Genomic DNA, 72,089 nt, shown 5'->3' on the forward strand with positions numbered 1-72,089 from the left:
TCTCTTCTTCACAGGAGGAGCCTGGTGATTTGACAGGGGTGCCGGAGGAATATCACGATCTGCGCACGGTGTTCAGTCGGTCCAGGGCCACCTCTCTTCCTCCACACCGGTCGTATGATTGTAGTATTGATCTCCTTCCGGGAACCACCCCCCCCCCGGGGTAGACTATACTCTCTGTCGGCTCCCGAACGTAAGGCTCTCGAAGATTATTTGTCTGTAGCTCTTGACGCCGGTACCATAGTCCCCTCCTCCTCTCCCGCCGGAGCGGGGTTTTTTTTTGTCAAGAAGAAGGACGGGTCTCTGCGCCCCTGCATAGATTATCGAGGGCTGAATGACATAACAGTGAAGAATCGTTATCCGCTTCCTCTTATGTCTTCAGCCTTCGAGATCCTGCAGGGAGCCAGGTTTTTCACTAAGTTGGACCTTCGTAACGCTTACCATCTCGTGCGCATCAGGGAGGGGGACGAGTGGAAGACGGCGTTTAACACTCCGTTAGGGCACTTTGAATACCGGGTTCTTCCTTTCGGCCTCGCTAACGCTCCAGCTGTCTTTCAGGCATTAGTCAATGATGTCCTGAGAGACATGCTGAACATCTTTGTTTTCGTTTACCTTGACGATATCCTGATTTTTTCACCGTCACTCCAGATTCATGTTCAGCACGTTCGACGTGTCCTCCAGCGCCTTTTAGAGAATTGTCTTTTTGTGAAGGCTGAGAAGTGCACTTTTCATGCCTCCTCCGTCACATTTCTCGGTTCTGTTATTTCCGCTGAAGGCATTAAGATGGATCCCGCTAAGGTCCAAGCTGTCATTGATTGGCCCGTCCCTAAGTCACGCGTCGAGCTGCAGTGCTTTCTCGGCTTCGCGAACTTCTATCGTCGTTTCATCTGTAATTTCGGTCAGGTGGCAGCTCCTCTCACAGCCCTTACTTCTGTCAAGACGTGCTTTAAGTGGTCCGTTTCCGCCCAGGGAGCTTTTGATCTCCTCAAGTATCGTTTTACATCCGCTCCTATCCTTGTTACACCTGACGTCTCTAGACAGTTCGTTGTCGAGGTTGACGCGTCAGAGGTGGGCGTGGGAGCCATTCTTTCTCAGCGCTCCCTCTCTGACGACAAGGTCCACCCATGCGCGTATTTTTCTCATCGCCTGTCGCCGTCGGAACGTAACTATGATGTGGGTAACCGCGAACTGCTCGCCATCCGGTTAGCCCTAGGCGAATGGCGACAGTGGTTGGAGGGGGCGACCGTTCCTTTTGTCGTTTGGACTGACCATAGGAACCTTGAGTACATCCGTTCTGCCAAACGACTTAATGCGCGTCAGGCGCGTTGGGCGCTGTTTTTCGCTCGTTTCGAGTTCGTGATTTCTTATCGTCCGGGCTCTAAGAACACCAAGCCTGATGCTTTGTCTCGTCTCTTCAGTTCTTCAGTAGCCTCCACTGACCCCGAGGGGATTCTCCCTGAGGGGCGTGTTGTCGGGTTGACTGTCTGGGGAATTGAGAGGCAGGTAAAACAAGCGCTCACTCACACTCCGTCGCCGCGCGCTTGTCCTAGGAACCTTCTTTTCGTTCCCGTTCCTACTCGTCTGGCCGTTCTTCAGTGGGCTCACTCTGCCAAGTTAGCCGGCCACCCTGGCGTTCGGGGTACGCTTGCTTCCATTCGCCAGCGTTTTTGGTGGCCCACCCGGGAGCATGACACGCGTCGTTTCGTGGCTGCTTGTTCGGTCTGCGCGCAGACTAAGTCCGGTAACTCTCCTCCTGCCGGCCGTCTCAGGCCGCTTCCTATTCCTTCTCGACCGTGGTCTCACATCGCCTTAGATTTTGTCACCGGACTGCCTTCGTCAGCGGGGAAGACTGTTATTCTTACGGTTGTCGATAGGTTCTCTAAGGCGGCTCATTTCATTCCCCTTGCTAAGCTTCCTTCTGCTAAAGAGACGGCACAAATCATCATCGAGAATGTTTTCAGAATTCATGGCCTTCCGTCAGACGTCGTTTCGGACAGAGGTCCGCAATTCACGTCTCAATTTTGGAGGGAGTTTTGCCGTTTGATTGGGGCTTCCGTCAGTCTCTCTTCCGGCTTTCACCCCCAGTCTAACGGTCAAGCAGAACGGGCCAATCAGACTATTGGTCGCATCTTACGCAGTCTTTCTTTTCGTAACCCTGCGTCTTGGTCAGAACAGCTCCCCTGGGCAGAATACGCCCACAACTCGCTTCCTTCGTCTGCGACCGGGCTATCTCCTTTTCAGAGTAGCCTCGGGTACCAGCCTCCGCTGTTCTCATCTCAGTTCGCCGAGTCCAGCGTCCCCTCCGCTCAGGCTTTTGTCCAACGTTGCGAGCGCACCTGGAAGAGGGTCAGGTCTGCACTTTGCCGTTATAGGACGCAGACTGTGAGGGCTGCTAATAAGCGTAGAACTAAGAGTCCTAGATATTGTCGCGGTCAGAGAGTTTGGCTCTCCACTCAGAACCTTCCCCTTAAGACGGCTTCTCGCAAGTTGACCCCGCGGTTCATTGGTCCGTTCCGTATTTCTCGGGTCATTAATCCTGTCGCAGTTCGACTTCTTCTTCCGCGATACCTTCGTCGCGTCCACCCGGTCTTCCATGTCTCCTGCATCAAGCCCGTCCTTCGCGCCCCCGCTCGTCTTCCCCCCCCCCCCCCCATCCTTGTCGAGGGCGCACCCATCTACAGGGTCCGTAGAATTTTGGACATGCGTCCTCGGGGCCGTGGTCACCAGTACCTCGTAGATTGGGAGGGGTACGGTCCTGAGGAGAGGAGTTGGGTTCCCTCTCGGGACGTGCTGGACCGTGCGCTGATCGAGGATTTCCTCCGTTGCCGCCAGGTTTCCTCCTCGAGTGCGCCAGGAGGCGCTCGGTGAGTGGGGGGGTACTGTCATGTACTGTCATGTTGTGTCTTGTCTCTGTCCTTTCCCTTCACCCTGTCTCCCTCTGCTGGTCGTTGTTAGGTTACCTTTCCACCCCCTCTTTCCCCCAGCTGTGCCTTGTCTCCTCCTAACCACCTCGTCACCCCTTTTCCCACCTGTTCCCTTTTTCCCTCTGATTAGTCCCCTATATCTCTCTCTGTTTTTGTTCCTGTCCTTGTCGGATTCTTGTTTGTTGTGTTTCATGCCTGAACCAGACTGTCGTCATGTTTGCTGTAACCTTGTCTTGTCCTGTCGGAATCTGCCGGTCCGTCTGAGCCTACCTATGTTTGGTAATTAAAGAAGCTCTGTTTAAGTTAATTCGCTTTTGGGTCCTCATTCACGCACCGTAACACTACCAGCTCTCTGTAACCTAGAGGGCAACCAGTGGGTCCGTCTCCTCTATACCAGGTTTCTTGCAGGATGACAATGTCTGTATTACCGATTTCTTTGGTGAAGTCCGATTTTCTGCTCTTTAGGCCAAAGGCAGATGACCTCAGGCCTTGGATATTCCAGGATAATATAGTGAAGGCTTTTTGTTCCATAGAGTGTCCAATGTTGTTGGTCGTGGTTTGGCCTCAGGCCAGTAAGTGTGAGCAGAGCCTGCTGAGCATCTGGTACATGCCATTGGCTTTGGCGAGTGTGAGAGTGGGGGTTGGGACTGTTTGCCCGCTCACTACCTGGGCGTATGTGTGGCTTCCATGTTGAGGCCCTCTTTGCGGGGGTGGGGTGCATGGGGTGGGCAGGAGTGGCATAGGTCTGATCTGAGGGGGCCTAAATGGGGTGTGGGCATGGTTGACGTGGGGGGGTGTTGATTGGTTGGGGTGGGGGTGTGGATGTGTCTGGGTGTACTGTGGTCTGGATGTAATTCCTCTTGGCGTGGGTCCTCTATGTGTAGGTCCAGGGGGGGGTCCTGCAGATCTGGGAGGATGTCTCGCTGGTCTGGATGGGGTGTCTATTGATCTGTTGCTCCTGTGTGAGGTGTTGGGGATACGTTTGAGAGCGATGTCCTTTAGAGTTCGGGCAAAGGTGGGCACTGCTGCCTTGTAGAGGTGGACCTGGTCATAGAGGCTGTTCAAGTCCAGGGTGGAGTGGTGGGCCAGGAAAACGTTTGGTTTTGAGGCACAGTCACGGGAAATACTTGCATTTACCCGCTGTATTGTGGCAGGGTGGAAGTCTTTTCGGGGTAGCAGGGTGGTAATAACCACTTGTGCGTTGGGGAAAGTAGAAGAAGCCTTTTCAATCACTCCCTTCAGTGCTGTGGCCACTCTTTCCTGCTGTGCTCTCAGGTCGTTTGTGCCTGTGTGTATTATTATGTGGCTGGGTGAGCCTAGTTTGGCCTCAGACAGAAGGTCTAGGGCGCGCTGGGTGTTTGGACACCAGAGTTTAGACACACTGTGTTTGGGAAAAAGTTTTTTTTCTTCTATATATTTCCCATTTGAGTCCATAAGTAGTACAATCTGTGTCTTGTGTTTGTCCTCAGTGGGTGTGGGGGGGTTGTCAAAAGGGCTATCAGGGTGGCTGACAGGGGGGGTGCTCAGAGGGGGTGAGAGCCTCTGGGCTTGGGGTTCTTCATTTGTCTGTTCTGCTGTGATGTCGACTCTATGGTCAGGGTCTGGTGTGGACTGTTCTGCTGTGGTGTCGACTCTATGGTCAGGGTCTGGTGTGGACTGTTCTGCTGTGGTGTCGACTCTATGGTCAGGGTCTGGTGTGGACTGTTCTGCTGTGGTGTCAAGACTTTTGTTGGGTGCTGAGGTGGGCTGTTCTGCTGGCTTCTCTGTGGGGGTGGCCACCTCTCTAGTGGGTTGTTCTCTGTCACACGCCGTCCCCCTCAACTTCTCCTCCATCCCCCTCAACCTCTCCTCCACCAGCAGTCTGATACTCTCCTCTAGTGCTCTGTTCTGCTCCTCTTTCTCCTGTTGTATTTGTCTCACCACTGTCCAAAGTGCAGATATGTCTCTGTCCACCTCCAGCTCTCCGGGTCTGGTTAAGGGGCTGTTGTTGTGCTGGACTGTTGTCTGGGTCTGTGCTGACTGAAGTGTAATCACCTGCTGTTCCAGCTCCACCTGCCTTACCTCCAGCTGGGTGAATTTGTCCTTCATTTCAATGAGGGAGTGGTAATCTGTGCTGGGAGGTTGACTCTCCACTGGGGGTTGCTCATCTGTGGGGTTACATAATGAAGAGGTCTGGTCTGACCCGCTCGGTGTGGGGGTATCATTATCAAGGCAGAGCTTCTCCTGCTGGGCTAATTCTTTGATTAGGTGAAAGTCCAGCTGAAACTGTTTGTGGTTATTCTGTACCATTACTGTTCCGGATTTATAGATATTTATATTACTTAACTCAGTCTCTCTCTGTCTCTCTCTCTCTCTCTCTGCCTCTCTCTCTCTCTCTCCCACCCTCTCTCTCTCTCTCTGTTAGGTATTACTGCACTGTTAGGTATTACTGCACTGTTAGGTATTACTGCACTGTTAGGTATTACTGCACTATTAGGTATTACTGCACTGTTAGGTATTACTGCACTGTTAGGTATTACTGCACTATTAGGTATTACTGCACTGTTAGGTATTACTGCACTGTTAGGTATTACTGCACTGTTAGGTATTACTGCACTGTTAGGTATTACTGCACTGTTAGGTATTACTGCACTATTAGGTATTACTGCACTGTTAGGTATTACTGCACTGTTAGGTATTACTGCACTGTTAGGTATTACTGCACTGTTAGGTATTACTGCACTGTTAGGTATTACTGCACTATTAGGTATTACTGCACTGTTAGGTATTACTGCACTGTTAGGTATTACTGCACTGTTAGGTATTACTGCACTGTTAGGTATTACTGCACTATTAGGTATTACTGCACTGTTAGGTATTACTGCACTGTTAGGTATTACTGCACTGTTAGGTATTACTGCACTGTTAGGTATTACTGCACTGTTAGGTATTACTGCACTGTTAGGTATTACTGCACCAGGACTATTAGGTATTACTGCACTGTTAGGTATTACTGCACTGTTAGGTATTACTGCACTGTTAGGTATTACTGCACTGTTAGGTATTACTGCACTATTAGGTATTACTGCACTGTTAGGTATTACTGCACTGTTAGGTATTACTGCACTGTTAGGTATTACTGCACTGTTAGGTATTACTGCACCAGGACTATTAGGTATTACTGCACTGTTAGGTATTACTGCACTATTAGGTATTACTGCACTGTTAGGTATTACTGCACTGTTAGGTATTACTGCACTGTTAGGTATTACTGCACTGTCGGAGCTAGGAATACAAGCATTTCGCTACACCCGCAATAACATCAGCTAAATATGTGTATGTGACCAATACAATTTGATTTGACTTGGTAGAGGGAAGAGCAGTCGATTGATTTTACCAGGGTCCATTAAACCACCATTTACTTCAAATAAAAGGCCTGCAAGATATCTTTTTTTTGTTTTATATTAAAAGCATCACTTATCTCATGTTTTCTCTCAGCAACATTGTTTAGACCCTGACACACAACTTTCTTAGACAGGGAGGCAAATGAATTTCCGCGCTTCAGTGCATTAAGCCTCGATCACACCGACAGTGTTATTGCATTTTGGTACACAGGAAGTACATTCATTTCCAATGGGACGCTGTGTATTTCTATTTATTATGGACCCCCCCATTGGCAGCAGCTGCTCTTCTGAGGGTCCAGCAAAATGAAGGCAGTTTATACCATTTAAAAAAAAACATTACAATGCATTCACAGATTTCACAACACACTGTTTGCCCTCAGGCCCCTACTCCACCACTTCCACATATCTACAGTACAAAATCCACGTGTACCTGTGTGGGTAGTGCGTATGTTATCGTGTTTGTGTATGCCTGTGTCTATGTTTGTGTTACTTCACAGTCCCCGCTGTTCCAAAAGGTGTATTTTTTTAAATCTGTTTTTAAATCTAATTTTACTGCTTGCATCAGTTACTTGATGTGGAATAGAGTTCCATGTAGTCGTGGCTCTATGTAGTACTGTGGAATAGAGTTCCATGTAGTCATGTCTCTATGTAGTACTGTGGAATAGAGTTCCATGTAGTCATGTCTCTATGTAGTACTGTGGAATAGAGTTCCATGTAGTCATGGCTCTATGTAGTACTGTGGAATAGAGTTCCATGTAGTCATGTCACTATGTAGTACTGTGGAATAGAGTTCCATGTAGTCATGTCACTATGTAGTACTGTGGAATAGAGTTCCATGTAGTCATGGCTCTATGTAGTACTGTGGAATAGAGTTCCATGTAGTCATGTCACTATGTAGTACTGTGGAATAGAGTTCCATGTAGTCATGGCTCTATGTAGTACTGTGGAATAGAGTTCCATGTAGTCATGTCACTATGTAGTACTGTGGAATAGAGTTCCATGTAGTCATGGCTCTATGTAGTACTGTGGAATAGAGTTCCATGTAGTCATGTCTCTGTGTAGTACTGTGGAATAGAGTTCCATGTAGTCATGGCTCTATGTAGTACTGTGCGCCTCCCATAGTCTTTTCTGGGCTTGGGGACTGTGAAGAGACCTCTGGTGGCATGTCTTGAGGGGTATGCATGGGTGTCTTAGCTGTGTGCCAGTAGTTTAAACAGACCTCTGGTGGCATGTCTTGTGGGGTAGTCATGGGTGTCTGATCTGTGTGCCAGTAGTTCAAACAGACAGCTCGGTGCATTCAACATGTCAATAGTTCTCAGAAATACAAGTAGTGATTAAGTCAATCTCTCCTCCACTTTGAGCCAGGAGAGATTGACATGCATAGTATTAAAATGAGCTCTCTGTGTACATCCAAGGGCCAGCCATGCTGCCCTGTTCTGAGCCAATTGCAACTTTCCTGAGTCCCTTTTTGTGGCACCTGACCACATGACTGAACAGTAGTCCAGGTGGGACCAAACTAGGGCCTGTAGGACCTGCCTTGTTGATAGTGCTGTTAAGAAAGTAGAAACTAGGGCCTGTAGGACCTGCCTTGTTGATAGTGCTGTTAAGAAGGTAGAAACTAGGGCCTGTAGGACCTGCCTTGTTGATAGTGTTGTTAAGAAGGTAGAAACTAGGGCCTGTAGGACCTGCCTTGTTGACAGTGCTGTTAAGAAGGTAGAAACTAGGGCCTGTAGGACCTGCCTTGTTGATAGTGTTGTTAAGAAAAAAGAAACTAGGGCCTGTAGGACCTGCCTTGTTGATAGGGCTGTTAAGAAGGTAGAAACTAGGGCCTGTAGGACCTGCCTTGTTGATAGTGCTGTTAAGAAGGTAGAAACTAGGGCCTGTAGGACCTGCCTTGTTGATAGTGTTGTTAAGAAGGTAGAAACTAGGGCCTGTAGGACCTGCCTTGTTGATAGTGTTGTTAAGAAGGTAGAAACTAGGGCCTGTAGGACCTGCCTTGTTGACAGTGCTGTTAAGAAGGTAGAAACTAGGGCCTGTAGGACCTGCCTTGTTGATAGTGTTGTTAAGAAGGTAGAAACTAGGGCCTGTAGGACCTGCCTTGTTGACAGTGCTGTTAAGAAGGTAGAAACTAGGGCCTGTAGGACCTGCCTTGTTGATAGTGTTGTTAAGAAAGTAGAAACTAGGGCCTGTAGGACCTGCCTTGTTGATAGGGCTGTTAAGAAGGTAGAAACTAGGGCCTGTAGGACCTGCCTTGTTGATAGGGCTGTTAAGAAGGTAGAAACTAGGGCCTGTAGGACCTGCCTTGTTGATAGTGTTGTTAAGAAGGTAGAAACTAGGGCCTGTAGGACCTGCCTTGTTGATAGTGTTGTTAAGAAAGTAGAAACTAGGGCCTGTAGGACCTGCCTTGTTGATAGGGCAGTTAAGAAGGTAGAAACTAGGGCCTGTAGGACCTGCCTTGTTGATAGTGTTGTTAAGAAGGTAGAAACTAGGGCCTGTAGGACCTGCCTTGTTGATAGTGTTGTTAAGAAAGTAGAAACTAGGGCCTGTAGGACCTGCCTTGTTGATAGGGCTGTTAAGAAGGTAGAAACTAGGGCCTGTAGGACCTGCCTTGTTGATAGTGTTGTTAAGAAGGTAGAAACTAGGGCCTGTAGGACCTGCCTTGTTGATAGTGTTGTTAAGAAAGTAGAAACTAGGGCCTGTAGGACCTGCCTTGTTGATAGGGCTGTTAAGAAGGTAGAAACTAGGGCCTGTAGGACCTGCCTTGTTGATAGTGTTGTTAAGAAGGTAGAAACTAGGGCCTGTAGGACCTGCCTTGTTGATAGTGTTGTTAAGAAGGTAGAAACTAGGGCCTGTAGGACCTGCCTTGTTGATAGTGTTGTTAAGAAGGTAGAAACTAGGGCCTGTAGGACCTGCCTTGTTGATAGTGTTGTTAAGAAGGTAGAAACTAGGGCCTGTAGGACCTGCCTTGTTGATAGTGTTGTTAAGAAGGTAGAAACTAGGGCCTGTAGGACCTGCCTTGTTGATAGTGTTGTTAAGAAGGTAGAAACTAGGGCCTGTAGGACCTGCCTTGTTGATAGTGTTGTTAAGAAGGTAGAAACTAGGGCCTGTAGGACCTGCCTTGTTGATAGTGTTGTTAAGAAGGTAGAAACTAGGGCCTGTAGGACCTGCCTTGTTGATAGTGTTGTTAAGAAAGTAGAAACTAGGGCCTGTAGGACCTGCCTTGTTGATAGTGTTGTTAAGAAGGTAGAAACTAGGGCCTGTAGGACCTGCCTTGTTGATAGTGCTGTTAAGAAAGTAGAAACTAGGGCCTGTAGGACCTGCCTTGTTGATAGTGTTGTTAAGAAGGTAGAAACTAGGGCCTGTAGGACCTGCCTTGTTGATAGTGCTGTTAAGAAAGTAGAAACTAGGGCCTGTAGGACCTGCCTTGTTGATGGTGATGTTAAGAAAGTAGAAACTAGGGCCTGTAGGACCTGCCTTGTTGATAGTGCTGTTAAGAAAGTAGAAACTAGGGCCTGTAGGACCTGCCTTGTTGATAGTGTTGTTAAGAAAGTAGAAACTAGGGCCTGTAGGACCTGCCTTGTTGATAGTGTTGTTAAGAAAGTAGAAACTAGGGCCTGTAGGACCTGCCTTGTTGATAGTGCTGTTAAGAAAGTAGAAACTAGGGCCTGTAGGACCTGCCTTGTTGATAGTGCTGTTAAGAAAGTAGAAACTAGGGCCTGTAGGACCTGCCTTGTTGATAGTGCTGTTAAGAAAGTAGAAACTAGGGCCTGTAGGACCTGCCTTGTTGATAGTGTTGTTAAGAAGGTAGAAACTAGGGCCTGTAGGACCTGCCTTGTTGATAGTGCTGTTAAGAAAGTAGAAACTAGGGCCTGTAGGACCTGCCTTGTTGATGGTGATGTTAAGAAAGTAGAAACTAGGGCCTGTAGGACCTGCCTTGTTGATAGTGCTGTTAAGAAAGTAGAAACTAGGGCCTGTAGGACCTGCCTTGTTGATAGTGTTGTTAAGAAAGTAGAAACTAGGGCCTGTAGGACCTGCCTTGTTGATAGTGTTGTTAAGAAAGTAGAAACTAGGGCCTGTAGGACCTGCCTTGTTGATAGTGCTGTTAAGAAAGTAGAAACTAGGGCCTGTAGGACCTGCCTTGTTGATAGTGCTGTTAAGAAAGTAGAAACTAGGGCCTGTAGGACCTGCCTTGTTGATAGTGCTGTTAAGAAAGTAGAAACTAGGGCCTGTAGGACCTGCCTTGTTGATAGTGTTGTTAAGAAGGTAGAAACTAGGGCCTGTAGGACCTGCCTTGTTGATAGTGCTGTTAAGAAAGTAGAAACTAGGGCCTGTAGGACCTGCCTTGTTGATGGTGATGTTAAGAAAGTAGAAACTAGGGCCTGTAGGACCTGCCTTGTTGATAGTGCTGTTAAGAAAGTAGAAACTAGGGCCTGTAGGACCTGCCTTGTTGATAGTGTTGTTAAGAAAGTAGAAACTAGGGCCTGTAGGACCTGCCTTGTTGATAGTGTTGTTAAGAAAGTAGAAACTAGGGCCTGTAGGACCTGCCTTGTTGATAGTGCTGTTAAGAAAGTAGAAACTAGGGCCTGTAGGACCTGCCTTGTTGATAGTGTTGTTAAGAAGGTAGAAACTAGGGCCTGTAGGACCTGCCTTGTTGATAGTGTTGTTAAGAAGGTAGAAACTAGGGCCTGTAGGACCTGCCTTGTTGATAGTGCTGTTAAGAAAGTAGAAACTAGGGCCTGTAGGACCTGCCTTGTTGATAGTGTTGTTAAGAAAGTAGATACTAGGGCCTGTAGGACCTGCCTTGTTGATGGTGATGTTAAGAAGGTAGAAACTAGGGCCTGTAGGACCTGCCTTGTTGATGGTGATGTTAAGAAAGTAGAAACTAGGGCCTGTAGGACCTGCCTTGTTGATGGTGTTGTTAAGAAGGTAGAAACTAGGGCCTGTAGGACCTGCCTTGTTGATAGTGTTGTTAAGAAGGTAGAAACTAGGGCCTGTAGGACCTGCCTTGTTGATGGTGTTGTTAAGAAGGTAGAAACTAGGGCCTGTAGGACCTGCCTTGTTGATAGTGTTGTTAAGAAGGTAGAAACTAGGGCCTGTAGGACCTGCCTTGTTGATAGTGTTGTTAAGAAGGTAGAAACTAGGGCCTGTAGGACCTGCCTTGTTGATAGTGTTGTTAAGAAGGTAGAAACTAGGGCCTGTAGGACCTGCCTTGTTGATAGTGTTGTTAAGAAGGTAGAAACTAGGGCCTGTAGGACCTGCCTTGTTGATAGTGTTGTTAAGAAGGTAGAAACTAGGGCCTGTAGGACCTGCCTTGTTGATAGTGTTGTTAAGAAGGTAGAGTAGCGTTTTATTATGGACAGACTTCTCCCTATTTTAGCTGCTGTTGTAGCAATATGTTTTGACCATGGCAGTTTACAATCTAGTGCTACTCCAAGTAGTTTAGTCACCTCAACTTGCTCAATTTCCACATTATTTATTACAAGATTTAGTTGAGGTTTAGGGTTTAGTGAATGATCTGTCCCAAATACAATGCTTTCAGTTTTAGAAATATGTAGGACTAACTTATTAATTGCCACCCGTTCTGAAACTAACTGCAGCTCTTTGTTAAGTGTTGCGGTCATTTCCGTCGCTGTAGTAGCTGAGCTGTATAGTGTCGAGTCATCCACATACATAGACATACTGGCTTTACTCAAAGCCAGTGACATGTCATTAGCAAAGATTGAAAAAAGTAAAGACAGCTGCCCTGGGGAATTCCTGATTCTACCTGGATTATGTTGGAGAGGCTTCCATTAAAGCTGGTAACTCTTTATCCACATTATAGCAGGGGGTGTACAGCCATGACACATACTTTTTTCCAGCAGCAGACTATGATCGATTATGTCTAACAAAGTCTAACAAAACTTAGCGACAGGCTGTCTCAGAAGCAGCAGATCTACTATTCTATTATATTATGTCAGCTGGTAGAGGTGAAGGGCCCTAGCGATCTGGCTGGATAAACTGTGGGTCGGTGTAAAGGTGTGACACGTGGCGGTGACCGGGACCAGAGGGGCTCGGCTGGAATAAGAAGATCCTTTTTTTAAATTTTTTTTTTAAATTTTACCCCTTTTTCTCCCCAATTTCGTGGTATCCAATTGTTGTAGTAGCTACTATCTTGTCTATCTTGCCCGTACGGGCTCGGGAGAGACGAAGGTTGAAAGTCATGCGTCCTCCGATACACAACCCAACCAAGCCGCACTGCTTCTTAACACAGCACGCATCCAACCCGGAAGCCAGCTGCACCAATGCGCCGGAGGAAACACCGTGCACCTTGGTTAGTGCACACTGCGCCCAGCCCGCCACAGGAGTCGCTGGTGCGCGATGAGACAAGGACACCCCTACCGACCAAGCCCTCCCTAACCCGGGCGACGCTAGGCCAATTGTGCGTCGCCCCACGGACCTCCCGGTCGCGGCCGGTTACGACAGAGCCTGGGCGCGAACCCAGGGACTCTGATGGCACAGCTGGCGCTGCAGTACAGCACCCTTAACCACTGCGCCACCCGGGAGGCCCAATAAGACCCTTTTAACACTACTGAACTGAGCTGCGCTGAGCTGTACTGTGTGATCATGCATCCATTTGTATCATTTACATTTACCGAGCTGAATTTTACTAGACTAGCCTGGTGGCCCAGATGAGCTGCAGAGACTGGGAGCTGACATAGAGGTGTGTCACATCACTGCCATCGAGGCTTGAATAGGACGGATGAGCTTGGCAAATGCCTGCCTTTGACCTTTGACCTTTGACCCTTGACCCGTCTCACTGAAGTACACACTCAGGTCCACAATTCAATGAAACTGACCTTAAACAGTTAGCACTTTAGAGTTTGTTGTAGGACAGAAAGGGAGAGAAGAAGAAAACAAACATGATGAATTCAGTGTTTCCCCTATATTAATTTAGCAGCGGCGCACCGAATTGAGGCTCCTAATGTTTTGTTTACTCAGTGTATATATATATTTACTTATTTTTATTCTGCAGAGACGGTCTTTTAAGCTGAGAGTGACAAGTTACAACATCAGATCGCCCGAGAAATCACAAAGGTAACTAGCTAGCTAGCTTGTAATCCTACTTTTTGAAACCTTACCTAATACACTATCTGCTACAATGTATCACTCCATGGTGATGGGGAAGAGAGACTCCTCATCCCTAGGTCTGCGTCTGACGTCAGGGCATTAAACACGGAGAGAGAGAGAGAGAGAGAGAGAGAGAGAGAGAGAGAGAGAGAGATAGAGAGAGAGGGGGAGAGAGAGAGAGAGAGAGAGAGAGTAATGTTTACTGTTAATTTTTATTGTTTATTTCACTTTGGAAAATTATCTACCTCACTTGCTTTGGCAATGTTAACACGTTTCCCATGCCAATAAAGCCCCTTGAATTGAATTGAATTGAATTGTGAGAGAGAGAGAGAGAGAGAGAGACAGACAGAGAGAGAGAGAGTGCGAGAGAGAGAGAGAGAGAGACAGGCAGAGACAGAGAGACAGGCAGAGACAGAGAAAGACTGAAAAGAGAGACTCCTCATCCCTAGGTCTGCGTCTGACGTCAGGGCGTTAAACAGAGAGAGAGAGAGAGAGAGATATAGAGAGAGAGAGTGACTGACCCAAACTTAAGGAAAGCTTTGACTATGTACAGACTTAGTGAGCATAGCCTTGCTATAGAGAAAGGTTGCCGTAGACAGGCCTGGCTCTCAAGAGAAGACAGGCTATGTGCACACTGCCCACAAAATGAGGTGGAAACTGAGCTTCACTTGCTAGCCTCCTGTCCAACGTATGACCATATTAGAGATACATATTTCCCTCAGATTACACAGATCCACAAAGAATTCGAAAACAAATCCAATTTTGATAAACTCCCATATCTACTGGGGGAAATTCCACAGTGTGCCATCACAGCAGCAAGATTTGTGACCTGTTGCCACAAGAAAAGGGCAACCAGTGAAGAACAAACACCATTGTAAATACAACCCATATTTATGCTTATTTATTTTCCCTTGTGTTCTTTAACCATTTGTACATTGTTACAACACTGTATATAATATGACATTTGTAATGTCTTTATTGTTTTGAAATTTCTGTATGTGTAATGTTTACTGTTAATTATTATTGTTTATTTCACTTCTGTATATTATCTACCTCACTTGCTTTGGCAATGTTAACACATGTTTCCCATGCCAATAAAGCCCTTTGAATTGAATTGAATTGAGATATATAAATATATAAATATATAGATAGATAGAGAGAGAGAGAGAGAGAGAGAGAGAGACTCCTCATCCCTAGGTCTGCGTCTGACGTCATGGCGTTAAACACAGAGAGAGAGAGAGAGAGAGAGAGAGAGAGAGAGAGAGAGAGACTGAAAAGAGAGACTCCTCATCCCTAGGTCTGCGTCTGACGTCAGGGCGTTAAACACAGAGAGAGAGAGGGAGGCGGGAGGCAAGGAAGAGGAGAAAGAGAGGAAGCTGCGATAAACATTGTCACAGAGTGAGTCTAAAGTAGGACAATAAAGGGGATCACGGTATCAATGCTCGAACAATGGACTTAGCAGATATGTTCATCGTCAAATTCCTCTATTTCATCTACTTAATAAATTACACCCAAGGTGAGTAGGAGCATTTTGTATGTATTCTGTAGAGCGAAGGAATAACGGCCAAGAAGGCTAGTAGGCTAGGTTAGCTAAGAAAACTTAACATAACGGACCAAAAATTAAAATATGGTTCAAAACCCGGGTAACACCACTCTATTTACGGACATGACAGTAGAGCTTACCCCCTGGAGCTATTGACCTCCAGGCTTGTCGGCCCTTACTCACCACCCGGGTATCACCCCTCTATTTCGGGGATGATACCAGCAGGGGACCCCCCCCCACCTCCACAACCTCGCATACCAGGTGAACCAGGGCACCCACACTTAAGCACCCCTCCTCGGACATTAAAGCAGATAACCGCGCTGTTATGAACCGCGTGCACCTGGTCACCCAAATGGAACTTGTGCACCTGGTCACCCAAATGGAACTTGTGCACCTGGTCACCCAAAGGCCGACCAACAAGCTATATAGTTGTCGAAATATTTTTATTTTAAGTTTGGCAAAAAGCTAGTTTTGTTTTAAAATGCTGGTTTATCATGATGGTTATGTGAAGGCTAACGCTAGCTAGCTCGCTGAGGTGCCATTTGTTGTGAGAATATGAAGAAGGATTCTGCGACCATCGGATTTTTCTTGCAATATTAAGGAGTGTTTTAGGTCAATATTGTTTATGCACAACGTCAATAGTAAAAAAAAAAAGTGCAATTATGGGGCTGTCCCACTTTCTGTCAGTAATTAACTAGTTAGCCCGCTAATTGAGCATCAGTTTAGCAGCAACAATTAGCTAGTTAGCCGTATTGCTTGATGATTAACGTTCCTAGCTAGCTATGCCTTTTGACATCTTGTCATTTTTGCATTTGCTTTGTTTGTTGTTGGCCCAAAGTCAATGGATCTCGAATGAGAACATATATTCGATCTTTGTTATTAACTTACTTACTAGCTAGCTATGTGGTAGCTAGCATCCTAGGAGGATCTAGGGACATCCTAGGGGGGATCCTAGGATATCAGGTAGACTAGTGGTTAGAGCTTTGGACTAGTAACTGAAAGGTTGATGGATTGAATCCCAGAGCTGAAAAGGTAAAAATATGTCGTTCTGCCCCCTGAACAAGGCAGTTAACCCACTGTTCCCCAGTAGGCCGTCATTGAAAATAATGATTTGTTATTACCTGACTTGTCTAGTTAAATAAATAAAATAGTAAAACAAATAATATATGTACAATATATGTTGTAACTCTTCGATGGATACAGTAGAAAGATACAATAGTATACATGTGAATCCAACAATTTCCTGATTTTCATTGACAAGTTCGGATCAAGAAATCTATAGAGGCAACTCACTGTGTTGTTTTCAATGAGATGTCGTTCTTGTTCACATGACACCGCTGCATCATCCTTGCATCAGTTAGAAATCACCCTGCATCGAACTAATTGCTCAAAGAAGTGATTTTTTAACAGCTTTGATGGAATGTTGTGTTTCATGGTTCACACACAGCCTGAGATGCATTCTTAAGGAGACTGACTACACCTCTACTCCTTAACGTCCTAGCATTTTTTTTTATTTGATATCTTCCGAGGGTAGACTGGCGCTAGCAGCCAAAACAGCCAAGTACTCAATCTAAACGTGAATTGATTCTAAATAGCGATACAGTTTTAACCCTTTTAATTTCATATAATGCTAAATGTACTGTACAGCAGTGGTGTCGGGTGGGATGACCACGCTCTAACCACTAGACTACACCTGCCGCCCCTCCACTCTAACCACTAGACTACCCTGCCGCCCCTCCACTCTAACCACTAGACTACCCTGCCGCCCCTCCACTCTAACCACTAGACTACCCTGCCGCCCCTCCACTCTAACCACCAGGCTACCCTGCCGCCCCTCCACTCTAACCACTAGACTACACCTGCCGCCCCTCCACTCTAACCACTAGACTACCCTGCCGCCCCTCTACTCTAACCACTAGACTACCCTGCCGCCCCTCTACTCTAACCACTAGACTACACCTGCCGCCCCTCCACTCTAACCACTAGACTACCCTGCCGCCCCTCCACTCTAACCACTAGACTACCCTGCAGCCCCTCCACTCTAACCACTAGACTACCCTGCCGCCCCTCCACTCTAACCACTAGACTACACCTGCCGCCCCTCCACTCTAACCACCAGGCTACCCTGCCCCCTCCACTCTAACCACTAGACTACTCCTGCCGCCCCTCCACTCTAACCACTAGACTACCCTGCCGCCCCTCCACTCTAACCACTAGACTACCCTGCCGCCCCTCCACTCTAACCACTAGACTACACCTGCCGCCCCTCCACTCTAACCACTAGACTACCCTGCCGCCCCTCCACTCTAACCACCAGGCTACCCTGCCGCCCCTCCACTCTAACCACTAGACTACACCTGCCGCCCCTCCACTCTAACCACTAGACTACCCTGCCGCCCCTCCACTCTAACCACTAGACTACCCTGCCACCCCTCCACTCTAACCACCAGGCTACCCTGCCGTCCCTCCACTCTAACCACTAGGCTACCTTGCCGCCCCAGGTGGGATGACCACGCTCTAACCACCAGGCTACCCTGCCGCCCCTCCACTCTAACCACTAGGCTACCCTGCCGCCCCAGGTGGGATGACCACGCTCTAACCACCAGGCTACCCTGCCGCCCCAGGTGGGATGACCACGCTCTAACCACTAGGCTACCCTGCCGCCCCAGGTGGGATGACCACGCTCTAACCACCAGGGATGAGCTATAGGAAGATGGTCTCATAGTGATGGCTTAAATGGAACACGGTATCAAACATATGGAAACTACGTTTGACTTATTTCTTTAATTCCACTCCAGCCATTTACAAAGAGCCCGTCCTCCTATAACTCCTCCCACCAGCCTCCACTGCTTTACACTGTTTTAACGGGCTTTATCACAGTTTCAGCCGACAGTAGTTTTTTACAGTTACAACACGTTTCTGGGAGCCTTCTTCCGTTACACACAGGTGTTCAGAGCATGCTAATTAGTAAAGGTGGTCCCTCTGTGGTCCGTCCGTCTGTTCCTGTAAACACGTGCTGTAACATGGAGATGGGGCCTTGTGGGAACACTAACCCTATAAAGGTGTGTATCGATGAGACCTTTAAAAAAAATAAAAAATAACTTTTTTAAAAATGATTTCTCGTTGATATGAAAGATAGTCTTTATGCTTCCAAAACTGTACCGTGTGGCTCTTAACGAAACTCCTCGACACAGAAGACGCCTTCGTTCAATGACTTTTATGTGATGTCATGGAACTGGGAGTCATGATCTAGGGCTAACCCATTCATAGAGGTCAACTACCTTTCAGTGCCAAACGTTATTGATGAAGGTATCTTCTTCCCTGTGTGGGGGGGGGCTTTGGTTCAGATCCCCAACACTCAGTGTGAACACACATCGCTATCTTCTTCCCTGTGTGGGGGGGGGGGGCTTTGGTTCAGATCCCCAACACTCAGTGTGAACACACATCGCTTGGAAACATAAGGCACATATCTTTCACATCAGCGAGAAATAATTTTCTTAAAAATAAACAAAACACTACACAATTTTAGAGAGAAGGTGTTCTCACACTGCCATATCTCCATGTTACAGTGCGTGTTTACAGAAAACAAGAGGTGCTAACTAGTAGGCATCATCTTTCCCCTTCAAGATGTTTCGATACGTGTATAGATAGATATACATGGGCTCTGATACGATACAGGAACGATATGTTTTAGTTTGAAATTATTTGGTTTGATTAGCTGAGCTGTATAGTATTTAACCTACCTACCTACCTGAATGAAATCATGAGCTGAAACAGATCGTACAGTAGCTGAGAGCAGGCACGGGATTTAACACCTGCTCCTGTAAGTGATATCACACCTGAGTTCAAATACTTTGTGTCCTCTAGCTTGCCTGAGGTGGTAGATGGACATTGTTTGCCGTTTTGGGACTATTCTATTGGTCCATTAAGGCAGGCAATCTCAACCGAGCACAGATACAGCATTTGGAATGATTTCAAATAGTGTTTGAAGCCAGGTCTGAGTGATACTAATTCAGTTGTAATCCATTAGGCCTTATGTTAAAGCCTTATTATGCGATCCGGGTGGTTTTATATCTAGGGTTGAGAGTGAGATTGCTGTGACTGTTTTGCCTAGCCAGGCCTCTCACGGATGGAGATATATAAATAGACCTACATTCTGTTTCTATAATAGAATCGAGTTCTATAATAGATTCTAGTTGTGTAATAGATTGCATGTCTATATTAGATTGTATTTCTATATTATATTTTGTTTCTATAATAGATTCTAGTTCTATAATAGATTCTAGTTCTGTAATAGATTGCATTTCTATAAAATATTCGATTTCTATATTCAATTCTGTTTCTATAGTAGATTCTGGTTCTACAATAGGTTGTAATTCTATAATAGGTTGTATTTCTACAATAGGTTGTATTTCTATAATAGATTGTATTTCTATAATATATTCTATTTCTATAATAGGTTGTATTTCTATAATAAGGTTGTATTTCTATAATAGGTTGTATTTCTATAATAGGTTGTATTTCTATAATAGGTTGTATTTCTATAATAGATTGTATTTCTATAATAGATTGTATTTCTATAATAGGTTGTATTTCTATAATAGGTTGTATTTCTATAATAGGTTGTATTTCTATAATAGGTTGTATATCTATAAGATTGTATTTCTATAAGGTTGTATTTCTATAATAGGTTGTATTTCTATAATAGGTTGTATTTCTATAATAGGTTGTATTTCTATAATAGGTTGTATTTCTATAATAGGTTGTATTTCTATAATAGGTTGTCAGCTCGAACCACCCAGTTTATAATTGTAGTTAATATTCAGTTTACACAGCCTGTGGTTTGAAGAGGAGTGCAGTGTGATTTAAGTTCCTGTCTTGTCATCTTCACAGGTTACCATTATGGAAACCCCCTGAACAAGTATGTTCATCACTATGAGGGTCTCTCCTATAACACCTATGAGATACATGACAAGCACCTGAGAGCCAAGAGGGCCCTCCACCACCAAGACGCGTTTCTCCATCTAGACTTCCATGCACACGGAAGGTAGGCCTACGTCTCCAATACCTTTTTTTGACTCTCTGTGTGTCTCTGTGTGTGTGTCTCTGTGTGTGTGTCTCTGTGTGTGTGTCTCTGTGTGTGTGTCTCTGTGTGTGTGTCTCTGTGTGTGTGTCTCTGTGTGTGTGTCTCTCTGTGTGTGTCTCTCTGTGTGTCTCTCTGTGTGTGTCTCTCTGTGTGTGTCTCTCTGTGTGTCTCTCTCTCTCTGTGTTTCTCTGTGTGTCTCTCTCTCTGTGTGTGTCTCTCTCTGTGTGTGTCTCTCTCTCTTTGTCTCCCTCTCTGTTTGTCTCTGTGTGTGTCTCTCTCTGTTTGTCTCTGTGTGTGTGTGTCTGTGTGTGTGTCTCTGTGTGTGTGTGTCTCTGTGTGTGTGTCTCTGTGTGTGTGTCTCTGTGTGTGTGTCTGTCTCTCTGTGTGTGTCTGTCTCTCTGTGTGTGTCTGTCTCTCTGTGTGTGTCTGTCTCTCTGTGTGTGTCTGTCTCTCTGTGTGTCTGTCTCTCTGTGTGTGTCTCTCTCTCTGTGTGTCTCTCTCTCTGTGTGTCTCTCTCTGTGTGTCTCTGTCTCTCTCTGTGTGTCTCTCTCTCTCTCTGTGTCTCTGTCTCTCTCTCTGTGTCTCTGTCTCTCTCTGTGTGTCTCTGTCTCTCTCTGTGTGTCTCTGTCTCTCTCTGTGTGTGTCTCTGTCTCTCTCTGTGTGTGTCTCTGTCTCTCTGTGTGTGTCTCTGTCTCTCTGTGTGTGTCTCTGTCTCTCTCTCTCTCTCTCTCTCTCTGTCTCTCTCTCTCTCTCTCTCTCTCTCTGTCTCTCTCTCTCTCTCTCTCTCTCTCTGTCTCTCTCTCTCTCTCTCTCTCTCTCTCTCTGTCTCTCTCTCTCTCTCTGTGTCTCTCTCTCTCTCTCTGTGTCTCTCTCTCTCTCTCTGTGTCTCTCTCTCTCTCTGTGTCTCTCTCTTTGTCTCTCTGTCTGTGTCTCTCTGTCTGTGTGTGTCTCTCTCTCTCTCTGTGTCTCTCTCTTTGTCTCTCTGTCTGTGTCTCTCTGTCTGTGTGTGTCTCTCTCTGTGTCTCTCTCTCTCTGTGTCTCTCTCTCTGTGTGTCTCTCTAAACGCGTCTATAACAGAACCGTGAGGTTCTCAATAACACAGGCCTATTTGTAGTTTCAATGAAAGTTGTTTAGCTTTGTTTTCATCTGATTATTTTCAGATAACATTTTAGAGAATTATTAATATCCTCTACCTTCTAAATTAGCCTTCCCAGGCTTCGTGGGAGAGCATGGTTTCTCTCATGGTCTCGACCGGGTCCCTAGGTAGGCCATCTGGCTGTTTGTTCAGTTTTATTTAAAATCATTTAAAATATTTAATCTGTGCTTAATGGATCATTAAAAATCCAGTAGGGGGTTGGAGGCTATTGGCCACTCCCCTTTGCGATATTACAGAGGATTTGAATAAAGTTCAGTGTTCCCCCTGGGGCTTTGGGGCTGTTTTTCTGCAAAGGGACCAGGACGACTGATCCGTGTAAAGGAAAGAATGAATGGGGGCCATGTGTCGTGAGATTTTGAGTGAAAACCTCCTTCCACTTTAAACGTCCACTGTTTTGATTCGCAACTTCAGAACTAACAACTGGCTTTTGACCGGACTCTACCGTCTGATGGGAAGTACGAAATAAAACACATTTACTCAGTAAAATAAAGTTTTTAATTGAAAACATGTTGTTAATCTTTTTTGTGGTAATTTTTTATGTTTGGCAAACTGTTTTTATAAAAGCAATAAGAGCCTGGAAGCCGGGGGTTATGGGGATCACTCCCTCCTAAAGGTTTTTTCCCAGCTCTTTTGGTTTCACCCTGGTCCTTAGAACAGCCCTGGGTCGGCTGTTATCACACGATAAACCCCCGGGGTTCTTATTCCTTATTGCTTCATTATTCGTCAATTGGTCGAACCGAAATGTACCTTCCTCTTTATCCCTACCCCTCCGAATGACACGGATACACGTACAGGTTGGAGAGGTGTCTGTCCCTATGCCATGTACACCTCTTTTGGAGATTTATTTTTAGGGAGAAGTCACTGATGTTGACCAACTCAAAATTCTCTCCTTTTTTACTGTTAGTGTTTGAGGAGCTTTACAGAACGTAATGAATTTCGTTCTTCAATTATTTACAGTGCTACTTTTTAGAGTTTTTATTTTTTTAACATCGTTTAATATGCAGGAAAGACGCAGTGTTTTTTTTTTTTTTAAGGTGACCTCATTTTTGCTGTTGGAGTTGGAAATAATATTCACTGCCCTTGTACGGTAACAAAAAATAGATTTTTAATTTTCTGCTGGGCCAATACCCTTGTCTTTTTATCCCTCTGCCTCTCTCTCTCTTTCATTTTCATTATTTTTCCCCCGAGTCCTGTGAAACATCGGTCAAGTTCCATCCAGAGTTTTTATTATTATTCTTATTATATTCTTATTGATTTATTTGACCTTTTTTTAAAAATTTATGTTATCAGGTAGGACCTATGTTATTATGAGCACCAACACACTCTATAATAACAACCCGAATCATAGAAATAGATTATATAGAACGGAAATTCTATAGTTTATATTTCTATGATCCGGAGACTCACTCTCGGGCCTGAAGGCACCACGTTTTAGTGCCACGTGTTAATAACATAGTACAGGAGAAAAGGGGTTTGAGATGAGACTCTTCTCGCGAGCCATTGAAACACCATTTAACTGAAACGTTGAATCTCAGTGTGTGTATTCAGAATTTAATTGTTGTCCTCCACATTTTTGTTTGTTTGTTGTTGCTCTAAATTGTAATAGAACCTAACACTGATAATAAACCAGCTGTTTTATGAAGGTTGTTTCAGTACGTGTCTTTCAGACAGCTTCTGGGGATTCTTATAAATGAAACCAAACATATCTATAGGTGATTGTTTGTTTATTTAATATGTCAATGTATTTGTATCTGTCCCTCCTCAAAATAGAACCATACAGAATTTTTTATTTGACCTTTATTTAACCAGACAAGTCAGTTAAGAACAAGGGGCAGAAGGACAGATTTTGTACCTTGTCAGCTTGGGGGTTTGAACTTGCAAACTTCCGGTTACTAGTCCAACGCTCTAACCACTAGGCTACCCTGAATGACTTGGTACCTAAACCTCCTCTGTTTCCATCTGTCAGACACTTCAACCTGAGGATGAAGAGAGACACCAGTCTGTTTGCGGAGGACCTGAAGGTGTCCGTAGGAGGCCAGGAGGTGAACTATGACACCTCTCACATTTACACAGGAGAAATATATGGTGAGACTGGAGGACGCTTCACCTCATATGTCTGTTTTTGTGTTCCTTCTAGGTGTTCTATATCTAACCCTGGCCTGTATGCTACATTTAATGTTCATTCTATGTGTTATATATCTAACCCTGGCCTGTATGCTACATTTAATGTTCCTTCTATGTGTTATATATCTATCCCTGTCCTGTATGCTACATTTAATGTTCCTTCTATGTTTTATATATCTATCCCTGTCCTGTATGCTACATTTAATGTTCCTTCTATGTTTTATATATCTATCCCTGTCCTGTATGCTACATTTAATGTTCCTTCTATGTTTTATATATCTATCCCTGTCCTGTATGCTACATTTAATGTTCCTTCTATGTGTTTTATATCTAACCCTGGCCTGTATGCTACATTTAATGTTCATTCTATGTGTTATATATCTAACCCTGGCCTGTATGCTACATTTAATGTTCATTCTATGTGTTTTATATCTAACCCTGGCCTGTATGCTACATTTAATGTTCATTCTATGTGTTTTATATCTAACCCTGTCCTGTATGCTACATTTAATGTTCCTTCTATGTGTTTTATATCTATCCCTGTCCTGTATGCTACATTTAATGTTCCTTCTATGTGTTTTATATCTAACCCTGTCCTGTATGCTACATTTAATGTTCCTTCTATGTGTTTTATATCTAACCCTGTCCTGTATGCTACATTTAATGGACGGGTCCAGGTAGTCCCTCCCTCAGTCTGTTTCTTCTTTTGGGGGTCTATTGTATACTGGCCTCCACTCCAGCTGTTCTAGGGGTTTGGCAGATGAAGCTTGATTCTGGATTGAGAATAGGGTGTTGAGGTCTGGTATCACACGACTAAATGACCCCTGCTTTCTCTATCTCCAGGTGAAAAGGGCACACTGAGCCATGGTTCGGTGGTGGAGGGCAAGTTCGAGGGCTTCATCCAGACGTACCAGGGGAAGTTCTACGTAGAGCCAGCGGAGAGATACCTGAAGGACCGGGACGTTCCCTTCCATTCCGTTATCTACCACGAGGACGACATCAGTGAGTACTGTGGGGGGGTGTGTGTGTGTGTCAAAGACCTACCTTCCACTCTTTACACCCAATCCTCTACTGCTTCTGTACACACCGGCTTTGGTGTACCCTTTTGTCATATTTTAATTGTGTGAGTGCATGCTGGTTCCTGTTCCATCTGGAGGATAGAGACGGGCTCAGTGCTGGCCCCTAGGGAGAGGAGACACTCATTAGCTGAGGGACTGGGTGTATTAAAAAAAAAAAAAGCCCTCTCAATCTGATTGGCCTTCAGGCCCGTCAATCAACCACTGATGCCGACCAATCAACTCCAGCTCAGCTGTTCTCCACTGTTCATACCGGACCTTATTCCTTTGTTCCATGGGCTATCAGTAGGCAGCAGTGGGTGATGAGGTGAGGTCCTGGTGACTAGACCTCCATTCTATTGGCAAATGTCCAGTCACTGGAGAATAAGATGGATGAGCTACGTTCCAGAGTCTCTGATCAGAGAGACTTAAAAAGCTAAAAATATTCCATGTCTTATTGAAACGAGGCTGGTTCGGACTGCAGCTTCGGGGAAAACGAAAGGACAGTGAGGGGTTTTTATTCTTTCTCTTTTTTCTCTCTCTCATAAATAACAACTGATGTGCTGCTTCTATACTATACCCAATAATGACAAAGCAAAAACAGTTAAAAAAAGAAATATATATATATACATTTTTTATAAAACTGTTGAAGTCGGAAGTTTACATACACTTAGGTTGGAGTCATTAAACCTCGTTTTTCAACCACTCCACAAATTTCTTGTTAACAAACTATAGTTTTGGCAAGTCGGTTAGGACATCTACTTTGTGCAGGACACAAGTAATCTTTCCAACAGTTGTTTACAGATAGATTTTTTTTCACTTATAATTCACTGTATCACAATTCCAGTGGGTCAGAAGTTTACATACACTAAGTTGACTCTGCCTTTAAACAACTTGGAAAATTCCAGAAAATTATGTCATGGCTTTAGAAGCTTCTGATAGGCTAATTGACATCATTTGAGTCAATTGGAGGTGTACCCGTGGATGTATTTCAAGGCCTACCTTCAAACAATCCCAGAACAACAGCAAAGGACCTTGTGAAGATGCTGGAGGAAACAGGTACAAAAGTATCTATATCCACAGTAAAACGAGTCCTATATCGACATAACCTGAAAGACTGCTCCTCAAGGAAGAAGCCACTGCCCCCAAACCACCATAAAAAAGCCAGACTACGTTTTGCAACTGCACATGGGGACAAAGATCGTACTTTTTGGAGAAATGTCCTCTGGTCTGATGAAACAAAAATAGACCTGTTTGGCCATAATTAACATCGTAATGTTTGGAGGAAAAACGGGGAGGTTTACAAGCCGAAGAACACCATCCCAACCGTGAAGCACAGGGGTGGCAGCATCATGTTGTGGGGGTGCTTTGCTGCAGGAGGGACTGGTGCACTTCACAAAATAGATGGCATCATGAGGACGGAAAATTATGAAGCAACATCTCAAGACATCTGTCAGGAAGTTAAAGCTTGGTCGCGAATGGGTCTTCCTAATGGACAATGACCCCAAGCATACTTCCAAAGTTGTGGTAAAATGGCTTAAGGACAACGAAGTCAAGGTATTGGAGTGGCCATCACAAAGCCCTGACGTCAATCCTATAGAACATTTGTGGGCAGAACTGAAAAAGCGTTTGCGAGCAAGGAGGCCTACAAACCTGACTCAGTTACACCAGCTCTGTCAGGAGGAATGGGCCAAAATTCTGGGAAGCTTGTGGAAGGCTACCTGAAACATTTGACCCAAGTTAAACAATTTAAAGGCAATGCTACCAAATACTAATTGAGTGTATGTAAACTTCTGACCCACTGGGAATGTGATGAAAGAAATACAAGCTGAAATAAATCATTCTCTCTACTATTATTCTGACATTATTTCACATTCTTAAAATAAAGTGGTGATCCTAACTGACCTAAGACAGGGAATTTTTACCAGGATTAAATGTCAGAAATGGTGAAAAACTGAGTTTAAATGTATTTGGCTAAGGTGTATGTAAACGTCTGACTTCAACAGTAGATACTACCTCATCAAAGGAACCTTATTTACATAAGTATTCAGACCCTTTGCTATGAGACTCAAAATTGAGCTCGGGTGCATCCTTTTTCCATTGATCATCCTTGAGATGTTTCTACCACTTGAATGGAGTCCACCTGTGGTAAATTCAATTGATTGGACACGATTTGGAAACGCACACACCAGTTCCTCTGTGGGGATGGGAGAATCTTCCAGAAGGACAACCATCTCTCCATCAATCAGGCCATTATGGTAGAGTGGCCAGACAGAAGCCACTCCTCAGTAAAAGGCACATGACAGCCCTCTTGGAGTCTCAGACCATGAGAAGCAAGATTCTCTGGTCTGATGAAACCAAGATTGAACTCTTTGACCTGAATGCCAAGCGTCACGTCTGGAAGAAACCTGGCACCATCCCTACAGTGAAGCATGGTGGTGGCACCATCCATACAGTGAAGCATAGTGGTGGCAGCATCATGCTGTGGGGATGTTTTTTGGCGGCAGGGACTGGGAGACTAGTCAGGATCAAGGGATAGATGAATGGCGCAAAGTACAGTGAGATCCTTAATGAAAACCTGCTCAGGACCTCCGACTGGGGCGAAGATTCACCTTCCAACAGGACAATGACCCTAAGCACACAGCCAAGACAACACAGGACTGAATGTCTGGCCCAGCCAGAGCCCGGACTTGAACCCGATCGAACATCTCTGTAGAGACCTGAAAATAACTGTGTGGCGACTCTCCCCATCAAACCTGACAGAATTAGGGAGGATCTGCAGAGAATAATGGGAGAAACTCCCCAAATACAGGTGTGCCAAGCTTGTAGCATCATACTCAAGAAGACTTGAGGCTGTAATCACTACCAAAGGTACTTCAACAAAGTACTGAGTAAAGGGTCTGAATACTAATGTAAATGTGATATTTCAGCTTTTTATTATAATACATTTGCAGACATTTCTTAACCTGTTTTGCTTTGTCATAATGATGAGGAAAAACTGGGACTTTGAAAAAGTTTGGTAAAATGCATAATATCTGATAAAATGTTTTTTTTAAATAATACTTTTTAAATTGTATTATTTAACCTTTATATTACTAGGCAAGTCAGTTAAGAACAAACTATAAATTCCATAGCATATACAGTGCCAGTCAAAAATGTGGACACATCTACTCGTTGAAGGTTTTCAATGTGGTTGTTTTTTACTCTTTTCTACATTGTAGAATAATAGTGAAGACATCAAAACTATGAAATAACACACGGACTCATGTAGTAACCAAAAAAGTGTTAAACAAATCAAAATATATTTTACATTTGAGATTCTTCAAAGTAGCCACCCTTTTCCTTGATGACAGCTTTGCGCATTCTCCTTGCCCACAAGGGTGATGATCTCAGAGAGACATCAGGGATTGTAACATACTCGGTTTCACGGTAACATGGCTCTCTCGGGATATACTGTCCCCGTTCATACAGCCAGCTGGGTTCTCAGTACATCACACAGACAGGAATAAAGAACTCTCTGGATGTACTGTCCCCATCCATAGAGCCAGCTGGGTTCTCAGTACATCACACAGACGGGAATAAAGAACTCTCTGGATGTACTGTCCCCATCCATAGAGCCAGCTGGGTTCTCAGTACATCACACAGACGGGAATAAAGAACTCTCTGGATGTACTGTCCCCATCCATAGAGCCAGCTGGGTTCTCAGTACATCACACAGACGGGAATAAAGAACTCTCTGGATGTACTGTCCCCATCCATAGAGCCAGCTGGGTTCTCAGTACATCACACAGACAGGAATAAAGAAGTCTCTGGGAAGAAGAAAGGTGGGGGTGTATGTTGATGATTAACTACTCATGGTGTGATTGTGACGATGTACAGGAACTCAAGTCCTTTTGTTCAACTGACCTAGAATACCTCACAATCAAATGCCGACCGTATTACCTCCCAAGATAATTATCTTAGGTTATAGTCACAGCCGTGTATATTCCCCTTCAAGCCGATACCACTACGGTCCTCAAAGAACTACACTGGACTTTATGCAAACTGGAAACCACATATCTTATATATTATATATTAAAAAGCTAATTTTGAGGGAAATGCTACCTAAGTTCTACCAACACATTGACTGTAGTACTCTCTCTGGAAAAACACTGGACCACTGCTACTCTCCCTCTCGAGATGCCTACAAGGCCCTCCCCTGACCTCCCTTCGGCAAATCAAATCACAACTCCATTTTGCTCCTCCCTTCCTATAGGTGCCAGTGTAGACAAAGAGGCAGATGATCATGCCGACAGTGACCGCACCTCCCCCACAGGTTCTTGAGTTCACTCCTTCTCACGCTGTTAACGCTAATCAACATTTCGCCTACAAGACCCTCCTTCTGGGCTTTCCTCCTCCGTGGCCGACTAGTAAGACATTTAAACGTGTTAACCCTCGCAGGGCTGCCGGTCCAGACAGCATCCCTAGCCACCACCTCAGGGCATGCGCAGACCAGCTGGCTGGATTGTTTACAGACATATTCGATCTCTTCCTATCCCAGTCTGCTGTCCCCACTTGCTTCAAGATGTCCACCATTGTTCTTGTACCCAAGAAAGCAAAATGTATTTAACCTTTATTTAACTAGGCAAGTCAGTTAAGAACAAATTATTATTTACAATGACGAACTACCGGGGAACAGTGGGTTAACTGCCTGTTCAGGGGCAGAACAACACATTTTTACCTTGTCAGCTCTGGGATTCAATCTAGCAACCTTTCGGTTACTGGCCCAATGCTCTAACCACTAGGCTACTTGCCGCCCCTCACTAGGCTACTTGCCGCCCCTCACTAGGCTACCTGCCGCCCCTCACTAGGCTACCTGCCGCCCCACTAAAGGTAAATGAACTAAATGACTAGCTCTCACTTCTGTCATCATGAAGTGTTTCAAGAGGCTAGTTAAAGATCATATCACCTCTACCTTACCTGATACCCATGGCACTGCACTCTGTCCTATCCCATCTGGACAAGAGGAATACCTATGTAAGAATGCTGTTCATTGACTATAGCTCAGCATTCAACACAACAGGCCCTGGGTCTGAAACCCGCCCTGTTCAACTGGGTCCTGGACTTCCTGACGGGCCGCCCACAGGTGGTGAAGGTAGGAAACAACACCTCCACTTCGCTGATCCTCAACACTGGGGACCCACAAGGGTGCGTTCTCAGCCCCCTCCTGTTCACCCATGACTGCGAGGCCATGCACACCTCCAACACAATCATCAAGATTTCAGACGACACAACAGTAGTAGGCCTGATTTACCAACAATGACGAGACAGTCTACAGGGAGGAGGTGAGGGCCCTGGGAGAGTCTTGACAGAAAAATAACCTCTCACTCAACGTCAACAAAACAAAGGAGCTGATCAAAACAGCAGGGGTTCCTCGGCGTTCATCACTGACAATCTGAAATGGTCCACCCACACATAGTGTGGTGAAGAAGGCGCAACAGCGCCTCTTCAACCTCAGGAGGCTGAAGAAATTTGGTTTTACAGATGCACAATCGACACCATCCTGTCGGGCCGTATCACCGCCTGGTACGGCAACTGCACCGTCCTCAACCGCAAGGCTCTCCAGAGGGTGGTGCGGTTTGCCCAACGCATCACCGGGGGCAACCTACCTGCCCTCCATGGCACCTACAGCACCGGATGTCACAGAAAGGCAAAAAAAAATCATCAAGGACATCAACCACCCGAGCCACGTTCTGTTCACCCCGCTATCATCCGGAAGGTGAGGTCCGAAGCGGTCTCTCGGTCCATCTCAAGACCATCAGACTGTTAAATAGCCATCACTGCCCAGGTTCCACTCTGTTATGCAACCCTGCACCTTAGAGGCTGCTGCCCTATATACATAGGCTTGGCCACTTTAATAATGGAACACTAGTCACTTTAATAATGTTTCCATACTGCTTTACTCATCTCATATGTATATACTGTTTTCAATACTACTGTTTTCTATTCTACTGTATTTTAGTCAACGCCTCTCTGACATTGCTCAATCTAACATTTATATATTTCTTAATTACATTCTTTTAATTTTAGATTTGTGTGTATTGTTGTGAATTGTTAGATACTACTGCACTGTTGGAGCTAGGAACACAAACATTTCTCTACACCATCTGCTAAATATGTGTATGTGACCAATCAAATTTGATTTGATTTGACATATGCTGAGCAATTGTTGGCTGCTTTTCCTTCACTCTGCAGTCCAACTCATCCCAAACCATCTCATTTGGGTTGTGGAGGCCAGGTTATCTGCCCTTCCACAGCCTGGAGGTGTGTTGGGTCATTGTTCTGTTGAAAAACAAATGATAGTCCCACTAAGCCCAAACCAGATGGGATGGCGTATCGCTGCAGAATGTTGTGTTTGCCATGCTGGTGTGCCTTGAATTCTAAATAAATCACTGACAGTGTCACCAGCAAAGCACCATCACACCTCCTCCTCCATGCTTCACAGTGGGAACCACACATGCAGAGATCATCTGTTCAATTACTCTGCGTCTCACAAAGACACAACGGTTGGAACCAAAAATCTCAAATTTGGACTCATCAGACCTAAAGGACAGATTTCCACCAGTCTAATGTCCATTGCTCGTGTTTCTTGGCTCAAGCTTGTCTCTTCTTATTATTGGTGTCCTTTAGTAGTGGTTTCTTAGCAGTAATTCCACCATGCAGGCCTGATTCACACAGTCTCCTCTGAACAGTTGATGTTGAGATGTGTCTGTTACTTGAACTCTGTGAATAATTTATTTGGACTGCAATTACTGAGGCTGGTAACTTCAATGAACTTATCCTCTGCAGCAGAGGTAACTCTGGGTCTTCCTTTCCTGTGGCGGTCCTCATGAGAGCCAGTTAACTCTAATGAACGTATCCTCTGCAGCAGAGGTAACTCTGGGTCTTCCTTTCCTGTGGCGGTCCTCATGAGAGCCAGTTAACTCTAATGAACTTATCCTCTGCAGCAGAGGTAACTCTGGGTCTTCCTTTCCTGTGGCGGTCCTCATGAGAGCCAGTTAACTCTAATGAACTTATCCTCTGCAGCAGAGGTAACTCTGGGTCTTCCTTTCCTGTGGCGGTCCTCATGAGAGCCAGTTAACTCTAATGAACTGATCCTCTGCAGCAGAGGTAACTCTGGGTCTTCCTTTCCTGTGGCGGTCCTCATGAGAGCCTGTTAACTCTAATGAACGTATCCTCTGCAGCAGAGGTAACTCTGGGTCTTCCTTTCCTGTGGCGGTCCTCATGAGAGCCAGTTAACTCTAATGAACGTATCCTCTGCAGCAGAGGTAACTCTGGGTCTTCCTTTCCTGTGGCGGTCCTCATGAGAGCCAGTTAACTCTAATGAACTTATCCTCTGCAGCAGAGGTAACTCTGGGTCTTCCTTTCCTGTGGCGGTCCTCATGAGAGCCAGTTAACTCTAATGAACTTATCCTCTGCAGCAGAGGTAACTCTGGGTCTTCCTTTCCTGTGGCGGTCCTCATGAGAGACAGTTAACTCTAATGAACTGATCCTCTGCAGCAGAGGTAACTCTGGGACTTCCTTTCCTGTGGCGGTCCTCATGAGAGCCAGTTAACTCTAATGAACGTATCCTCTGCAGCAGAGGTAACTCTGGGTCTTCCTTTCCTGTGGCGGTCCTCATGAGAGCCAGTTAACTCTAATGAACTGATCCTCTGCAGCAGAGGTAACTCTGGGTCTTCCTTTCCTGTGGCGGTCCTCATGAGAGCCAGTTTCATCATAGCGCTTGATGGTTTCTAAAGAAACTTTAAATTTTCCAGATTGACTGACCTTCATGTCTTTAAAGTAATGATGGACTGTCGTTTCTCTTTGCTTATTTGAGCTGTTCTTGCCATAATATGGACTTGGTCTTTTACCAAATAGGGCTGGCTTCTGTATACTCACTCCTACTTTGTCACGACACAACAAGGTGTAGAGTGAGTAAGATTTTATATGAGCTTTTAGTGGAAAATGTTATCTAAACAATTCATGTCCATCTCTCTCTCCCCTAGACTATCCCCATAAGTATGGTCCGGAGGGGGGCTGTGCCGACCACTCAGTGTTTGAGAGGATGAAAACGTACCAAGCCACTGCCATAGAGAAGCCAGACAAGGTGATTTAACACACTTTTTAACGTTTTTTTTTGTTAGGGTTGAACAATTTTTTTGGTAACTTTCCTCAAAAAAATCCCTAGGTTTACCCAGAATTCCCAGTTGGAAAATTCCCCTGAATCGGAAAGGGAATATGCAAGGAAATTTGGTATCGTTCAAACCAGGATTTTCTGGAAAAGCTGGTTAGTTTTGGAAAAGTTACAGGAATTGTTTAGCCTTACACATTTATACGATAGTGGTTCTCAAAGTAAGGAGCTGTAAGCGTGGCTCTGGAAGGGAAACAAACACAGTATTTATCTAATTAACTCAAAGCTTTGTTTCCTCTATTGAGCGATGTGATGATACTCCATGTAAGTCTTTTTTAATAGGACTGGATACTAACATACTGCATATTGCATCAACTTCTTGCCTCAACATCTCACCTGAGATTCAGCCGTAAGGGGTTTATAACACTATAACGTTATATAAGATAGCGGGTTTATTATTATCCCCATGGAGAAATGTTGGTACAATACAGTCTACAATAACAATATTTAAATCCTTTACATCTCCTTCCTCATTCTCCTCCTCTTCATCATCCCCCTCCTCCTCCCAGGGGCTCCATTCTGAGGAGGCGTCCAGTGACCCGGTGTTGCTGAGGAAGCGGAGGATGGCTCAGATAGAGAAGAACACCTGTCAGCTCTTCATCCAGACAGACCACCTCTTCTTCAAGTACTACAAGACCAGGGAAGCTGTTATCGCACAGGTGTGCTGAATGACACGCGCACACACACACACACACATACACTAGTCCTCAATAACACCAAGTGGATTATGGGAAAACATGTCATCAATGCTTTCAGACAGTTTTTTTTCCCATTCCATAATAATGATGTGAATACTGATGCATGTTGTGTGTCTCTCAGATTTCTAGTCACGTCAAGGCTATAGATGCCATCTACCAGGGAACAGACTTCATGGGCATCCGCAACATCAGCTTTATGGTCAAGAGGATACGGGTGAGTCCCTCCCTGCCTAGTTGTTTGACCTGGCATCAATCAAATTAAATTATATATTTCTAAACCCCCTTTTTTTTTTAAACATAAACAGCTGTTTTAGCGATTCAAAGTCTCCGCTGTCCCTCGGGCCTCTTCTTCTCTTTAAACTCGTTGTTAGTTCAGCAGTCATCACCATCACTTCCTGTTGTCTGTCATGACGTCACTTCCTGTTTCCACGTCCTCATTTCAACACAACATTTGACCACTCCCTGTTCCAGATCAACACCACTACAGATGAGCGGGACCGGTCCAACCCGTTCCGTTTCGCTAACATCGGCGTGGAGAAGTTCCTGGAGCTGAACTCTGAGCAGAACCACGACGACTACTGTCTGGCCTACGTCTTCACTGACAGGGACTTTGATGATGGTGTCCTGGGCCTGGCCTGGGTCGGAGCTCCTGCAGGTCCATAAGACTTCCCTTTTCACTATTTACACCCTTTTAGATCAACGGCAGATATTACACGCCGGAATGACAGTATCTGACTGCTTCCGTTGTCATGGAAGCAGTCAGTCTTTCTGTCTTATGAAATTAGCCCCATTTCCTGTCTTTTTAAAAAAAAATTATCGATCATACTTTTCCCCCCTTTTTGTATTTCTGAGTCTTTTTTATTTGATGAACTTGTTTGTTATCCAGTTTTGTATTTCCGAATTGGGTTCATCATTGTGTTATTAAAGGATTACATCCTACCCCATCACTAATACTCGACTGTGTGTGTCCACAGGAAGTTCTGGAGAAATGACATGACCCTCACTAATACCTGTCTGTCTGTCTGTCTGTGTGTCCACAGGAAGTTCTGGAGGGATCTGTGAGAAGAGTAAGCTGTACTCTGACGGGAAGAAGAAGTCCCTGAATACCGGCATCATCACAGTGCAGAACTACGCCTCCCACGTCCCCCCTAAAGTCTCACACATCACCTTCGCACATGAAATAGGACACAACTTTGGCTCGCCTGTGAGTTAGATTCATTATTTATTTAACTCGGCAAGTCGGTTAAGAACAAAATTCTTATTTTTACAATGACCCCCAAGGCCCACACCTAACCCGGACGACGCTGGGCCGGTTGTGATACAGCTTGGAATCGAACCAGGGTCTGTAGTGACGCCTCTAGCGCTGAGATGCAGTGCCTTAGACCGCCGCGCCACTTGGGATAACCTAGGCTGATGATGGGAGATTTGGCAGCCCAAATCTTCTTCTTTTTTCTCACTAATTGGTCTTTTGACAATATTTGAAAATATGAGAATAAAAGATGAGAATTGGCGTGCCGTGTAAACGCAGCCATAGAGCTCTCTTCTTTCTGTGTGTTGTCTCTGTTCATCTGCTGTCGTTACTCGATGTAGAGATGCAACAGGAAATGTAATGTCTGGGAGTTGTAGTTTTTGGTGTTTTGTGTAAACTGTTACGAGCCTGTGGATCTTTTTTTTTCTTCTTGGGGGTCAATTTATGAAACTTTTATTTTGAAGTCATACATGAGACTAGGCTCTCTTTTACAGATGAGTCCTGCATACAATGCAACATTACAAAACATATTAAGAAAAACATATATTTTTATTTATTTAACTAGGCAAGTCGGTTAAGAACAAATTCTTATTTACAATGACGGCCTACACCAGCCAACGCTGGGGCCAATTGCGAGCCGCGCTATAGGACTCCCAATCACGGCCGGTTGTGATACAGCATGGATTTATCAGAGGTCTCCGATCATTACTAAACTGACCTGCTTCCAGCCTGCTTCCGGGTTAAGAAACACGGTTTGGCGGGTCATGTTTCGGAGGACGCATGACTCGACCTTCGACCTCTTCCCGAGCACATTGGGGAGTTGCAGCGATGAGACAAGATTGTAATTGGGGACCAGAACATCTCATTTCAGAGAACTCTGTGAGTTGTTCTACATAAAGGGCGCAAGATAAAAACTAAAATCAGCACTCTGTGGAGACCGAAGGGGCCTCTATTGTTATCCAAGCCTGAGACCGGGTTTGGTCATGTGTACGTCTAAATTGAATTAATGATGATAGATAAAGTTACATTACAGCCTTCTAAAATGTATTTAATATTTTTTCCCCCCTTATCAATCTACACACACTACCCTAATAATGACAAAGCAAAAAAGCTTATTTTTGCTAATTTATTCAAATAAAATTTAAAAGAAATCATATTTACATAAGTATTCAGACCCTTTACTCAGTACTTTGTTGAAGCACCTTTGGCAGCGATTACAGACTCGAGTCTTCTTGGGTATGACGCTACAAGCTTGTTACACTTGTATTTGGGGAGTTTCTCCACGTTCTTCTCTGCAGATCCTCTCAAGCTCTGTCAGGTTGAATGAGTTCAAATCCCCGAGCTGACAAGGTGCAAATCTGTCGTTCTGCCCCTGAACAGGCAGTTAATCCACTGTTCCTAGACTGTCATTGAAAATAAGAATTTGTTCTTAACTGACTTGTCTTGTAAAATAAAGGTTTAAAAAAAGGGAGGGGGGGTGGTTATAGGATATGAGACCAAGTAGAGACCCCACTGCTGAGAGGTAGACATAAGAAAGCCTGCCTGCAATTTGCCAAAACACACCTGAACATGCCAAAATCCTTCTGGGAGAATGTCCTGATGAGACCAAATTAGAGCTTTTTGGTAAAGCACACACCGTCTCTATGTTTACAGAAAACAAAATGAAGCCTTCAACTAAAAAAACACCTTCCCTACAGTCAAACATGGAGGAGGTTCAGTGACCTTTTTGGGATTGCTTTGCTACCTCCGACACTGGGTGTCTTGAACATGTGCAGGGCATCATGAAATCAGGAGAATACCAAGGCATTTTGGAGCGCAATGTCTGACCCCGGTGTCAGAAACCTGGTTCTCCTTCGAAGGTCGTGGGTCTTCCAGCAGGACACTGACCCCAAACACACTTCAAAAAGCACCCAGGAATGGTTCAAGACAAAACGCTGGACTGTTCTGAAGTGGTCAGCATTGAGTCCAGATCTAAATCCCATTGAAAACTTGTGGAGAGATCTGGAAACAGCAGTTGGGAGAAGGCACCCGTCAAATCTGGGAGAACTGGAGCAGTTTGACCAAGAGGAGTGGGTCCAAACTGCCAGCACAGAGGTGCAGGAAGCTCATTGATGACTATAGGAATCGCTTAATTGCAGTTATTTATAATTTATTTGTCATTATAAATTATTTTAAGGCCTCCCAAATGGCGCAGCGGTCTAAGGCACTGCATTGCAGTGTTGCGGCATCACTACAGCCTGGGGCTCGATCCCAGACCGTGAATGGGAGTTCCAAGGCGCTGCGCACAATTGGCCCAGCGACGTCCGGGTTAGAGGAGGGTTTTTCCAGGAGGGGCTTTACTTGGCTCATTGCGCTCTAGCGACTCCTTGTGGCGGGCCGGGCGCCTGCAAGCTGACTTCGGCCGTCAGTTGAGCTGTGTTTCCTCCGACACATTGCCAGGTTCCGGGTTAAGAAACACGGCTTGGCGGGTCATGTTTCGGAGGACGCATGACTCGACCTTCGACCTCTCCCGAGCACATTGGGGAGTTGCAGCGATGAGACAAGATTGTAATTGGATCGCAATTGTAGAGAAAAATTATAATGGTAAAATACATTTATTTATATCTGGGTTATAGGAACTTATGCATTTTGCATTTTGTTTGCATTGACCACTAACTTTAGCTGCAATAGTGACCTCTGCAGTCCTTGAAAATCAGATTTCAAATTTGAAAAGTATTGGCCAACCGATGGAGCAATGGAATACAACACTGCATCATTGTATTTACAGCATTACCAATGTTATTTATATAGATTGTAAACACTAGTGGGCCGAGTATTGAACCTTGGGGAACCCCTTTTATGTAGCTCAAGGAACTCCGATTTCACCCAAATCTACCTTGATGTTCTGTCATTGAGATAATTATGAAACCATCGGCAAGCATCAGTACCCAACCCTACCAGGGACAGCTTATTCAAAGGAATAACGTTGTGTACACGCATGGGAGTACAATTCTTTCTATCTTCTAAGGCATTTGCAATGTAATTTACAACAAACATGGTAGCCATTTGTAGTACTACGTTTAAATCTATTCTAACATCTAATTTGTCTCCATCCTCCTTACAGCATGACTCGGGGTCGGAGTGCACCCCGGGGGAGTCTAAGGCCCAGGATAAGAAGGAGAAGGGGAACTACATCATGTACGCCCGGGCCACATCAGGAGACAAGCTCAACAACAACAAGTTCTCCGTCTGTAGCGTCAGGAACATCAGCCAGGTCCTGGAGAAGAAGAGGGGAAGCTGCTTTGTCGGTATGTTTTTAACTGGTGTCTACGGTGTTTAAAACTGCTTTGTCGGTATGTTTTTAACTGGTGTCTACGGTGTTTAAACCTGCTTTGTCGGTATGTTTTTAACTGGTGTCTACGGTGTTTAAACCTGCTTTGTCGGTATGTTTTTAACTGGTGTCTACGGTGTTTAAAACTGCTTTGTCGGTATGTTTTTAACTGGTGTCTACGGTGTTTAAAACTGCTTTGTCGGTATGTTTTTAACTGGTGTCTACGGTGTTTAAAACTGCTTTGTCGGTATGTTTTTAACTGGTGTCTACGGTGTTTAAAACTGCTTTGTCGGTATGTTTTTAACTGGTGTCTATGGTGTTTAAAACTGCTTTGTCTGTATGTTTTTAACTGGTGTCTACGGTGTTTAAAACTGCTTTGTCGGTATGTTTTTAACTGGTGTCTACGGTGTTTAAAACTGCTTTGTCGGTATGTTTTTAACTGGTGTCTACGGTGTTTAAAACTGCTTTGTCGGTATGTTTTTAACTGGTGTCTACGGTGTTTAAAACTGCTTTGTCGGTATGTTTTTAACTGGTGTCTATGGTGTTTAAAACTGCTTTGTCGGTATGTTTTTAACTGGTGTCTACGGTGTTTAAAACTGCTTTGTCGGTATGTTTTTAACTGGTGTCTATGGTGTTTAAAACTGCTTTGTCGGTATGTTTTTAACTGGTGTCTACGGTGTTTAAACCTGCTTTGTCGGTATGTTTTTAACTGGTGTCTACGGTGTTTAAAACTGCTTTGTCGGTATGTTTTTAACTGGTGTCTACGGTGTTTAAAACTGCTTTGTCGGTATGTTTTTAACTGGTGTCTACGGTGTTTAAAACTGCTTTGTCGGTATGTTTTTAACTGGTGTCTATGGTGTTTAAACCTGCTTTGTCGGTATGTTTTTAACTGGTGTCTATGGTGTTTAAAACTGCTTTGTCGGTATGTTTTTAACTGGTGTCTACGGTGTTTAAAACTGCTTTGTCGGTATGTTTTTAACTGGTGTCTACGGTGTTTAAAACTGCTTTGTCGGTATGTTTTTAACTGGTGTCTACGGTGTTTAAAACTGCTTTGTCGGTATGTTTTTAACTGGTGTCTACGGTGTTTAAAACTGCTTTGTCGGTATGTTTTTAACTGGTGTCTATGGTGTTTAAAACTGCTTTGTCGGTATGTTTTTAACTGGTGTCTACGGTGTTTAAAACTGCTTTGTCGGTATGTTTTTAACTGGTGTCTACGGTGTTTAAAACTGCTTTGTCGGTATGTTTTTAACTGGTGTCTACGGTGTTTAAAACTGCTTTGTCGGTATGTTTTTAACTGGTGTCTACGGTGTTTAAAACTGCTTTGTCGGTATGTTTTTAACTGGTGTCTATGGTGTTTGAGATTTAGCCCTTAGTTTGGAAGTGTACTGTGTAGGGGTTGCAGAATTCTGGAAACTTCCAAGATTTTTAGGAAATCGCTGTTGGAGGATTCCCAGAATCCTTCAACCTGGATTCCTGGTAAGCCTTGGAATTTTGGTAAAGTATGAAATTTTTGGAAATCTACGCTGTGTCACAAATCAAATGTGTTATTTTAAATGTGTGTGTTCTATCTGCCTCCTCATGCAGAGTCAGGCCAGCCCATCTGTGGTAATGGGTTAGTGGAGCCAGGGGAGGAGTGTGACTGTGGATACAGCGATCAGTGCAGAGACCAGTGTTGCTATGACGCCGGGCAGCCTGACAACAGGAAGTGTAAACTAAAACCCAACAAAGTCTGCAGGTAAGCTAAGGTGGCCCTTTTTTTTAAAGCTGCGATACAGTACAATGCTATTCAGTTCTAGGTTTTTTTTCTAACCTGTGGTGCAGGAAGTGACACAAACTAAGGGAAAGAATTTCCTGCACACTTAGTTACCATGCAAATGTCATGGGAATTAAATGACTAAAATTGCCATGGATTAAAGTGTACAGAGGCTTATTTCTGTCATTTAGTTATTTTAACCTCCCCCTCTCTTCTCCTCTCTCCTCTCTTCTCTCTCCTCTAATCTCTCCTCTCTCCTCTCTCTCTCTCTCTCTCTCTCTCTCTCTCCCTCCCCCAGTCCTAGCCAGGGCCTGTGCTGTACTCCTGAGTGCTTCTATAAGGGTCGTAATGAGAAGTGTCGTGAAGAGTCTGAGTGTGCCCATCAGGGCATGTGTAACGGGGGTACGGCCCAGTGCCCCACCTCTGAACCCAAGGCCAACTTCACCGCCTGCCACGGAGAGACTCAAGTCTGCCTCAACGGGGTGAGTGGATACCTGGCTTCCTGTAGTGTGTAGTTAAATACCTGGCTTCCTGTAGTGTGTAGTTAAATACCTGGCTTCCTGTAGTGTGTAGTTAAATACCTGGCTTCCTGTAGTGTGTAGTTAAATACCTGGCTTCCTGTAGTGTGTAGTTAAATACCTGGCTTCCTGTAGTGTGTAGTTAAATACCTGGCTTCCTGTAGTGTGTAGTTAAATACCTGGCTTCCTGTAGTGTGTAGTTAAATACCTGGCTTCCTGTAGTGTGTAGTTAAATACCTGGCTTCCAGTAGTGTGTAGTTAAATACCTGGCTTCCAGTAGTGTGTAGTTAAATACCTGGCTTCCTGTAGTGTGTAGTTAAATACCTGGCTTCCTGTAGTGTGTAGTTAAATACCTGGCTTCCAGTAGTGTGTAGTTAAATACCTTGCCTCCTTCAAGGTTGTGGTCAAAATCCATGTCAATTCAGAAAGTATTCCAAATGTTCCTCATTGAAGAGAATTGGAATTTCAGTGTACTTCCTGAATTTCAGTGTACTTCCTGAATTTCAGTGTACTTCCTGAATTTCAGTGTACTTCCTGAATTTCAGTGTACTTCCTGAATTTCAGTGTACTTCCTGAATTTCAGTGTACTTCCTGAATTTCAGTGTACTTCCTGAATTTCAGTGTACTTCCTGAATTTCAGTGTACTTCCTGAATTTCAGTGTACTTCCTGAATTTCAGTGTACTTCCTGAATTTCAGTGTACTTCCTGAATTTCAGTGTACTTCCTGAATTTCAGTGTACTTCCTGAATTTCAGTGTACTTCCTGAATTTCAGTGTACTTCCTGAATTTCAGTGTACTTCCTGAATTTCAGTGTACTTCCTGAATTTCAGTGTACTTCCTGAATTTCAGTGTACTTCCTGAATTTCAGTGTACTTCCTGAATTTCAGTGTACTTCCTGAATTTCAGTGTACTTCCTGCACCCCAACCCTACTGTTTGTCTGTACCAATTTATCAGTCACCACATATGAAGTTCGCTCCCTCACAGGAAAACATTATAAAGGCTGAGTGCTAATTCAAATCAAATTGTATTGGTCACATACAAATTAAGCAGATGTTAATGTGAGTGTAGCGAAATGCTTGTAGTTGAAACAATAACAAAGCGGCCGCCTCTGTTTGGGCAAAAAGCTGACGGATCGGCCTGGATAAATGTAACCACTCTCAAATTCATGGACATGGCTATGGATGCAAGGACTGACCATACATGATACAACCATTATATGTAGTTGAACCGTGTTATGAGGCTCTTCAGTGTTTGTTTACGTTGGCATTGTTTACAAACATTGGGGTCAAACCGACTTCTATGTCGGGTTCTGATGTGGTACGACAGTTGAGGAATTTATAAGTTCTATTCTTCAACAATCAATTTATAAGTCAGAAAATGGATGGAGCCACTAAGTAGCTAATAGATAGCTAAGAAACTAGATTTAAGTAAAAAATGGATGGAGCAACTAAGCATCTAGTAGCTAGCTAAGAAACTAGCTTTAAGTCAAAAAATGGATGGAGCAACTAAGCATCTAGTAGCTAGCTAAGAAACTAGCTTTAGGTCCAAAAATGGATGGAGCAACTAAGCATCTAGTAGCTAGCTAAGAAACTAGCTGTAAGCAAAAAAATGGATGGAGCAACTAAAGATCCTAGCTTTAATTATTGATTCCTTGATGCTCCTTGACTGTAATATTTTATACTTCATCTCAAATACCAGGAACCTTTTTTTATTTTATTCACTTACAAATGCCTGTGTTTGCTCGAAATTCAAGTTTTAGCTACAACATATCTACAATTCCAAAATAAAATAGACCTTAAATATAAAAGTGATTTGAGTTTGCCCTCGTCCCTACCATGTGCCGCCTTCTCCAGGGCTGTTCTGGATCCATCTGTGAGAAGTATGGTCTGGAGGTCTGTACCTGTGCCAGCGTGGAGGGCAAGGACGAGACTGACGAGCTGTGCCACGTCTGCTGTGGCGAGAAGAGTGAGTCCTGCTTGTGTGTGTGTGTGTGTTGCCGTCTCAGGTCACTCTACCCCAAAGAGCATGAGCACTACTCTCTTAACCGGATTCCTGACATTAACATTCTGTTTTAGGGTCATATTTCAGTAGTATTATGTCCTGACGTTAACATTAACATGTTTGAGGGGCATATTTCAGTAGTATTATGTCCTGACGTTAACATTAACATGTTTTAGGGGCTTATTTCAATATTATTATGTCCTGACGTTAACATTAACATGTTTTAGGGGCTTATTTCAGTAGTATTATGTCCTGACGTTAACATTAACATGTTTTAGGGGCTTATTTCAGTAGTATTATGTCCTGACGTTAACATTAACATGTTTTAGGGGCTTATTTCAATATTATTATGTCCTGACGTTAACATTAACATGTTTTAGGGGCTTATTTCAGTAGTATTATGTCCTGACGTTAACATTAACATGTTTTAGGGGCTTATTTCAATATTATTATGTCCTGACGTTAACATTAACATGTTTGAGGGGCTTATTTCAGTAGTATTATGTCCTGACGTTAACATTAACATGTTTGAGGGGCATATTTCAGTAGTATTATGTCCTGACGTTAACATTAACATGTTTTAGGGGCTTATTTCAATATTATTATGTCCTGACGTTAACATTAACATGTTTTAGGGGCTTATTTCAATATTATTATGTCCTGACGTTAACATTAACATGTTTTAGGGGCTTATTTCAATATTATTATGTCCTGACGTTAACATTAACATGTTTGAGGGGCTTATTTCAGTAGTATTATGTCCTGACGTTAACATTAACATGTTTGAGGGGCATATTTCAGTATTATTATGTCCTGACGTTAACATTAACATGTTTTAGGGGCTTATTTCAGTAGTATTATGTCCTGACGTTAACATTAACATGTTTTAGGGGCTTATTTCAATATTATTATGTCCTGACGTTAACATTAACATGTTTGAGGGGCTTATTTCAGTAGTATTATGTCCTGACGTTAACATTAACATGTTTGAGGGGCATATTTCAGTATTATTATGTCCTGACGTTAACATTAACATGTTTTAGGGGCTTATTTCAGTAGTATTATGTCCTGACGTTAACATTAACATGTTTTAGGGGCTTATTTCAGTATTATTATGTCCTGACGTTAACATTAACATGTTTTAGGGGCTTATTTCAGTAGTATTATGTCCTGACGTTAACATTAACATGTTTTAGGGGCTTATTTCAGTAGTATTATGTCCTGACGTTAACATTAACATGTTTTAGGGGCTTATTTCAGTAGTATTATGTCCTGACGTTAACATTAACATGTTTTAGGGGCATATTTCAGTAGTGTTATGTCCTGACGTTAACATTAACATGTTTTAGGGGCTTATTTCAGTAGTGTTATGTCCTGACATTAACATGTTTTAGGGGCATATTTCAGTAGTATTTTGTCCTTTTCAACAGGGTTGCAAAATTCTAGATACATTCCCGAAGTTGCTGTGTTTTTCAGCATTCCCAGTTGGAGCACTCCCTCGTGATTCTGGGAATACTCCAATCCAGGTTTTCTGAAAAACCAAGCAAATTTTTCAGTCTTACTTTTACCACCTTGTATAACAACCACATTCTATGACAAGGTTTTTAAAGGGCTTTGAGATTATTTATGTAATGAATAGTTAGAGCGTCAGATCAGCAACTGAAAGGTTGATGGATCGAATCCCCCTGAGCTGACAAGGTAAAAATCGGTCGTTCTGCCCCCCTGAACAAGGCAGTTAACCCACTGTTCCCCGGTAGGCCGTCATTGTAATTAAGAATTTGTTCTTAACTGACTTGCCGAGTTAAATAAAGGTTAAATAAATGACTAGCGCTATAAAAGTTATTATTAGTTGATTGTCTTGTCTTGCAGTGAACCCCAACACCTGCAGCAGTACAGGCTCAGAGAAACTGGCCCGGTTCTTCAATAAGAAAATCACCACGCTGCCTGCGGGGTCTCCCTGTAACGACTTCAAGGGCTACTGTGACGTGTTCATGAGGTGTCGGCTGGTGGACGCGGATGGCCCTCTGGCCAGACTGAAGAAGGCCATCTTCAACCCTGAACTCTATGAAAACATTGCAGAGTGGATAGTGGTACGTAGCTTACTGACTGACTGAGTGGATAGTGGTACGTAGCTTACTGAGTGGATAGTGGTAGGTAGCTTACTGACTGACTGAGTGGATAGTGGTAGGTAGCTTACTGACTGACTGAGTGGATAGTGGTAGGTAGCTTACTGACTGACTGAGTGGATAGTGGTAGGTAGCTTACTGACTGACTGAGTGGATAGTGGTACGTAGCTTACTGACTGACTGAGTGGGTAGTGGTACGTAGCTTACTGACTGACTGAGTGGATAGTGGTACGTAGCTTACTGAGTGGATAGTGGTACGTAGCTTACTGACTGACTGAGTGGATAGTGGTAGGTAGCTTACTGACTGACTGAGTGGATAGTGGTACGTAGCTTACTGACTGACTGAGTGGATAGTGGTAGGTAGCTTACTGACTGACTGAGTGGATAGTGGTAGGTAGCTTACTGACTGACTGAGTGGATAGTGGTAGGTAGCTTACTGACTGACTGAGTGGATAGTGGTACGTAGCTTACTGACTGAGTGGATAGTGGTAGGTAGCTTACTGACTGACTGAGTGGATAGTGGTACGTAGCTTACTGACTGACTGAGTGGATAGTGGTAGGTAGCTTACTGACTGACTGAGTGGATAGTGGTAGGTAGCTTACTGACTGACTGAGTGGATAGTGGTAGGTAGCTTACTGACTGACTGAGTGGATAGTGGTAGGTAGCTTACTGACTGACTGAGTGGATAGTGGTACGTAGCTTACTGACTGACTGAGTGGATAGTGGTACGTAGCTTACTGACTGACTGAGTGGATAGTGGTACGTAGCTTACTGAGTGGATAGTGGTACGTAGCTTACTGACTGACTGAGTGGATAGTGGTAGGTAGCTTACTGACTGACTGAGTGGATAGTGGTACGTAGCTTACTGACTGACTGAGTGGATAGTGGTAGGTAGCTTACTGACTGACTGAGTGGATAGTGGTAGGTAGCTTACTGACTGACTGAGTGGATAGTGGTACGTAGCTTACTGACTGAGTGGATAGTGGTAGGTAGCTTACTGACTGACTGAGTGGATAGTGGTACGTAGCTTACTGACTGACTGAGTGGATAGTGGTACGTAGCTTACTGAGTGGATAGTGGTACGTAGCTTACTGACTGACTGAGTGGATAGTGGTAGGTAGCTTACTGACTGACTGAGTGGATAGTGGTACGTAGCTTACTGAGTGGATAGTGGTACGTAGCTTACTGACTGCCAGAGTGGATAGTGGTACGTAGCTTACTGACTGATTCTGTCAGATGACCAGAAAATATCATATGTAATTCCGACTTACTCTGTATTTCACTGATTTTGAAAAAAATTAATCAGTCAGGCGCATAAAGAAAATTACAGAAAGGCAAAGTGTTTTGAACTAGTTCACGTGTCTGAAGGTAGAATTCTGCCTGTCAACACCTTGTTCAACACTTTTATAAGCCATAAAATGCACATTTTCCCTACTTCCACTCAAGCTACAACTAGCACTGCAGCAGCATGAGTATAGCAACGTGTTTCGATAAGCTTTGTTGTCGATAAGCTTGTTGTTGTTGTTGTACTGAACTAAAATATAAACTCAGCATGTAGAAAGTGTTGGTCCCACGTTTCATGAGCAGAAATAGAAGTTCCCTGAAATGTTCAATATGCACAAAAAAGCTTATTTCTCTCAAATTTTGTGAACCAATTTGTTTACATCCCTGTTAGTGAGCATTTCTCCTTTGCCAAGATAATCCATCCACCTGACAGGTGTGGCATATCAAGAAGCTGATTAAACAGCATGATCATTACACAGGTTCACAAAATTATAGGCCACTCTAAAATGTACAGTTTTGTCACACAACACAATGCCTCATATGTCTCAAGTTTTGAGGGAGCGTGCAATTGGCATGTTGACTGCAGGAATTTCCACCAGAGCTGTTGCCAGAGAATGTAATGTTAATTTCTCTACCATAAGCCGCCTCCAACGTCGTTTTAGAGAATTTGACAGTACGTCCAACCGACCAGTCAGACGCATGCATAAAGAATACCATGGAGGATAACTCCAAAACAATTGTATTTTCGTTGTGGACTCTAGTGGACAGATTGTTGTTAAAGTTGTGTGTTTAGTGGACAGATTGTTTTTAGAAGTTGTGTGTTTATGAAAAATGTATCTCCATTTCTTTGTGTTTTTCTTCTGCTTCCAGGCTCACTGGTGGGCAGTGCTATTGATGGGTATCGCTCTGATCATGCTGATGGCTGGCTTCATTAAGATCTGTAGTGTCCACACTCCCTCCAGCAACCCCAAACTGCCCCCACCCAAACCACTACCAGGTGAGTCTCCACACCCCCTCTAGCAACCCCAAACCACTACCAGGTGAGTCTCGGCACTCCCCCTAGCAACCCCAAACCACTACCAGGTGAGTCTTGGCACCCCCTCTAGCAACTCCAAACCACTACCAGGTGAGTCTCCACACCCCCTCTAGCAACCCCAAACCACTACCAGGTGAGTCTCCACACCCCCTCTAGCAACCCCAAACCACTACCAGGTGAGTCTCCACACTCCCTCTAGCAACCCCAAACCACTACCAGGTGAGTCTCGGCACTCCCCCTAGCAACCCCAAACCACTACCAGGTGAGTCTCGGCACCCCCTCTAGCAACCCCAAACCACTACCAGGTGAGTCTCCACACCCCCTCTAGCAACCCCAAACCACTACCAGGTGAGTCTCCACACCCCCTCTAGCAACCCCAAACCACTACCAGGTGAGTCTCCACACCCCCTCTAGCAACCCCAAACCAGGTCAGGAGCAGAGAACTACAACAGTATGAGTGTTGTCAGAAATGACCAGGTCGCCCTTAAAATAGAGGAGTTTTAACCTCTATGGATGTACCTGGTGAAATGAAGGTTAAAAGAGAAATGCCTGTGAAAAGACGGGAATGTTCAGCTAAACCAGTGGTCACCGACCTTTTTCCGAGTCAAGATCACTTCCCGGGTCAAAAGCCCAGATCTCCCGCTCAGATTTAGTTTTAACTAGTGATGCACCGATATGACATTTTTGGCTGATACCGATATCTGATATTCTCCTTGCCCAAAAACAACGATACCGATAACCGGTATTTACAATTTTAGCAGCCTTTTAAGCATTCTAGTACAGTCAAATAGTGAGACCACTGCGTCCATGTGTGTGTGTTAAGGCACTGCATCTCAGTGCAAGAGGCGTCACTACAGTCCCTGGTTCGAATCCAGGCTGTATCACATCCGGCCGTGATTGGCAGTCCCATAGTGCGGCGCACAATTGGTCCAGCGTCGTAAATAAGAATTTGTTCTTAACGGACTTGTCTAGTTTTTATAAAGGTCACACATCACACACACACCACACTGACTCAAAAGTGATTTTGTTGGCATCTATTTATGTCCCCATGACCAGTAAAACATCATCAAAACCTTTTTTATTTCACTTACTTGCTGTGCTGTTTCATTGTTCAGTCGTTTCATTGTCAACCAGGATTTCTACGGAAAACGCCGTTTGGGTCTTTGCGTGTCAAACAAGATACACGTCAAATAACACAACATCTGTTTCAGTAGCTGTAGTTCGCTAGCTAACTATATATAGCTCGGTGTCATCATCTAATATAACATAATAATAATAATCATTGCTAAGAATAATGAAAATGACTGCAGGTTCTACTGGTCATTGTTTTCAGGTTGGTTGTATTGGTGTTAGCTAGATACCAAGCTAAAGCTATCTACCCCAGAAGTTGCGGTCGAACAAATGATGCTTTATTACCAACGTGGTAATGTGTAAACACATCGTTCGTGGCCGGTGTTTTGCTTGTTTGCAGAATTTCTTTGTCCAGCTTTGACAGTGCTACTGTATCTTTTTTTGACACGCAAAGACCCAAACGGCGTTCCGTAGTACGTCGTGAAGCTAATAGCAGTGACGCTATTACTGTGTAACTCCTGTAGGGCAACATCTGAAAAATGTGTACCGGTGCTCGACCAGTCGGCGAAAGCCAACATCACCCACGACAGAGAACGGTTGATTGTAAAAAGGGCAATGAATTCCATTATCTTGGCTTTAATGGATTTCGCCTTTGAGTAGCCTCGCTGAAATGTTCTTACTCTTTCAAGTGACTGCTGGACTTGTTGACTGCTCGATCCACACAGCAGACATTGTGGGCGAGGTTAGGAATGATGTGTTGCTCTTATCGCGCCACATTTTACGTGGCGTCATTACGTCATGTACCTTCGTTATACAGGTATGTCAGCTTTGATGTCGGTTTTACAAATCGAGGCATTAAACTAGACATCGGGCCGATACCGATGTTGTCATTTTTAGCTAATAATATCGTCCGATACCGATATATCATGCATTCCGATATATCATGCATATCACCCTGACTTTAAAAATTTCAAAACGTAAACCTTATGCAACATTGACCTATTTAAAAACAGTTCTGTAGAAATTAGGATTGTGCAGTAGGCTTATAGGCCCAATACATTATTACTGCATATTGTCTGTGCTTGAATTGCCCTGCCAGTGTTGGTTGTTTCTTTCTTCTAAGACCTGCAAAGGTATATGATCTCACTGGTAATAGATCGTTTGTTATATTACTTGTGAAGCACAGCTAAGTGATAATGTAATTTATTTATTTTTATTTTACCCCTTTTTCTCCCCAATTTCGTGGTATCCAATTGTTAGTAGTTACTATCTTGTCTCATCGCTACAACTCCCATACGGGCTCGGGAGAGACGAAGGTTGAAAGTCATGCGTCCTCCGATACACAACCCGACCAAGCCGCACTGCTTCTTAACACAGCGCGCATCCAACCCACACCAATGTGTCGGAGGAAACACCGTGCACCTGACTGCTTCTCACTTGACTCACCGTCCCGCCCCTCTCCGCTCTGAGAAAAGGGTACACAGTCTTCCAGCTGATGGCGCAAATCAAGTCTCCCTGCATGCGGCAATTCATTTTGTTACTCCTATGACCAGAGAGAGTGAAATCATCCTCTGTTTTAAAAAAGACAAGCCGGAAGATGCCAATAATAAATAAATAAAATATAAATGCAACAATTTAATTGATTTTACTGAGTTACAGTTCATAGAAGGAAATCAGTTAATTGACATATAAATGCATTAGGCCCCAATCTATGGATTTGACATGACTGGGAATACAGATATGCATCTGTTGGTCACGGATACTTTACAAAAAGGGTAGGGGTGTGGATCAGAATACCAGTCAAAACCAGGCACACTTCTCCAGCATACCGGTGGCCATCGAAGGTGAGCATTTGCCCACTGAAGTCGGTTACGACACCAAACTACCGTAGGGTCAAGACCCGGGTGAGGACAACGAGCATGCAGATTAGCGTCCCTGAGACGGTTTCTGACAGCTTGTGCAGAAATTCTTCAGTTGTGCAAATCCACACATTCATCAGCTGTCCGGGTGACTGGTCTCAGATGATCCCGCAGGTGAAGAAGCCGGATGTGGAGGTCCTGGGCTGGCGTGGTCACACGTGGTCTGCGGTTGTGAGATCGGTTGGACGTACTGCCAAATTCTCTAAAACAACGTTGGAGGTGGCTTATGGTAGAGAAATGAACATTACATTCTTTAGCAACAGCTCTGGGGGACATTCCTGCAGTCAGCATGCCAATTGCACACTATTTCAAAACTTTGAGACATCTGTGGCATTGTGTTGTGACAAAACTGCACATTTTAGAGTGACATTTTATTTCCCCCAGCACAAGGTGCACCTGTGTAATTATCATGCTGTTTAATCAGCTTCTTGATATGCCACACCTGTCAGGTGGATGGATTATCTTGGCAAAGGAGAAATGCTCACTAACAGGGATGTAAACCAAATTTGTGCACAAACTTTGAGAGAAATAAGCTTTGGATCATCTCAGGGATCGTCTATTTCAGCTCATGAAACGTGGGACCAACACTTTCTACATGTTGCGTTTATATTTTAGTTCAGTACAACAACAACAACAAGCTTCTCGACCACAAAGCTTATAGAAACGTGTTGCTATACTCATACTGCTGCAGTGCTAGTTGTAGCTTGAGTGGAAGTAGGGAAAAGGTGCATTTTATGGCTTATAAAGGTGTTGAACAAGATGTTGACAGCGCTAAATAGCGACTTAAACATGAATTTACTCATAACAACAGCAGCTCTTTGCTTTATTCATGGTCTGAAACGTTTTAATCTCACAGTATCAACTTTTGCTGTGTGTACTTTTTTTTTACAGTGTCTGGATTCAGGAAACTGTGCAGACAAGGTGATCTGAGATTTCTGATTGGCCAGCGGTAGGCCTATAGGTGTACTTGATTTGCTCTCTGGGCCTGCCAGGAAGGCACAGTTCTACCTTCAGACACATGAGCTGGTTCAAAATGGGAACACTTTGCCTTCCTAGTGCTAGGGCTGTTGAATCAAGTGCACTTACCGCCAATAGTGCGGAAATAGTATAAAACATTTGAATGCGAGGCTTTATCCTTGGGTTTTTACAGAAATGTTTGTTGATCAACCAGTCAATCGCGATCGACTTGTTGTTGACCAATGTGCTAGACTAACCTCTCTCTCCCTCTTACCCCAGGCACGTTGAAGAGGAGGAGAGCCCAGCAGCAGGCCAGGGAGGCCCAGGTGCACCAGTCCCAGTCGCACCATGGAGGTGTCGGTCACGGCCAGCACCACCCTGTCTCTGGGGGCCAGCGGCAGCAGCCCTCACGCCAGCCTCAGCCCCAGAGGCACCACCGCAGCCAGGGTCAGCCTAGAGAAAACTACCAGATGGGCCAGATGAGACGCTGAGCTGCTGAGACACTGGGGTTCGGGGTGGGGGGACGCTGTTCCCTCCATCGCCTGCTCCTTGCCTTGCCTTGGCTCCTCCTTGTGCCTATTTATGTCACTGCTGGGATTGAGATTTGAACCCATTTGTTGGTATTTGATTGAACCCATGTCTCCAGGGTGGAAATCCCACCTCTTCACCATTTAAACCTAGAGGATATTCTTAGATGTTTTATGATTTAGGATCGATGGAATTGAGGGAAAGAAAAGGGAACAACACTTTTAGTTTTTACACTATGGTTAAGGCGTTGTGTTGCCACGTGGGAGACCCGGATTCAAATCACACCGGTTTACACCTAACAGTGGGATAAAACACGCGCTTCGCTCCACCCAAAGAACAGCCTAAACTGGTTGTTTATACCATCCCCATACGTCAGACCCTCCATCTGCAAACAGACAAACAGGAAGGAGTTGAGAAAGCTCAAAGACCCCCTCCAACTACCACCACTAGAGCTGCAGCACAGCTGACCTCTTTAAATAAAGACCTCCTCCAACGACCACCACTAGAGCTGCAGCACAGCTGACCTCTTCAAATAACCACCACTAGAGCTGCAGCACCGCTGACCTCTTTAAATAAAGACCTCCTCCAACGACCACCACTAGAGCTGCAGCACCGCTGACCTCTTCAAGTAACCACCACTAGAGCTACAGCCCAGCTGACCTCTTCAAATAACCACCACTAGAGCTGCAGCACCGCTGACCTCTTTAAATAAAGACCTCCTCCAACGACCACCACTGGAGCTGCAGCACAGCTGACCTCTCCAAATAAAGACCTCCTCCAACGACCACCACTGGAGCTGCAGCACCGCTGACCTCTTCAAATAAAGACCTCCTCCAACGACCACCACTGGAGCTGCAGCACAGCTGACCTCTTCAAATAAAGACCTCCTCCAACGACCACCACTGGAGCTGCAGCACCGCTGACCTCTTCAAATAAAGACCTCCTCCAACGACCACCACTGGAGCTGCAGCACAGCTGACCTCTTCAGTCTTCATCCAGCTGTTTTCTGGGGCTCCACCTTTTGGAGTGAGATCTGACATTTTGTCATTCTGTGGATGGAAGTGACCATCATCCATTGCAGTGTGGAGTGGAAGTGACCATCAGGATTACAGTGTGGAGTGGAAGTGACCGTCAGCATTGCAGTGTGGAGTGGAAGTGACCATCAGCCATTGCAGTGTGGAGTGGAAGTGACCATCAGCCATTGCAGTGTGGAGTGGAAGTGACCATCAGCATTGCAGTGTGGAGTGGAAGTGACCGTCAGCCATTGCAGTGTGGAGTGGAAGTGACCGTCAGCATTGCAGTGTGGAGTGGAAGTGACCGTCAGCATTGCAGTGTGGAGTGGAAGTGACCGTCAGCATTGCAGTGTGGAGTGGAAGTGACCGTCAGCCATTGCAGTGTGGAGTGGAAGTGACCGTCAGCCATTGCAGTGTGGAGTGGAAGTGACCATCAGCCATTGCAGTGTGGAGTGGAAGTGACCATCAGCATTGCAGTGTGGAGTGGAAGTGACCGTCAGCATTGCAGTGTGGAGTGGAAGTGACCGTCAGCATTGCAGTGTGGAGTGGAAGTGACCATCAACCATTGCAGTGTGGAGTGGAAGTGACCATCAGCCATTGCAGTGTGGAGTGGAAGTGACCGTCAGCATTGCAGTGTGGAGTGGAAGTGACCATCAGCCATTGCAGTGTGGAGTGGAAGTGACCATCAGCCATTGCAGTGTGGAGTGGAAGTGACCATCAGCATTGCAGTGTGGAGTGGAAGTGACCATCAGCCGTTGCAGTGTGGAGTGGAAGTGACCATCAGGATTACAGTGTGGAGTGGAAGTGACCATCAGCCATTGCAGTGTGGAGTGGAAGTGACCATCAGCATTGCAGTGTGGAGTGGAAGTGACCGTCAGCATTGCAGTGTGGAGTGGAAGTGACCATCAGCCATTGCAGTGTGGAGTGGAAGTGACCATCAGCATTGCAGTGTGGAGTGGAAGTGACCATCAGCCGTTGCAGTGTGGAGTGGAAGTGACCATCAGCATTGCAGTGTGGAGTGGAAGTGACCATCAGCCGTTGCAGTGTGGAGTGGAAGTGACCGTCAGCATTGCAGTGTGGAGTGGAAGTGACCGTCAGCATTGCAGTGTGGAGTGGAAGTGACCGTCAGCATTGCAGTGTGGAGTGGAAGTGACCGTCAGCATTGCAGTGTGGAGTGGAAGTGACCGTCAGCATTGCAGTGTGGAGTGGAAGTGACCGTCAGCATTGCAGTGTGGAGTGGAAGTGACCGTCAGCCGTTGCAGTGTGGAGTGGAAGTGACCGTCAGCATTGCAGTGTGGAGTGGAAGTGACCGTCAGCATTGCAGTGTGGAGTGGAAGTGACCGTCAGCCGTTGCAGTGTGGAGTGGAAGTGACCATCAGCCGTTGCAGTGTGGAGTGGAAGTGACCATCAGCATTGCAGTGTGGAGTGGAAGTGACCATCAGCCGTTGCAGTGTGGAGTGGAAGTGACCATCAGCATTGCAGTGTGGAGTGGAAGTGACCATCAGCATTGCAGTGTGGAGTGGAAGTGACCATCAGCCGTTGCAGTGTGGAGTGGAAGTGACCATCAGCCGTTGCAGTGTGGAGTGGAAGTGACCATCAGCATTGCAGTGTGGAGTGGAAGTGACCATCAGCCGTTGCAGTGTGGAGTGGAAGTGACCATCAGCCGTTGCAGTGTGGAGTGGAAGTGACCATCAGCCGTTGCAGTGTGGAGTGGAAGTGACCATCAGCATTGCAGTGTGGAGTGGAAGTGACCGTCAGCATTGCAGTGTGGAGTGGAAGTGACCATCAGCCGTTGCAGTGTGGAGTGGAAGTGACCGTCAGCCGTTGCAGTGTGGAGTGGAAGTGACCATCAGCCGTTGCAGTGTGGAGTGGAAGTGACCATCAGCCGTTGCAGTGTGGAGTGGAAGTGACCATCAGCATTGCAGTGTGGAGTGGAAGTGACCATCAGCATTGCAGTGTGGAGTGGAAGTGACCATCAGCATTGCAGTGTGGAGTGGAAGTGACCATCAGCATTGCAGTGTGGAGTGGAAGTGACCATCAGCATTGCAGTGTGGAGTGGAAGTGACCATCAGCCGTTGCATTTTTTTTTCCTCATTTATTTGAATAGAGTTCCAAGGAGTGGAGGAATGGTTCCATCACATGTAGCTTTAGTTGTGTGGTTTTTTTCTCTTTCCATTTGCAAAGTCCCTCCTCCTGAGTGAGAACACACACATGTTCCAAGGCTCCTGGTTGGTTGAAATGTTTTGTCAGCCATTTTAGCCAGAAATGAAAGAGATTTGCTGGACTTGTGATTTACGACACAACGTTTCAAACTCAACAGCAAAAAGACACAAGGCTCTTCTCTTTGTTTCTCCATGCAGACTCTCAGAGACAGTCTGACTGACTGTCTCTGACTGACTGTCTCTGACTGACTGTCTCTGACTGACTGTCTGTCTGTAAAGATTTTCAGTGTAACATAACATGAGTGAAAAAACACAACTATTTCTTCTACTGTAAATGTACATATGATTCTTTACTGATTTTGGTTAGTACTGTACTCTCAGGACAGTAACACAAATGAAGCTCTCTGGAAGGGTGTATGGGTAAGTGGACTGGACACTGAAGTTGGGAATTTTAACAGCATTTCAGCAATCAAGTTCTCGTTTTGCTGCAATCATGGAATCCTATGGATGGAATTCTCATAGTGTTTAGATTCCAGAGGTTCCAGAGGTAAGGTCACCACCATATCTCACTACTTCTCACCTTTTGTGACGTTCAAGAGCTCCCTCATCTCTTCATCTGGTATTTTTGCTAATAACTTGTTGTGGTCGCGACGCGATGGGAAGTTCACTTAGTTTTTACACACTTTTCTTGTTTTGTCCCAGTTTATTTTGTATATATATACGTTTTGATGCAGTAGAATGAATAGAACAAAGAACCACTAATTAAAAGCTGACTCTGTCACGGCACTGACGGCAGGCTAAGCTAAGCTAAGCTTGGCATAGGGTCCATCCAAAATAGCACCCTATTCCCTATTTATCCCTGGTCCAAACTAGTGCACTATGTATAGTTGAAGTCGGAAGTTTTACATACACTTAGGTTGGAGTCATTAAAACTCGTTTTTCAACCACTCCACAAATTTCTTGTTAACAAACTATAGTTTTGGTAAGTCGGTTAGGACATCAACTTTGTGCATGACACAAGTCTTTTTTCCAACAATTGTTTACAGACAGATTATTTCACTTATAATTCACTGTATCGCAATTCCAGTGGGTCAGAAGTTTAGATACACCAAGTTGACTGTGCCTTTAAACAGCTTGGAAAATTCCAGAAAATGATGTCATGTCTTTAGAAGCTTCTTATAGGCTAATTGACATCATTTGAGTCAATTGGAGTCGTACCTGTGGATGTATTTCAAGGCCTACCTTCAAACTCAGTGCCTCTTTGCTTGACATCATGGGAAAATCTAAATAAATCTTCCAAGACCTCAGAAAATAAATTGTAGACCTCCACAAGTCTGGTTCATCCTTGGAAGCAATTTCCAAACACCAGAAAGTACCACGTTCATCTGTAAAAACAATAGAATGCAAGTATAAACACCATGAGACCACACAGCCGCCATACCACTCAGGAAGGAGACGCTTTCTGTCTCCTAGAGATGAACTTGCTTTTGGTGCAAAAAGTGCAAATAAATCCCAGAACAACAGCAAAAGATCTTGTGAAGATGCTGGAGGAAACAGGTACAAAAGTATCTATATCCACAGTAAAAACGAGTCCTATATCGACATAACCTGAAAGGCCGCTCAGCAAAAGAAGCCACTACTCCAAAACTGCCATAAAAAGCCAGACTACGGTTTGCAATTGCACATGGGGACAAAGATTGTACTTTTTGGAGAAATGTCCTCTGGTCTGATGAATCAAAAATAGAACTGTTTGGCCATAATGACCATCGTTATATTTGCAGGATGAACACCATCCCAACCGTGAAGCGCGGGGGTGGCAGCATCATGTTGTTGGGGTGCTTTGCTGCAAGAGGGATTAGTGCATTCCACAAAATAGATGGTATCATGAGGCAGGAAAATTATGTGGATATATGTCACGACAGTAGGTATCCTACGCACATACTTCCACACAAAACAGTAGGTGAGTTTTATCTCCATAGTTCTCACCACTGTGTATCACTGCCTAGCCGACAGTTCCATTCCCCCGAGATTAGGGAAACCTTGAGAAGTACTCCCTGTCCTCATAAGTTTTCTCAGAGTTCCTGCCAGGTCGGTTCAAACGCAGTTTAACTGTTCTCGGTATCTTTCTTTCTTCGGCCCCCACATACAAATCCACAATCAAATCCTGAGCTACGCCTTGCTCAGACAGTCTGTGTATTTCCACTATACAGATGCATTGTTTTAATCTAATTCTGATTAAAACTACACACATCATCAGATTATAATTTTATGATTCTAATCAATTTCATAAGGTGGAGTGGAATTATTTAATCATTATCTTTCAACATTTAAATTATTTTAACAATATATTTGAAGCAACATCTCAAGACATCAGTCAGGAAGTTAAAGCTTGGTCGTAAATGGGTCTTCCAAATGGACAATGACCCCAAGCATACTTCCAAAGTTGTGGCAAAATGACTTAAGGACAACGAAGTCAAGGTATTGGAGTGGCCATCACAAAGCCCTGACCTCAATCCTATAGAACATTTGTGGGCAGAACTGAAAAAGCGTGTGCGAGCAAGGAGGCCCACGAACCTGATTCAGTTACACCAGCTCTGTCAGGAGGAATGGGCCAAAATTCACCCAACTTATTGTTGGAAGCTTGTGGAAGGCTACCTGAAACATTTGACCCAAGTTAAACTATTTAAAGGCAATGCTACCAAATACTAATTGAGTGTATGTTAACTTCTGACCCACTGGGAACGTGATGCTGAAATAAATCAGCTATGATTCTGACATTTCACATTCTAAAAATAAAGTGGTTATCCTAACTGACCTAAAAAAAAACAGGGCATTTTTACTAGGATTAAATGTCAGGAATTGTGGAAAAAACGAGTTTAAATGTATTTGGCTAAGGTGTATATAAACTTCCGATTTAAACTGTAGGTGTTAGGGTGCCATTTCGTATGTACACTTACTTTAGTACAAAGAGGTTATTAAAGACACATTTCTAGGTTTACGTGAGTGTGGAAATACATTGAAAATCAATTCCAATATGGGAAAAAAAAGAGTTAATTTTCAGATCAAAAGTCTGACAATGTACAACGTGGCCGTGCAGTCATGTTTTTATTTAATTTAAATGTGACCATTGTTGATTGACTGTACTAGGTTGTAAGGTGTGTAATATTTTTTTTTGTTGTCTGTTACACAATTAATCATTAACTGATCATGTTCCTATGATAGCTGGGGGTTGATTTTAGTTTGGTATTTTAACCACTGCAACAAACAGGAGTTATTCCAAGACGATCGCACATTCTAATTGTCCACTTTGTTTAGAGCTTGTTCCTAGATTGAAAGGTTCATTTTTGTCCCCATGCATTGATCACTTGCCCTGTAAAAAAAAAAAAAATGTGTGTGTGGGATGATTGGGTTGTGTTGATTTGGGCACCAAAACGGACGAAAACAGAATGCAACGGTGGAAGGACTACCTGGGATCTTCCAATAAGAAACGCGTTCTTTTTTTTTGTTCATTTGGCGTTGCAAAAATGGATTTTAAAACGTTTTCATATTTTTTTGTTGTTGTTGCTGTGTGCCCTAATGACATAACCCTGTTCTGTTTAAAAGACTGTGTCCCCTACAGAGGTGTCTTTGTGACCCTTTACATTAGTTAACACGAGTGTTGTTGTGCCATACTTTATGAACTAAGTCTTTTTATATTTTTTATCTTTACTTTTATGTAGGAAAAGCCAGTAGGAAGGTCTCTAAAAGCTATGCACTAGTTTGAATGGACAAATGGAAGACTCGTAGCACAAACCGTCCTGGGACCGGGTTGTCTCTAACTCCTCTCTGGTGTAGTCGTCATGCCAAAACAGTCATTTGACTATGACTGACCATAGAAGTTGGTCGTGTACCTCTGCTCGGACGTTGCAGACGAATGCCAGATCTTACAAAGCCCGGATAGATATTTTAAGTACGCGCTATAGCAACTGGTGCCTGACGACACAGTCAGTGATGTGGTACGTAACCATTGGTTCACGCAACGTCTGAAGAAAGAGGAGCGTAGGAGACTGGTAGTGGGACTGTTTGACCTCCGGTGTTTTGACCTCTGCCCTTAATACTACAAAGGCAGTGGACTAGGTTGATTTTAGATCAGGGATGGGCAACTTTGATGGGGGGGGGGGTGGGAGCCACATAATGTAAACTCATCATGAGGGGCGGCAGTGGCTCTCTGGTCTGTGTACCCACACTCAAACCCATATTCATGCTGTCCGAGCCGGCCCTAGCCTTTTTGGGTCCCTAAAGTGAAATTTTGTTTTGCGAGCAAAACATATTAGCGCCCACCGGGTCCCCCACTTGACAGCAGAGATAATTTTTTTTTTCGTTTTAGAGTTAATTTCCTGCAATTCTTCACATTGTGCGATGGGGCGTAGACGATGTTGCCGTTTTCAAAGCACTACCCACGGAGTTTGTTGTTTTACTACGGTGCGCAACATGGTTCAATGTACCAGTCAATCAGCTAAATCTAAATCTGGTGCCCGTCCCTGGCCTAGATCATGTAAACAGCTTCAAAGCTAACTGACTTGCTTTCCTTTTCTGGGTCATGATCACATGTACTCTTTTCACACTATCGTGCAGACTCCAACCGTACTGTTCTGGGTCAGGACTGTTATTTTCAGCCTATCGTGCTGACTCCAACCGTACTGTTCTGAGTGTCAGAACCGTTATTTTCACATTGTCCTTTCCAGCCCGGTTCCAGCAACAATGGTGGATGTGTAACCAGGCCAGGGCAGTATATCTTGCTTTGGCTTGGCTTGGCTCGGTTCAGCTCGGTTGTGTGAAAACACGTCATGGGCTCTGTAGGGGACTTTCTCACATTGAATCTCATCGTGGAGTTTTTCTGTAGAAAATGAAGCTGTTTTAAAAACCATACTACTGGCTAGTACACTCACAGTACTCTCACAGTACACTCACAGTACACTCACAGTACACTCACAGTACTCTCACAGTACTCTCACAGTACTCTCACAGTACACTCACAGTACTCTCAGTACTTGGGAGGATTTAGAGTTTTTATTTGAAGATTTAAAAAAATAGAATTTCGATACGTCTGTTACTTTCTTATTTTTTGTATTATAAATCCAGAGAAACTGTTCAGAGATGTTCATACACTATATATACAACAGGATGTGGACCCCTCCCCCTTCAAATGTGTGGTTTTGGGTATTTCAGTCACAACTGTTTGGGGTAGGCCCTTTTCCTGTTTCAGCATTGCGAGGTTCATACTGAAATAATTGTCAAGATCGGTGTGGAATAACTTAACTGGCCTGCACAGAGCCCTGACCTAAACCCCATCGAACATCTTTTGGGATGAACACCGACTACGAGCCAGGCCTAATCCCCAAACATCCCAACCTCACTAATGCTCTTGTGGGCTGAATAGAAGTCCTCGCACCAATGTTCCAACATCTAGTGGAAAACCTTCCCCAGAAAGGTGGGATGCTGTTGTAGCAGCAAAGGAGGTCCCAGGGCCATATTAATGCCCATGATTTTAGAATGACATGTTCAACGAGCAGGTGTCCACATACTTTTGGCCATGCAGTGTATGTGATAAATCCTCCCTTTCTCAATAACACTTGATTTGAAGGGTACTTATATAATTACATAACATTCATCAATCATAAGCACACATTCATATTAAATACTTACACACTGCTTATGAATGTTAAAAGGTCCTTTTTATTTAGGTACCCTTAAAATTAAAGTGTTACCAACCTTTTTGAGTTATTTATGTTCTTATCTATGCTAATTGAAATGGGATTCATTTTAAATATTTGTACTGGTTCTTTTTTTTTTCTCCGTCATGAAAATGTTTAAAACAATTAATTGTGATGGACTAACTGTGAATTCGTAAATTCGCTCTGGCTATCTACTCCGATTTCAGAGCACTCTTGAGTGTGTCAGAGCACAGAATAACTGCTGAAATGCCCGTGTTAGTAAACGTAAGCCAAAAAAGCGTTATTACATTTGTCACCAACGCTCTGGATAACGTGAGAAAAAAAAACCTAACCAGCTCTGCTAGGGCGAGTAAAATGGTCAGAGTGAGGTGTTCTCTCATTTGTGTCTGGAAGTAGCTAGCTAATTTTAGCTGGTTAGCTTGTGTGCTTGACTGCCGTTGTGAGGCCAGAACGCTCGGATCATTCCTACTCCTCGGCCGGATGTGCGCTCGCTCTGAACGCTCCGTGAGCGTAACGCTCTCAATTTACGAACGCCCAGAGTGTGGCGCTCTCTGCCACTCCAGAGTGAATTTACAAACGCATCCTAAATCTTTCATTCATTGTCATTTCATTGTGTCTGTTCTCCTGTGCATGGTTTGGATTAGAAGAACAACCACACAATAAATAATGCCAGAAAAATGTACTTTCTTTTTTATTTTGTAATCTTCATGGGTTAAAAAAAAGAAGAGAAGTTTCTAGATACAAAACATGCACTGAAATGTCAAAAATGGAGTTGAATATGTTGTAGGTGAAATGATGTAGACCGAAAGAACACGAGATGATTAAAAAGTTTAAAACTGTCTGATTTTAATGTTCACTGTGTTTTATACAGTATCAAAACAATGTTGTTCACTTTGAACATTTTTACTAAAAATTTCAAAAAATGTATTGTGCAAAGAGATGTAATTTTTTTGGAGTACTTGAAATGCATTAATTAAAAGACTCGTTTAAAATACACCGGATCCAGGATTGACTGTTTTTTTTTCTTCTGGAATGTTCATCAGCTCTTCTATTAGAATGTTCATCAGCTCTTCTTTTAGAATGTTCATCAGCTCTTCTTTTAGAATGTTCATCAGCTCTTCTTTTAGAATGTTCATCAGCTCTTCTTTTAGAATGTTCATCAGCTCTTCTTTTAGAATGTTCATCAGCTCTTCTTTTAGAATGTTCATCAGCTCTTCTTTTAGAATGTTCATCAGCTCTTCTTTTAGAATGTTCATCAGCTCTTCTATTAGAATGTTCATCAGCTCTTCTATTAGAATGTTCATCAGCTCTTCTATTAGAATGTTCATCAGCTCTTCTTTTAGAATGTTCATCAGCTCTTCTTTTAGAATGTTCATCAGCTCTTCTTTTAGAATGTTCATCAGCTCTTCTATTAGAATGTTCATCAGCTCTTCTATTAGAATGTTCATCAGCTCTTCTTTTAGAATGTTCATCAGCTCTTCTTTTAGAATGTTCATCAGCTCTTCTTTTAGAATGTTCATCAGCTCTTCTATTGGTGTTTTATTGTAATTTCTACACAATTCAAGAATGGACTGACGGTCTTTTTAATGGGAATACAATCTGAGACTGACGGTCTTTTTAATGGGTATACAATCTGAGCTTTGGCCCGTCTTGCATGTTTCTATTTGGGGAGACCCCTGGCCAGATCATTTCAACTCTAAAATCACGTTGATATCCCAGATATCCATACGATAGAGTGGGTATTACAACTGATGTCATTATAATTTATGATGTACATTATCTATGTATTGTAAATCATGACGTAACAGAAACCTGTAGGATGGTGTCCATACTCTGTGTGTTTTTCACAGAAACCCCCGGTCCATAGCACATACATGTGCTGTGTCCTTGATTGTCAATACAGATCCTCAATACAGTGATTGGCTGTTGGCATGTGCACACTGACTGAATGAACTTTCACCCACAACAGTTGAGTGGGTTCAATAAACAGTCTAGCAGGAGCAGCAGCACAGTGCCATGCCTCTAGCTGTTCATTATGTATCTACTGAACTGGAGGCTGTGCTGGTCTGGCCAAATTCCACAGAACATATTAGCATGAATCCCCAGACCAGTTTTGTGTTAACCTTCCACTTCGTGTACTCTGTGGGGGAGGATCTCAATTTGTTTTTCCTCGACTACTTGTGTCCTCTGTCCTTGCCTGCTTTTTAAAAAATGTCCAGGGTAATGGAGGAGCGGAGGCAAGGAGAGGAAACGTGGAAATAAATGCGCTTGTATGAAATGAGAATCTCCTTCTGTCATATGTTTGGCTTATGACACTGAGAACAAGGAGTGGAATATTAGCACAAACTGATTGGTACCCAGGCTAAGAATAAACACACTACTTCTGGTTCTCCTGGCAGAGTTCTGTACTGAGTACTGGGTTTTGGAGATGATAATGGGTGCTGTACTGTCTCCCAGACAGGAGTGATTAGAAGCCAGCCCAGATCTTGACATGTCAGCCTCTTGGCCCTGAACATCTCCTGGGAGTGGTAGAACAAAAAAAACACAACTCTTCATATTAAAGAAAAAATAACGACTTTTCAAAATCAATGCAAAAAAAAAACGGTATTTATTTTCCACCATAATTTACAAATAAATTCATTAAAAATCCTACAATGTGATTTTTTTTCTCATTTTTGTCTGTCATAGTTGAAGTGTACCTATGATGAAAATTACAGGCCTCTCTCATCTTTTTAAGTGGGAGAACTTGCACAATTGGTGGCTGACTAAATACTTTTTTTGCCCCACTGTATTTGTACTTTGGATTCAATTTACATGGCAACAATACAAAATGAAAAACAGAACGACAGTACAAGTAAACAATAGTATCACATTATATACTGGGTTGTTCAAGCCCTGAATGCTGATTGGCTGGGTGGTTCGAGCCCTGAATGCTGATTGGCTGGGTGGTTCGAGCCCTGAATGCTGATTGTCTGGGTGGTTCGAGCCCTGAATGCTGATTGTCTGGGTGGTTTGACCCCTGAATGCTGATTGGCTGGGTGGTTCGAGCCCTGAATGCTGATTGGCTGACAGCCGTGGTATATCAGACCATATACCACGGATATGGGCTGTATCCAGTCACTCCGCGTTGCGTCGTGCTTAAGAACAGCCCTTAGCCGTGGTATATTGGTTGTATAGCACACACCCCTTCTGGCCTTATTTCTTAATTACACAACAAACTCTTTAACCACCATACATAGAATTCATGAATTGTAAATCATAACAGTTGTTTTTGTTTGGGATTTCTCCCGTTTTCTTTGAATACATAAATGTTATCTTTCAATGTACGCAGTATGAAACGTATGGTCAAAATTGAGATCTATCTAAGCCTATATTGAAGCTTTTCTGCAATTACAAACGTTAGTACAACAACCAAATAACATAATATGGCCCTGGGTTAACTGTTAGCATGAACCTCTTGTTTGAAACCTATTATAATTGATATAAAACTGACAGCGGTGTGATGGAATAACACATACATCATAGAAGGGCTCTTTTCCAATGTTGTTGCAGATTGCTACTTATAGAACCTCCTTAAGAACTAACCATTCCGTATCTTTACCTATAAACAATTTACTGGGTGAACCGTGTGCTACCTCTATTCAATAACTTGTTCTACAGTGTTTCTCCAGGCTACATCTATTCAATAACCTGTTCTACAGTGTTTCTCCAGGCTACCTCTATTCAATAACCTGTTCTACAGTGTTTCTCCAGGCTACATCTTCTCAATAACCTGTTCTAGAGTGTTTCTCCAGGCTACATCTTCTCAATAACCTGTTCTAGAGTGTTTCTCCAGGCTACCTCTATTCAATAACCTGTTCTAGAGTGTTTCTCCAGGCTACATCTTCTCAATAACCTGTTCTAGAGTGTTTCTCCAGGCTACATCTTCTCAATAACCTGTTCTAGAGTGTTTCTCCAGGCTACATCTTCTCAATAACCTGTTCTACAGTGTTTCTCCATGTAGCTAAACTATTGGAGCTGCTATCAGCAATGAGCTATAAGGCATTGCACTGTGTGATCAGTCACTCGTACGTAGCATACCGGTCTGGTTACTAAATGTAATAACAGGCTATAACCCTTCTACTCCCTCTTCCACAGGGTTGCACCATGGCACACTGAGAGAGCAAGGCTGTCCTTGATGTGTGTGTGTGTGTGTGTGTGTGTGTGTGTGTGTGTGTGTTTGTGTGTGTGTGTGTGTGTGTTTGTGTGTGTGTGTGTGTGTGTGTGTTTGTGTGTGTGTGTGTGTGTGTGTGTATGTGTGTGTTTGTGTGTGTGTGTGTGTGTGTGTGTGTGTGTGTGTGTGTGTGTGTGTGTGTGTGTGTTTGTGTGTGTGTGTGTGTGTCTCTGTAACAGCAGATTTCCTCTTCGTCTGAAGAGGAGTAAGGATCGGACCAAGATGCAGCGTGGTAAGTGTTCATGACGATTTATAAAAAACGAACTGAATTGCTCAGTAAAACCGGTCATATTGAGAGGTTAAATAGGTAGCCCTTGTAAAGCCTTTTCTCACCAAAAACACATATTGAATATGAAGCCAGCGGTACTTACAACCAATAGAAAAGTCCCCAGGAACTCAGCCAGGAACTCAGTCAGGAACTCAGTCAGGAACTCCTTCAGTATCCCATGTTTCAGAGCATAGCGTTGCCTCATAGTTCTCCTGTGTTTCATCTCCATGTATCCCCGTGCCAACGTGCTGTCAGAACAGTCTCCAGTCTCTGGAGCATTGTTAGACTCCCACCACCTACCAGACACTCCCACCTCCTACCAGACACTCCCACAACCTACCAGACACTCCCACCACCTACCAGACACTCTCACAACCTCCACCCCTACCAGACACTCCCACCACCTACCAGACACTCCCACCACCTCCACACCTACCAGACACTCCCACAACCTCCACCCCTACCAGACACTCCCACCACCTACCAGACACTCCAACAACCTCCACCCCTACCAGACACTCCCACCACCTACCAGACACTAGCACAACCTCCATCCCTACTAGACACTCCCACATCCTCCACCACCTACCAGACACTCCCACATCCTCCACCACCTACCAGACACTCCCACATCCTCCACCCCTACCAGACACTCCCACAACCTCCACCCCTACCAGATACTCCCACAACCTCCACCCCCACCAGACACTCCCACATCCTCCACCACCTACCAGACACTCCCACAACCTCCACCCCTACCAGACACTCCCACAACCTCCACCCCTACCAGACAATCCCACATCCTCCACCCCTACCAGACACTCCCACATCCTCCACCACCTACTAGACACTCCCACATCCTCCACCACCTACCAGACACTCCCACATCCTCCACCACCTACCAGATACTCCCACATCCTCCACCACCTACCAGACATTCCCACATCCTCCACCCCTACCAGACACTCCCACATCCTCCACCACCTACCAGACACTCCCACATCCTCCACCACCTACCAGATACTCCCACATCCTCCACCCCTACCAGATACTCCCACATCCTCCACCACCTACCAGACACTCCCACATCCTCCACCACCTACCAGACATTCCCACATCCTCCACCACCTACCAGACACTCCCACATCCTCCACCACCTACCAGACACTCCCACATCCTCCACCACCTACCAGATACTCCCACATCCTCCACCACCTACCAGACATTCCCACATCCTCCACCCCTACCAGACACTCCCAAATCTTCCACCCCTACTAGACACTCCCAAATCCTCCACCCCTACCAGACATTCCCACATCCTCCACCACCTACCAGATACTCCCACATCCTCCACCACCTACCAGACATTCCCACATCCTCCACCCCTACCAGACACTCCCAAATCTTCCACCCCTACTAGACACTCCCAAATCCTCCACCCCTACCAGACATTCCCACATCCTCCACCACCTACCAGACACTCCCACATCCTCCACCACCTACCAGACACTCCCACATCCTCCACCACCTACCAGATACTCCCACATCCTCCACCACCTACCAGACATTCCCACATCCTCCACCCCTACCAGACACTCCCAAATCTTCCACCCCTACTAGACACTCCCAAATCCTCCACCCCTACCAGACACTCCCACATCCTCCACCACCTACCAGACTCTCCCACATCCTCCACCCCTACATCATCCACCCCTACCAGACACTCCCACATCCTCCACCACCTACCAGACACTCCCACATCCTCCACCCCTACATCCTCCACCCCTACCTGACACTCCCAAATCCTCCACCCCTACTAGACACTCCCAAATCCTCCACCCCTACCAGACACTAGTCTTCACCCATTCCAGCATGTCTCATTGATCTCTATTGTCCTTATTGAACCTTTATTTAACTAGGCAAGTCAGTTTAAGAACACATTTTTATTTACAATGACGACCTACCCCGGCCAAACCCTGACGACTCTGGGCCAATTGTTCGCCGCCCTATGGGACTCACAATCATGGCCGGATGTGATTCAGCCTGGATTCAAACCAGGGACTGTAGTGACGCCTCTTGCACTGAGATGCAGTTCCTTAGACCGCTGCGTCACTATTTACATCGCTTTGACTCTGGCATCTCAAAAAGCGTAATGGTTTAAGGGCTGACAATGAGACCAGGGGAATACAATAGACATGTGGGGCTAAAATGACACTGAACTAAAATATAAACTCAGCATGTAGAAAGTGTTGGTCCCACGTTTCATGAGCAGAAATAGAAGTTCCCTGAAATGTTCCATACGCACAAAAAAGCTTATTTCTCTCAAATGTTGTGCACAAATTTGTTTTACATTCCTGTTCGTGAGCATTTCTCCTTTGCCAAGATAGTTCATCCACCTGACAGGTGTGACATATCAAGAAGCTGATTAAACAGCATGATCATTACACAGGTGCACCTTGTGCTGGGGACAATAAAAGGCCACTCTAAAATGTGCAGTTTTGTCACACAACACAATTCCAGATGTCTCAAGTTGAGGGAGCGTGCAATTGGCATGTTGACTGCAGGAATGTCCACTAGAGCTGTTGCTAGAGAATTGAATGTTCATTTTTCTACCATAAGCCGCCACCAACGTTGTTTTAGAGAATGTGGCAGTACGTCCAACTGCCCTCACAACCACAGATCACGTGTAACCACGCCAACCCAGGACCTCAACATCTAGCTTTTTTACCTGCGGGATTTACCTGATGAAACTGAAGAGTTTTTCTGTCTGTAATAAAGCCCTTATGTGGGGAAAAACTCATTCTGATTGGCTGGGCCTAGGCCCACTAATGGCTGTGCCCCTGCCCAGTCCATAGATTTGGGCAAAATTAATTTATTTCAATTGACTGATTTCCTTATATGAAATGTAACTCAGTAAAATATTTGAAATTGTTGTATGTTGCGTTTATATTTTTGTTCAGTAAACACACTACATGGCCAAAAGTATGTGTACAAACCTTCAAAGGAGTGGATTTGGTTATTTCAGCCACACCCGTTGCTGACAGGTGTATAAAATTGAGGACACAGCCATGCGATCTCCATAGACAAACATTGCCAGTAGAATGGCTTTACTGAGGGGCTCAGTGACTTTCAACATGGCATCGTCATAGGATGCCACCTTCCCAACAAGTCAGTTCATCACTATCCCTGCCAGAGCTGCCCCGGTTAACTGTAAGTGCTGTTATTGTGAACTGTAAACATTTAGGAGCAACAACGGCTCAGCCGTGAAGTGGTAGGCCATACAATCTCATAGAACGGGACCACCGAGTGCTGAAGTGCGTAAAAATAGTCTGTCCTCGGTTGCAACACTCACTACCGTGCTCCAAACTGCCTCTGGAAGCAACATCAGCACAATAACTGTTTGTCGGGAGCTTCATGAAATGGGTTTCCGTGGCCGAGCAGCCGCACACGAGCCTAAAATAACCATGTGCAATGCAAAGCGTTGGCTGGAGAGGTGTAAAGCTCGCCGCCATTGGACTCTGGAGCAGTGGAAATAGGTTCTCTGGAGTGATGAATCACGCTTCACCATCTGGCAGTCTGAAGGATAAATCTGGGTTTGGCAGATGCCAGGAGAAAACACTACCTGCCCCAATGCATAGTGCCATGTGGTGGAGGAGCAATAGTGGTCTGGGGTTGTTTTTCATGGTTCGGGCCCCTTGAGTGAAGGGAAATCTTAACGCTACATCAGGCAATGACATTCTAGATGATTCTGTGCTACTAACTTTGTAGCAACTTTGGGTGTGGCCCTTTCCTGTTTCAGAATAACAAGACCCCCGTGCACTAAGCAAGGTCCATACAAAAATGGTTTGTCAAGATCGGTGTGGAAGAACTTGACTGGCCTGCACAGAGCCCTGACCTCGACCCCATCGAACACATTTGGGAGGAATTAAAAGGCTGACTGCGACCCAGGCCTAGTCGCCCAACATCAGTGCCCGACCTCACTAATGCTCTTGTGCCTGAATGGAAGCAAGTCCCCCTGCATCAATGTTCCACCATCTAGTGGAAAGCCTTCCCAGAAGAGTGGAGGCTGTTATAGCAGCAATGTTCCACCATCTAGTGGAAAGCCTTCCCAGATGAGTGGAGGCTGTTATAGCAGCAATGTTCCAACATCTAGTGGAAAGCCTTCCCAGAAGAGTGGAGGCTGTTATAGCAGCAATGTTCCAACATCTAGTGGAAAGCCTTCCCAGAAGAGTGGAGGCTGTTATAGCAGCAATGTTCCAACATCTAGTGGAAAGTCTTCCCAGAAGAGTTGAGGTTGTTATAGCAGCAATGTTCCTACATCTAGTGGAAAGTCTTCCCAGAAGAGTGGAGGTTGTTATAGCAGCAATGTTCCTACATCTAGTGGAAAGTCTTCCCAGAAGAGTGGAGGCTGTTATAGCAGCAATGTTCCTACATCTAGTGGAAAGTCTTCCCAGAAGAGTCGAGGCTGTTATAGCAGCAATGTCCCAACATCTAGTGGAAAGCCTTCCCAGAAGAGTGGAGGCTGTTATAGCAGCAATGTTCCAACATCTAGTGGAAAGCCTTCCCAGAAGAGTGGAGGCTGTTATAGCAGCAATGTTCCAACATCTAGTGGAAAGCCTTCCCAGAAGAGTGGAGGCTGTTATAGCAGCAATGTTCCAACATCTAGTGGAAAGCCTTCCCAGAAGAGTGGAGGCTGTTATAGCAGCAATGTTCCAACATCTAGTGGAAAGCCTTCCCAGAAGAGTGGAGGCTGTTATAGCAGCAATGTTCCTACATCTAGTGGAAAGCCTTCCCAGAAGAGTGGAGGTTGTTATAGCAGCAATGTTCCTACATCTAGTGGAAAGTCTTCCCAGAAGAGTGGAGGCTGTTATAGCAGCAATGTTCCAACATCTAGTGGAAAGTCTTCCCAGAAGAGTGGAGGCTGTTATAGCAGCAATGTTCCAACATCTAGTGGAAAGCCTTCCCAGAAGAGTGGAGGCTGTTATAGCAGTAATGTTCCAACATCTAGTGGAAAGTCTTCCCAGAAGAGTTGAGGCTGTTATAGCAGCAATGTTCCAACATCTAGTGGAAAGTCTTCCCAGAAGAGCGGAGGCTGTTATAGCAGCAAAGGCGGGGTACCAACTCCATATTAACGCCCATGATTTTAGAGTGAGATGTTCGACGAGCTGTTCAGGCTGGCTAGTTGCACATATATTCCTGTATTTGAATTTTTAAAAAAAGGTTTATGTTGATACATTGATGCTTATGGACAAAAAAATATAATCATTCCTTAAGTCCTCAATGACACTGTCCATGCAGCTAACACACACTGGAGTCATAAATACCCATAAACAAGGAAATGTTTCCTTATCATACAAGGCTCTCCAGACAGATTTAAAAATACATAGGCTGTTTTTGCATTGACGATGCATGTACGTATTGAAGCCAAGTGTAGCTTAGTGGTTAGAGCTTTAAAGGTTGCTGGATCGAATCCCCTGCGCTGAAAAGGTACAAATCTGCCGTTCTACCCCTGAACCCACTGTTCCTAGGTGGGTCATTGTAAATAAGAATTTGTTCTTAACTGACTTGCTTAGTTAAACGGAAAAACGTGTGGGGGAAAGGTAGAGAAGACGACGAGATGCTTCTAACCAGGGGGGCGAATTGCATAAGGTGTGAATTGGGGGAGGTTGTGTGTGTGTGTGTGTGTGTGTGTGTGTGTGGGGGGGTATAAGAAATCCTGAGATACTTTAAAACCTTGCAGATATACAGCCTGTTTTACATCATTTATTTCACACAAGTTAGTTATGAATAAACCTTTATTCATGTATAGGTTAATTACATTACGAAAGGAAAAGTGATGCAGCACACAATATAGTTATGGACTGATTTATGATGGTGAAAAGTGAAAACATTTTCTCCTGTAACTGCAGTTCTACAATGGCCACTGGAGGGCAGTGTAATGCAAAGGGTTATGAAATCCACAGACAGGCCCAAACCCACACTTGAGTTGCACATGGAAATATTGTTTTAATGAGAAACTTCTGTAACGCTTTTCATTCCTCACTGTGATTTTACCGGCCCTTTGTGAGAATCAGGAAATCTGTTTTTGACTTGACTGCTTGTATTCTTTTCACCAGGCTGTCAGAGCATCACAACATGTCACCAAGGATAAGAACAAGTGGAAGGAGCTCTTTGTGACCTTGTGTCCCAGTGGGAATGAAGAGCTCCTTGAGACCTCGTGTCCCAGTGGGAATGAAGAGCTCGTTGAGACCTCGTGTCCCAGTGGGAATGAAGAGCTCGTTGAGACCTTGTGTCCCAGTGGGAATGAAGAGCTTGTTGAGACCTCGTGTCCCAGTGGGAATGAAGAGCTCGTTGAGACCTCGTGTCCCATTGGGAATGAAGAGCTCGTTGAGACCTCGTGTCCCAGTGGGAATGAAGAGCTCGTTGAGACCTCATGTCCCAGTGGGAATGAAGAGCTCGTTGAGACCTTGTGTCCCAGTGGGAATGAAGAGCTCGTTGAGACCTTGTGTCCCAGTGGGAATGAAGAGCTCGTTGAGACCTTGTGTCCCAGTGGGAATAAGCCGGAGTACTATAAGTAAGTAAGTTAGTGCATCTTTCAGTCAGAGTTGATGTCATCCTCACAGACAGTATCACCAGCCTTCTCGATCATCAGGAGCGGGGCTGATTTCTGTTGCTTACGCCTGGGGGGGAGCACATTTCCGTAGAAGCATTATATATATATCGACAATAATGCAGGGTACAAAAAAACTAGTCATAAATGAAAGATCCTTACCATCACACTGTTTTATTTAACTCACCTCATCTCTGAACGCAGGGCGTTGAGCTGGCTGAGGATCTGATCGTTGGTCTCTATCTGTTCGTCCAGATCTCTTTGTAACTTCCTCTTAGAGTTTTCCAGACGTTCTATCTCCTCCTCGGCCCCATCCATCTGTCTCTTCGCGGTCTTCAGCCTCTGGTTCAGCTAGGAGAGGGGGGTTACATGGCACATCGTTTTAACAATGCATTAATGTGTTTAACAGTGTTCTCCTTCAACTTGTCCTCGAACCAGAGACCCTATGAACACCCGTGAAACTGTCACCCATGAAGCATCATTACCTATCGCTCCACTAAAAGCCGCGGTCCTGGCGGAACGAAGGAAACAACTACTTTCAAGGTCTCAAAGTGGGTGACGTCACTGATTGAACGCTACTAGCGCGCACCGCTAACTAGCTAGCCATTTAGTACTTGGCTACTTTAGTGCTTGTCTGTCTTCAGCTTCTGGGTCAGCTATAAGAGGTGTATGGTCTGTCTTCAGCTTCTGGGTCAGCTATAAGAGGTGTATTGTCTGTCTTCGGCTTCTGGGTCAGCCATAAGAGGTGTGTGGTCTGTCTTCAGCTACTGGGTCAGCTATAAGAGGTGTATTGTCTGTCTTCAGCTTCTGGGTCAGCTATAAGAGGTGTATTGTCTGTCGTCAGCTTCTGGGTCAGCTATAAGAGGTGTATTGTCTGTCTTCGGCTTCTGGGTCAGCCATAAGAGGTGTGTGGTCTGTCTTCAGCTACTGGGTCAGCTATAAGAGGTGTATTGTCTGTCTTCAGCTTCTGGGTCAGCTATAAGAGGTGTATTGTCTGTCGTCAGCTTCTGGGTCAGCTATAAGAGGTGTATGGTCTGTCGTCAGCTACTGGGTCAGCTATAAGAGGTGTA

The 72,089-nt window shown here is 44.5% G+C and overlaps 2 protein-coding genes across 3 annotated transcripts in view; one reads left to right on the forward strand and one right to left on the reverse strand.

The window, feature by feature from the left end:
- The first annotated feature begins 14,706 nt into the window (after positions 1-14,706).
- LOC110502564 (disintegrin and metalloproteinase domain-containing protein 10) lies at positions 14,707-54,196 on the forward strand. Its single transcript, XM_036960784.2, has 16 exons — positions 14,707-14,927; positions 19,848-20,001; positions 23,163-23,281; positions 24,164-24,322; positions 32,403-32,503; positions 33,097-33,246; positions 33,407-33,499; positions 33,757-33,940; positions 34,326-34,489; positions 37,638-37,821; positions 39,429-39,579; positions 39,896-40,079; positions 41,970-42,081; positions 43,987-44,207; positions 46,399-46,525; positions 50,791-54,196. The coding sequence occupies exons 1-16, from the start codon at positions 14,861-14,863 to the stop codon at positions 51,000-51,002; spliced, it is 2,382 nt and encodes a 793-aa protein (XP_036816679.2). The 5' UTR covers positions 14,707-14,860; the 3' UTR covers positions 51,003-54,196.
- A 15,990-nt stretch (positions 54,197-70,186) lies between these two features.
- LOC110502568 (cingulin-like protein 1) overlaps positions 70,187-72,089 on the reverse strand; it is a 33,575-nt gene continuing 31,672 nt past the window's right edge. For both annotated transcript variants that reach the window (XM_036960789.2, XM_036960790.2), the window contains 2 exons: positions 71,207-71,370; positions 70,187-71,089 (listed from right to left, as the gene is read on the reverse strand). In XM_036960789.2, the coding sequence (XP_036816684.2) occupies positions 71,005-71,089; positions 71,207-71,370 (249 nt within the window). In that variant the 3' untranslated portion in view covers positions 70,187-71,004. The remainder of the gene's footprint in view (positions 71,090-71,206; positions 71,371-72,089) is intronic.

This window comes from Oncorhynchus mykiss, chromosome 2, assembly GCF_057628025.1.
Source record: "Oncorhynchus mykiss isolate SJ-2025 chromosome 2, ASM5762802v1, whole genome shotgun sequence".
Classification (NCBI taxonomy): Eukaryota; Metazoa; Chordata; class Actinopteri; order Salmoniformes; family Salmonidae; genus Oncorhynchus; species Oncorhynchus mykiss.

Excerpts from the sequence above, each read along its gene's own strand:
- LOC110502564 (XM_036960784.2), top strand. The coding sequence starts at position 14,861 with ATGGACTTAGCAGATATGTTCATCGTCAAATTCCTCTATTTCATCTAC. Across the intron at positions 20,002-23,162 it reads GACTTCCATGCACACGGAAG|ACACTTCAACCTGAGGATGA; the intron begins GTAGGCCTACGT and ends TCCATCTGTCAG. Across the intron at positions 42,082-43,986 it reads CGTCTGCTGTGGCGAGAAGA|TGAACCCCAACACCTGCAGC; the intron begins GTGAGTCCTGCT and ends CTTGTCTTGCAG.